Here is a 72,089-nt window from a genome sequence, read left to right on the forward strand (position 1 = left end):
TCAGTGTGGCTTCAAGTTGCATGTCATGCATTTTTTCTCCCATGACATGAAATGCACAGTAAGATCGCGCAGCACGTTTGCACACACTCCCTCGCTACACAAACACACCAACAAATTAAAATTCCTGCAACCTCCAAAGGCAGTTTTTGAAATTTGTAATTTAAAATCCGGGACAGACAGCACATTCCTTTTAAACAGATACATAATGATCCGATACTGATAGCAACCATTTTGGAGAGACAGAGAATGACCTCGGACAGACAGGACATCACCTTAAAAGCGATACAGAAACACAGTGAACAAAAACAAAGAATTCTGTAAAACTCAGCTGGGCGTGAACATTCTGTGGATGAAGAACCCGGGCTCACGTTCAGTCAGATGATCATTCCGATATTTTAAGAAAAATGTAAAGTTTACAGATTTCTTCCACGAAAATAGCGCCTGGAAAAAAATAGGCAGCGAGGAAGGACAAAAGGGAATGTCTGTGATACAGTGGAGCGTAGGAGTGATTGAATAATAAATGGCACAATGCGAAAAGGCAAAGTGGGTGGTAAGCGGGCAATAAAATAACAAAGGATGGACTAGAGCAGGTGTTAGTGGGAACAGCAGAAACATTAGCAGACAATGAGCGCAGCTTATGATCCGAGACGTTGAATCGAATGTTGAGGCCAGAACACAATAACATGCCTGGAATGTAGGGTCTGAACGCCTTTTAATCAGACCAGGCAGCTTGCCCACCCCGGATTGATTTCCTGTACGGTTTAAATTCGGCAGCCAAGGGACTAAATCCAAAGCCAGCTTCTCCCATCTTTTCAGCGCTGGAGAAACAGGACGCACTCATATTAAGGGCAGAGTCTGTTTCACGTTGAAGTTGAGATTGACGCTGAATGTATCCATATCCCAATGGAGGTGAGCTCATGCGTGCAGAACGGAAGATGGACTGATCAAGAATTGGCCAGAATCAAACACGGGTTTAGGTTGTCCAATGAGACACTGAGCCGAGCACATCTGAGATGCATGAACTTTACTCAGTTCGGTGAGTTTCACTTTGCTCCTGGGAATCTCCAGGATGTTTGGACGCTGTGTGAACAACGGCGCGCAATCAAACGTTTTAATTTGAAACATGTCGACCGGCTGAGAAGTGTTTTTTTGACTAAAAGTTGTCAGGGCTCGTCCGGGATTTGAACCCGGGACCTCTCGCATTTCAATTATTAAAACCCCTAAGCGAGAATCATACCCCTAGACCAACGAGCCGCCGACAGTAAGGGATCTAGCTCTCAGATTCTGACCTTCGTTTGCTATTCGGCCCATCGTCCCCCTCTCCATAGTCCTGCTCATGTTTTCCCTTTGATGAATAGATTATTCTTTGAGACATTACTTCACCAACGAGCTGCATTCTTGTCAGTAAAAGGTGAATTTGGCAATGTGGTTAAATGTGATTACGGAAAAAAACCGAGTGGAAACGGTTTAACACAATAACGACGAAGTTGAGGGCAGACTGGATCAGCAGTCCATTGCCTGAACTTCTCAGTCACCTTATCTCCTATTTACTGCAACGTCAGACATCCATCCCCTACTTTTTCCATTCAAACAGAAATAATGTGCACGAAAGTCTACTTCACCGCTTGTTTTGCCCGTGCAACCAGATCGACAGTGATGAAAATGTGCCATGAGCTTTTTAAAGCAAACAGCCTTCCTTTACTTTCGGTGAGTGACTGCACGAGATGGTTGGTTTTGAGGCAGAATCAAAATAAAGAATGTAAAATTTCACGCGGCAAGTTAGCTGACCGCGGCAGGACTCGAACCTGCAATCTTTTGATAACATCACAGTTACAATCGAAGTCAGACGACTTATCCATTAGGCCACGCGGCTGCTGCTGCTGGCATGAAATTTGTTGTTTTTTTTATACTGAGAGCAAATTTGGGACAAGGGATCTTTCAAGGAGTGGATTTATGAAAATATGGGCATATTTTGAGTAATGAACCGTTACGCTGCGATATGGATGTGCACGGACACAGGCAACGTCAATGTAGCTTGATACACAACAGTTTAACAATCGGTTATCGCAACTGAAATCACACTCCTTTTAAAATATACAGGATGATCGCGATTATGAGAAAATACGTCTTAAAGGGGCAGTTGATGAACCGGAACTGACAACCATCCCGTTTGAACAGACACCGAATGATCCAGGACAGGAAGCACATCCATCTTACACAGCTGTAGAATGGGCCTTCACGGACAGCACTTCCCTTTCAAAAGATTAAAGTCGGATTTCTATCATTCCTGAAGGCAATTGTGCTGTGCGTGAGTGAGCGCGGATCTCAGGACCACGAGTGGCTGGGACGGTTTTTGAAGCCACAGGTGCTTGACAGGCAGGAAGGACGGAGGGAAGTAAAATCAACCCAGACAAAAAGACAATTTAAAACATATATATATTTATCACAATAAGAAAATCAATAAATTTACAGTTTTATTGCAAAAAATTGAATTTAGTTTGATTTCAATAAAGAAATAATTATTTCTTAATCTATATGTTTTTGATTGAACGAAGGCTGTGCGACTGCTTGAAATCCACTGGAAATCAGGGCGTGCAGTCAGTAAATACACAAACAAGAAAGCCCATGGTGTAAGACAAGCCACGAGCGAAGATGTGGGGAACAAAGGCGATCTTTTAAAGTCGCGAGTGCCTTTCTGCTGGATCTGACAGCAGCTGCGTGTGCTGTGAAAGAGCTCAAATGCAATAGAGCCCAGTGCCGGTAGAACAGAAAAGGCACATTTATTTTGAAAGTTAAAAAGTATGGAATGTATGTTAATATACGCATATATAAATATTAATACATATATTTTATAAACACAGTCAGTCAGTCATGTCTTGTCTTGTCTTGATTTGATTTGTATTTGAAAATAAGGAGGAAAGAGCTCATCATGTCACAAAGCCCATCCGCAAGCTCTCGCTCAAATCGCTATGTTTCTAACTTATATAATTTGCCTTCTTTCAGATGTGGAACAGCAAAATCCCACAGCAGATTCTTCTCCTGTCAGGCAGTCCTCGAATGTGTGTTCAATCAAATCAGTGTGGCTTCAAGTTGCATGTAATGCATTTTTTCTCCCATGACATGAAATGCACAGTAAGATCGCGCAGCACGTTTGCACACACTCCCTCGCTACAGAAACACACCAACAAACTAAAATTCCTGCAACCTCCAAAGGCAGTTTTTGAAATTTGTAATTTAAAATCCGGGACAGACAGCACATTCCTTTTAAACAGATACATAATGATCCGATACTGATAGCAACCATTTTGGAGAGACAGAGAATGACCTCGGACAGACAGGACATCACCTTAAAAGCGATACAGAAACACAGTGAACAAAAACAAAGAATTCTGTAAAACTCAGCTGGGCGTGAACATTCTGTGGATGAAGAACCCGGGCTCACGTTCAGTCAGATGATCATTCCGATATTTTAAGAAAAATGTAAAGTTTACAGATTTCTTCCACGAAAATAGCGCCTGGAAAAAAATAGGCAGCGAGGAAGGACAAAAGGGAATGTCTGTGATACAGTGGAGCGTAGGAGTGATTGAATAATAAATGGCACAATGCGAAAAGGCAAAGTGGGTGGTAAGCGGGCAATAAAATAACAAAGGATGGACTAGAGCAGGTGTTAGTGGGAACAGCAGAAACATTAGCAGACAATGAGCGCAGCTTATGATCCGAGACGTTGAATCGAATGTTGAGGCCAGAACACAATAACATGCCTGGAATGTAGGGTCTGAACGCCTTTTAATCAGACCAGGCAGCTTGCCCACCCCGGATTGATTTCCTGTACGGTTTAAATTCGGCAGCCAAGGGACTAAATCCAAAGCCAGCTTCTCCCATCTTTTCAGCGCTGGAGAAACAGGACGCACTCATATTAAGGGCAGAGTCTGTTTCACGTTGAAGTTGAGATTGACGCTGAATGTATCCATATCCCAATGGAGGTGAGCTCATGCGTGCAGAACGGAAGATGGACTGATCAAGAATTGGCCAGAATCAAACACGGGTTTAGGTTGTCCAATGAGACACTGAGCCGAGCACATCTGAGATGCATGAACTTTACTCAGTTCGGTGAGTTTCACTTTGCTCCTGGGAATCTCCAGGATGTTTGGACGCTGTGTGAACAACGGCGCGCAATCAAACGTTTTAATTTGAAACATGTCGACCGGCTGAGAAGTGTTTTTTTGACTAAAAGTTGTCAGGGCTCGTCCGGGATTTGAACCCGGGACCTCTCGCATTTCAATTATTAAAACCCCTAAGCGAGAATCATACCCCTAGACCAACGAGCCGCCGACAGTAAGGGATCTAGCTCTCAGATTCTGACCTTCGTTTGCTATTCGGCCCATCGTCCCCCTCTCCATAGTCCTGCTCATGTTTTCCCTTTGATGAATAGATTATTCTTTGAGACATTACTTCACCAACGAGCTGCATTCTTGTCAGTAAAAGGTGAATTTGGCAATGTGGTTAAATGTGATTACGGAAAAAAACCGAGTGGAAACGGTTTAACACAATAACGACGAAGGTGAGGGCAGACTGGATCAGCAGTCCATTGCCTGAACTTCTCAGTCACCTTATCTCCTTTTTACTGCAACGTCAGACATCCATCCCCTACTTTTTCCATTCAAACAGAAATAATGTGCACGAAAGTCTACTTCACCGCTTGTTTTGCCCGTGCAACCAGATCGACAGTGATGAAAATGTGCCATGAGCTTTTTAAAGCAAACAGCCTTCATTTACTTTCGGTGAGTGACTGCACGAGATGGTTGGTTTTGAGGCAGAATCAAAATAAAGAATGTAAAATTTCACGCGGCAAGTTAGCTGACCGCGGCAGGACTCGAACCTGCAATCTTTTGATAACATCACAGTTACAATCGAAGTCAGACGACTTATCCATTAGGCCACGCGGCTGCTGCTGCTGGCATGAAATTTGTTGTTTTTTTTATACTGAGAGCAAATTTGGGACAAGGGATCTTTCAAGGAGTGGATTTATGAAAATATGGGCATATTTTGAGTAATGAACCGTTACGCTGCGATATGGATGTGCACGGACACAGGCAACGTCAATGTAGCTTGATACACAACAGTTTAACAATCGGTTATCGCAACTGAAATCACACTCCTTTTAAAATATACAGGATGATCGCGATTATGAGAAAATACGTCTTAAAGGGGCAGTTGATGAACCGGAACTGACAACCATCCCGTTTGAACAGACACCGAATGATCCAGGACAGGAAGCACATCCATCTTACACAGCTGTAGAATGGGCCTTCACGGACAGCACTTCCCTTTCAAAAGATTAAAGTCGGATTTCTATCATTCCTGAAGGCAATTGTGCTGTGCGTGAGTGAGCGCGGATCTCAGGACCACGAGTGGCTGGGACGGTTTTTGAAGCCACAGGTGATTGACAGGCAGGAAGGACGGAGGGAAGTAAAATCAACCCAGACAAAAAGACAATTTAAAACATATATATATTTATCACAATAAGAAAATCAATAAATTTACAGTTTTATTGCAAAAAATTGAATTTAGTTTGATTTCAATAAAGAAATAATTATTTCTTAATCTATATGTTTTTGATTGAACGAAGGCTGTGCGACTGCTTGAAATCCACTGGAAATCAGGGCGTGCAGTCAGTAAATACTCAAACAAGTAAACCCATGGTGTAAGACAAGCCACGAGCGAAGATGTGGGGAACAAAGGCGATCTTTTAAAGTCGCGAGTGCCTTTCTGCTGGATCTGACAGCAGCTGCGTGTGCTGTGAAAGAGCTCAAATGCAATAGAGCCCAGTGCCGGTAGAACAGAAAAGGCACATTTATTTTCAAAGTTAAAAAGTATGGAATGTATGTTAATATACGCATATATAAATATTAATACATATATTTATATAAACAAAGTCAGTCAGTCAGTCATGTCTTGTCTTGTCTTGATTTGATTTGTATTTGAAAATAAGGAGGAAAGAGCTCATCATGTCACAAAGCCCATCCGCAAGCTCTCGCTCAAATCGCTATGTTTCTAACTTATATAATTTGCCTTCTTTCAGATGCGGAACAGCAAAATACCACAGCAGATTCTTCTCCTGTCAGGCAGTCCTCGAATGTGTGTTCAATCAAATCAGTGTGGCTTCAAGTTGCATGTAATGCATTTTTTCTCCCATGACATGAAATGCACAGTAAGATCGCGCAGCACGTTTGCACACACTCCCTCGCTACAGAAACACACCAACAAACTAAAATTCCTGCAACCTCCAAAGGCAGTTTTTGAAATTTGTAATTTAAAATCCGGGACAGACAGCACATTCCTTTTAAACAGATACATAATGATCCGATACTGATAGCAACCATTTTGGAGAGACAGAGAATGACCTCGGACAGACAGGACATCACCTTAAAAGCGATATAGAAACACAATGAACAAAAACAAAGAATTCTGTAAAACTCAGCTGGTCGTGAACATTCTGTGGATGAAGAACCCGGGCTCACGTTCAGTCAGATGATCATTCCGATATTTTAAGAATAATGTAAAGTTTACAGATTTCTTCCACGAAAATAGCGCCTGGAAAAAAATAGGCAGCGAGGAAGGACAAAAGGGAATGTCTGTGATACAGTGGAGCGTAGGAGTGATTGAATAATAAATGGCACAATGCGAAAAGGCAAAGTGGGTGGTAAGCGGGCAATAAAATAACAAAGGATGGACTAGAGCAGGTGTTAGTGGGAACAGCAGAACCATTAGCAGACAATGAGCGCGGCTTATGATCCGAGACGTTGAATCGAATGTTGAGGCCAGAACACAATAACATGCCTGGAATGTAGGGTCTGAAAGCCTTTTAATCAGACCAGGCAGCTTGCCCACCCCGGATTGATTTCCTGTACGGTTTAAATTCGGCAGCCAAGGGACTAAATCCAAAGCCAGCTTCTCCCATCTTTTCAGCGCTGGAGAAACAGGACGCACTCATATTAAGGGCAGAGTCTGTTTCACGTTGAAGTTGAGATTGACGCTGAATGTATCCATATCCCAATGGAGGTGAGCTCATGCGTGCAGAACGGAAGATGGACTGATCAAGAATTGGCCAGAATCAAACACGGGTTTAGGTTGTCCAATGAGACACTGAGCCGAGCACATCTGAGATGCATGAACTTTACTCAGTTCGGTGAGTTTCACTTTGCTCCTGGGAATCTCCAGGATGTTTGGACGCTGTGTGAACAACGGCGCGCAATCAAACGTTTTAATTTGAAACATGTCGACCGGCTGAGAAGTGTTTTTTTGACTAAAAGTTGTCAGGGCTCGTCCGGGATTTGAACCCGGGACCTCTCGCATTTCAATTATTAAAACCCCTAAGCGAGAATCATACCCCTAGACCAACGAGCCGCCGACAGTAAGGGATCTAGCTCTCAGATTCTGACCTTCGTTTGCTATTCGGCCCATCGTCCCCCTCTCCATAGTCCTGCTCATGTTTTCCCTTTGATGAATAGATTATTCTTTGAGACATTACTTCACCAACGAGCTGCATTCTTGTCAGTAAAAGGTGAATTTGGCAATGTGGTTAAATGTGATTACGGAAAAAAACCGAGTGGAAACGGTTTAACACAATAACGACGAAGTTGAGGGCAGACTGGATCAGCAGTCCATTGCCTGAACTTCTCAGTCACCTTATCTCCTTTTTACTGCAACGTCAGACATCCATCCCCTACTTTTTCCATTCAAACAGAAATAATGTGCACGAAAGTCTACTTCACCGCTTGTTTTGCCCGTGCAACCAGATCGACAGTGATGAAAATGTGCCATGAGCTTTTTAAAGCAAACAGCCTTCATTTACTTTCGGTGAGTGACTGCACGAGATGGTTGGTTTTGAGGCAGAATCAAAATAAAGAATGTAAAATTTCACGCGGCAAGTTAGCTGACCGCGGCAGGACTCGAACCTGCAATCTTTTGATAACATCACAGTTACAATCGAAGTCAGACGACTTATCCATTAGGCCACGCGGCTGCTGCTGCTGGCATGAAATTTGTTGTTTTTTTTATACTGAGAGCAAATTTGGGACAAGGGATCTTTCAAGGAGTGGATTTATGAAAATATGGGCATATTTTGAGTAATGAACCGTTACGCTGCGATATGGATGTGCACGGACACAGGCAACGTCAATGTAGCTTGATACACAACAGTTTAACAATCGGTTATCGCAACTGAAATCACACTCCTTTTAAAATATACAGGATGATCGCGATTATGAGAAAATACGTCTTAAAGGGGCAGTTGATGAACCGGAACTGACAACCATCCCGTTTGAACAGACACCGAATGATCCAGGACAGGAAGCACATCCATCTTACACAGCTGTAGAATGGGCCTTCACGGACAGCACTTCCCTTTCAAAAGATTAAAGTCGGATTTCTATCATTCCTGAAGGCAATTGTGCTGTGCGTGAGTGAGCGCGGATCTCAGGACCACGAGTGGCTGGGACGGTTTTTGAAGCCACAGGTGATTGACAGGCAGGAAGGACGGAGGGAAGTAAAATCAACCCAGACAAAAAGACAATTTAAAACATATATATATTTATCACAATAAGAAAATCAATAAATTTACAGTTTTATTGCAAAAAATTGAATTTAGTTTGATTTCAATAAAGAAATAATTATTTCTTAATCTATATGTTTTTGATTGAACGAAGGCTGTGCGACTGCTTGAAATCCACTGGAAATCAGGGCGTGCAGTCAGTAAATACTCAAACAAGTAAACCCATGGTGTAAGACAAGCCACGAGCGAAGATGTGGGGAACAAAGGCGATCTTTTAAAGTCGCGAGTGCCTTTCTGCTGGATCTGACAGCAGCTGCGTGTGCTGTGAAAGAGCTCAAATGCAATAGAGCCCAGTGCCGGTAGAACAGAAAAGGCACATTTATTTTCAAAGTTAAAAAGTATGGAATGTATGTTAATATACGCATATATAAATATTAATACATATATTTATATAAACAAAGTCAGTCAGTCAGTCATGTCTTGTCTTGTCTTGATTTGATTTGTATTTGAAAATAAGGAGGAAAGAGCTCATCATGTCACAAAGCCCATCCGCAAGCTCTCGCTCAAATCGCTATGTTTCTAACTTATATAATTTGCCTTCTTTCAGATGCGGAACAGCAAAATACCACAGCAGATTCTTCTCCTGTCAGGCAGTCCTCGAATGTGTGTTCAATCAAATCAGTGTGGCTTCAAGTTGCATGTAATGCATTTTTTCTCCCATGACATGAAATGCACAGTAAGATCGCGCAGCACGTTTGCACACACTCCCTCGCTACAGAAACACACCAACAAACTAAAATTCCTGCAACCTCCAAAGGCAGTTTTTGAAATTTGTAATTTAAAATCCGGGACAGACAGCACATTCCTTTTAAACAGATACATAATGATCCGATACTGATAGCAACCATTTTGGAGAGACAGAGAATGACCTCGGACAGACAGGACATCACCTTAAAAGCGATATAGAAACACAATGAACAAAAACAAAGAATTCTGTAAAACTCAGCTGGTCGTGAACATTCTGTGGATGAAGAACCCGGGCTCACGTTCAGTCAGATGATCATTCCGATATTTTAAGAATAATGTAAAGTTTACAGATTTCTTCCACGAAAATAGCGCCTGGAAAAAAATAGGCAGCGAGGAAGGACAAAAGGGAATGTCTGTGATACAGTGGAGCGTAGGAGTGATTGAATAATAAATGGCACAATGCGAAAAGGCAAAGTGGGTGGTAAGCGGGCAATAAAATAACAAAGGATGGACTAGAGCAGGTGTTAGTGGGAACAGCAGAACCATTAGCAGACAATGAGCGCGGCTTATGATCCGAGACGTTGAATCGAATGTTGAGGCCAGAACACAATAACATGCCTGGAATGTAGGGTCTGAAAGCCTTTTAATCAGACCAGGCAGCTTGCCCACCCCGGATTGATTTCCTGTACGGTTTAAATTCGGCAGCCAAGGGACTAAATCCAAAGCCAGCTTCTCCCATCTTTTCAGCGCTGGAGAAACAGGACGCACTCATATTAAGGGCAGAGTCTGTTTCACGTTGAAGTTGAGATTGACGCTGAATGTATCCATATCCCAATGGAGGTGAGCTCATGCGTGCAGAACGGAAGATGGACTGATCAAGAATTGGCCAGAATCAAACACGGGTTTAGGTTGTCCAATGAGACACTGAGCCGAGCACATCTGAGATGCATGAACTTTACTCAGTTCGGTGAGTTTCACTTTGCTCCTGGGAATCTCCAGGATTTTTGGACGCTGTGTGAACAACGGCGCGCAATCAAACGTTTTAATTTGAAACATGTCGACCGGCTGAGAAGTGTTTTTTTGACTAAAAGTTGTCAGGGCTCGTCCGGGATTTGAACCCGGGACCTCTCGCATTTCAATTATTAAAACCCCTAAGCGAGAATCATACCCCTAGACCTACGAGCCGCCGACAGTAAGGGATCTAGCTCTCAGATTCTGACCTTCGTTTGCTATTCGGCCCATCGTCCCCCTCTCCATAGTCCTGCTCATGTTTTCCCTTTGATGAATAGATTATTCTTTGAGACATTACTTCACCAACGAGCTGCATTCTTGTCAGTAAAAGGTGAATTTGGCAATGTGGTTAAATGTGATTACGGAAAAAAACCGAGTGGAAACGGTTTAACACAATAACGACGAAGTTGAGGGCAGACTGGATCAGCAGTCCATTGCCTGAACTTCTCAGTCACCTTATCTCCTATTTACTGCAACGTCAGACATCCATCCCCTACTTTTTCCATTCAAACAGAAATAATGTGCACGAAAGTCTACTTCACCGCTTGTTTTGCCCGTGCAACCAGATCGACAGTGATGAAAATGTGCCATGAGCTTTTTAAAGCATACAGCCTTCCTTTACTTTCGGTGAGTGACTGCACGAGATGGTTGGTTTTGAGGCAGAATCAAAATAAAGAATGTAAAATTTCACGCGGCAAGTTAGCTGACCGCGGCAGGACTCGAACCTGCAATCTTTTGATAACATCACAGTTACAATCGAAGTCAGACGACGTATCCATTAGGCCACGCGGCTGCTGCTGCTGGCATGAAATTTGTTGTTTTTTTTATACTGAGAGCAAATTTGGGACAAGGGATCTTTCAAGGAGTGGATTTATGAAAATATGGGCATATTTTGAGTAATGAACCGTTACGCTGCGATATGGATGTGCACGGACACAGGCAACGTCAATGTAGCTTGATACACAACAGTTTAACAATCGGTTATCGCAACTGAAATCACACTCCTTTTAAAATATACAGGATGATCGCGATTATGAGAAAATACGTCTTAAAGGGGCAGTTGATGAACCGGAACTGACAACCATCCCGTTTGAACAGACACCGAATGATCCAGGACAGGAAGCACATCCATCTTACACAGCTGTAGAATGGGCCTTCACGGACAGCACTTCCCTTTCAAAAGATTAAAGTCGGATTTCTATCATTCCTGACGGCAATTGTGCTGTGCGTGAGTGAGCGCGGATCTCAGGACCACGAGTGGCTGGGACGGTTTTTGAAGCCACAGGTGATTGACAGGCAGGAAGGACGGAGGGAAGTAAAATCAACCCAGACAAAAAGACAATTTAAAACATATATATATTTATCACAATAAAAAAAATCAATAAATTTACAGTTTTATTGCAAAAAATTGAATTTAGTTTGATTTCAATAAAGAAATAATTATTTCTTAATCTATATGTTTTTGATTGAACGAAGGCTGTGCGACTGCTTGAAATCCACTGGAAATCAGGGCGTGCAGTCAGTAAATACACAAACAAGTAAGCCCATGGTGTAAGACAAGCCACGAGCGAAGATGTGGGGAACAAAGGCGATCTTTTAAAGTCGCGAGTGCCTTTCTGCTGGATCTGACAGCAGCTGCGTGTGCTGTGAAAGAGCTCAAATGCAATAGAGCCCAGTGCCGGTAGAACAGAAAAGGCACATTTATTTTGAAAGTTAAAAAGTATGGAATGTATGTTAATATACGCATATATAAATATTAATACATATATTTATATAAACAACGTCAGTCAGTCAGTCATGTCTTGTCTTGTCTTGATTTGATTTGTATTTGAAAATAAGGATGAAAGAGCTCATCATGTCACAAAGCCCATCCGCAAGCTCTCGCTCAAATCGCTATGTTTCTAACTTATATAATTTGCCTTCTTTCAGATGTGGAACAGCAAAATCCCACAGCAGATTCTTCTCCTGTCAGGCAGTCCTCGAATGTGTGTTCAATCAAATCAGTGTGGCTTCAAGTTGCATGTAATGCATTTTTTCTCCCATGACATGAAATGCACAGTAAGATCGCGCAGCACGTTTGCACACACTCCCTCGCTACAGAAACACACCAACAAACTAAAATTCCTGCAACCTCCAAAGGCAGTTTTTGAAATTTGTAATTTAAAATCCGGGACAGACAGCACATTCCTTTTAAACAGATACATAATGATCCGATACTGATAGCAACCATTTTGGAGAGACAGAGAATGACCTCGGACAGACAGGACATCACCTTAAAAGCGATACAGAAACACAGTGAACAAAAACAAAGAATTCTATAAAACTCAGCTGGGCGTGAACATTCTGTGGATGAAGAACCCGGGCTCACGTTCAGTCAGATTATCATTCCGATATTTTAAGAAAAATGTAAAGTTTACAGATTTCTTCCACGAAAATAGCGCCTGGAAAAAAATAGGCAGCGAGGAAGGACAAAAGGGAATGTCTGTGATACAGTGGAGCGTAGGAGTGATTGAATAATAAATGGCACAATGCGAAAAGGCAAAGTGGGTGGTAAGCGGGCAATAAAATAACAAAGGATGGACTAGAGCAGGTGTTAGTGGGAACAGCAGAAACATTAGCAGACAATGAGCGCAGCTTATGATCCGAGACGTTGAATCGAATGTTGAGGCCAGAACACAATAACATGCCTGGAATGTAGGGTCTGAACGCCTTTTAATCAGACCAGGCAGCTTGCCCACCCCGGATTGATTTCCTGTACGGTTTAAATTCGGCAGCCAAGGGACTAAATCCAAAGCCAGCTTCTCCCATCTTTTCAGCGCTGGAGAAACAGGACGCACTCATATTAAGGGCAGAGTCTGTTTCACGTTGAAGTTGAGATTGACGCTGAATGTATCCATATCCCAATGGAGGTGAGCTCATGCGTGCAGAACGGAAGATGGACTGATCAAGAATTGGCCAGAATCAAACACGGGTTTAGGTTGTCCAATGAGACACTGAGCCGAGCACATCTGAGATGCATGAACTTTACTCAGTTCGGTGAGTTTCACTTTGCTCCTGGGAATCTCCAGGATGTTTGGACGCTGTGTGAACAACGGCGCGCAATCAAACGTTTTAATTTGAAACATGTCGACCGGCTGAGAAGTGTTTTTTTGACTAAAAGTTGTCAGGGCTCGTCCGGGATTTGAACCCGGGACCTCTCGCATTTCAATTATTAAAACCCCTAAGCTAGAATCATACCCCTAGACCAACGAGCCGCCGACAGTAAGGGATCTAGCTCTCAGATTCTGACCTTCGTTTGCTATTCGGCCCATCGTCCCCCTCTCCATAGTCCTGCTCATGTTTTCCCTTTGATGAATAGATTATTCTTTGAGACATTACTTCACCAACGAGCTGCATTCTTGTCAGTAAAAGGTGAATTTGGCAATGTGGTTAAATGTGATTACGGAAAAAAACCGAGTGGAAACGGTTTAACACAATAACGACGAAGTTGAGGGCAGACTTGATCAGCAGTCCATTGCCTGAACTTCTCAGTCACCTTATCTCCTATTTACTGCAACGTCAGACATCCATCCCCTACTTTTTCCATTCAAACAGAAATAATGTGCACGAAAGTCTACTTCACCGCTTGTTTTGCCCGTGCAACCAGATCGACAGTGATGAAAATGTGCCATGAGCTTTTTAAAGCAAACAGCCTTCCTTTACTTTCGGTGAGTGACTGCACGAGATGGTTGGTTTTGAGGCAGAATCAAAATAAAGAATGTAAAATTTCACGCGGCAAGTTAGCTGACCGCGGCAGGACTCGAACCTGCAATCTTTTGATAACATCACAGTTACAATCGAAGTCAGACGACTTATCCATTAGGCCACGCGGCTGCTGCTGCTGGCATGAAATTTGTTGTTTTTTTTATACTGAGAGCAAATTTGGGACAAGGGATCTTTCAAGGAGTGGATTTATGAAAATATGGGCATATTTTGAGTAATGAACCGTTACGCTGCGATATGGATGTGCACGGACACAGGCAACGTCAATGTAGCTTGATACACAACAGTTTAACAATCGGTTATCGCAACTGAAATCACACTCCTTTTAAAATATACAGGATGATCGCGATTATGAGAAAATACGTCTTAAAGGGGCAGTTGATGAACCGGAACTGACAACCATCCCGTTTGAACAGACACCGAATGATCCAGGACAGGAAGCACATCCATCTTACACAGCTGTAGAATGGGCCTTCACGGACAGCACTTCCCTTTCAAAAGATTAAAGTCGGATTTCTATCATTCCTGAAGGCAATTGTGCTGTGCGTGAGTGAGCGCGGATCTCAGGACCACGAGTGGCTGGGACGGTTTTTGAAGCCACAGGTGATTGACAGGCAGGAAGGACGGAGGGAAGTAAAATCAACCCAGACAAAAAGACAATTTAAAACATATATATATTTATCACAATAAGAAAATAAATAAATTTACAGTTTTATTGCAAAAAATTGAATTTGGTTTGATTTAAATAAATAAATAATTATTTCTTAATCTATATATTTTTGATTGAACGAAGGCTGTGCGACTGCATGAAATCCACTGGAAATCAGAGCGTGCAGTCAGTAAATACCCAAACACAGTAAGACCATGGTGTAAGACAAGCCACGAGGGAAGATATGGGGAACAAAGGCGATCTTTTAAAGTCGCGAGTGCCTTTCTGCTGGATCTGACAGCAGCTGCGTGTGCTATGAAAGAGCTCAAATGTAATAGAGCCCAGTGCTGGCAGAACAGAAAAGGCACATTTATTGTGAAAGTTAAAAAGTACGGATTGTTTGTAAATATACGTATAAATTAATATTTATATATATATCTGTATAAACAAAGTCAGTCAGTCAGTCATGTCTTGTCTTGTCTTGATTTGATTTGTGTTTGAAAATAAGGGGGTAGGAGCTCATCATTTCACACAGCCCAACCGCAAGCTCTCGCTAAAATCGCTATGTTTCTAACTTATATAATTTGCCTTCTTTCAGATGTGGAACAGCAAAATCCCACAGCAGATTCTTCTCCTGTCAGGCAGTCCTCGAATGTGTGTTCAATCAAATCAGTGTGGCTTCAAGTTGCATGTAATGCATTTTTTCTCCCATGACATGAAATGCACAGTAAGATCGCGCAGCACGTTTGCACACACTCCCTCGCTACAGAAACACACCAACAAACTAAAATTCCTGCAACCTCCAAAGGCAGTTTTTGAAATTTGTAATTTAAAATCCGGGACAGACAGCACATTCCTTTTAAACAGATACATAATGATCCGATACTGATAGCAACCATTTTGGAGAGACAGAGAATGACCTCGGACAGACAGGACATCACCTTAAAAGCGATACAGAAACACAGTGAACAAAAACAAAGAATTCTGTAAAACTCAGCTGGGCGTGAACATTCTGTGGATGAAGAACCCGGGCTCACGTTCAGTCAGATGATCATTCCGATATTTTAAGAAAAATGTAAAGTTTACAGATTTCTTCCACGAAAATAGCGCCTGGAAAAAAATAGGCAGCGAGGAAGGACAAAAGGGAATGTCTGTGATACAGTGGAGCGTAGGAGTGATTGAATAATAAATGGCACAATGCGAAAAGGCAAAGTGGGTGGTAAGCGGGCAATAAAATAACAAAGGATGGACTAGAGCAGGTGTTAGTGGGAACAGCAGAAACATTAGCAGACAATGAGCGCAGCTTATGATCCGAGACGTTGAATCGAATGTTGAGGCCAGAACACAATAACATGCCTGGAATGTAGGGTCTGAACGCCTTTTAATCAGACCAGGCAGCTTGCCCACCCCGGATTGATTTCCTGTACGGTTTAAATTCGGCAGCCAAGGGACTAAATCCAAAGCCAGCTTCTCCCATCTTTTCAGCGCTGGAGAAACAGGACGCACTCATATTAAGGGCAGAGTCTGTTTCACGTTGAAGTTGAGATTGACGCTGAATGTATCCATATCCCAATGGAGGTGAGCTCATGCGTGCAGAACGGAAGATGGACTGATCAAGAATTGGCCAGAATCAAACACGGGTTTAGGTTGTCCAATGAGACACTGAGCCGAGCACATCTGAGATGCATGAACTTTACTCAGTTCGGTGAGTTTCACTTTGCTCCTGGGAATCTCCAGGATGTTTGGACGCTGTGTGAACAACGGCGCGCAATCAAACGTTTTAATTTGAAACATGTCGACCGGCTGAGAAGTGTTTTTTTGACTAAAAGTTGTCAGGGCTCGTCCGGGATTTGAACCCGGGACCTCTCGCATTTCAATTATTAAAACCCCTAAGCGAGAATCATACCCCTAGACCAACGAGCCGCCGACAGTAAGGGATCTAGCTCTCAGATTCTGACCTTCGTTTGCTATTCGGCCCATCGTCCCCCTCTCCATAGTCCTGCTCATGTTTTCCCTTTGATGAATAGATTATTCTTTGAGACATTACTTCACCAACGAGCTGCATTCTTGTCAGTAAAAGGTGAATTTGGCAATGTGGTTAAATGTGATTACGGAAAAAAACCGAGTGGAAACGGTTTAACACAATAACGACGAAGGTGAGGGCAGACTGGATCAGCAGTCCATTGCCTGAACTTCTCAGTCACCTTATCTCCTTTTTACTGCAACGTCAGACATCCATCCCCTACTTTTTCCATTCAAACAGAAATAATGTGCACGAAAGTCTACTTCACCGCTTGTTTTGCCCGTGCAACCAGATCGACAGTGATGAAAATGTGCCATGAGCTTTTTAAAGCAAACAGCCTTCATTTACTTTCGGTGAGTGACTGCACGAGATGGTTGGTTTTGAGGCAGAATCAAAATAAAGAATGTAAAATTTCACGCGGCAAGTTAGCTGACCGCGGCAGGACTCGAACCTGCAATCTTTTGATAACATCACAGTTACAATCGAAGTCAGACGACTTATCCATTAGGCCACGCGGCTGCTGCTGCTGGCATGAAATTTGTTGTTTTTTTTATACTGAGAGCAAATTTGGGACAAGGGATCTTTCAAGGAGTGGATTTATGAAAATATGGGCATATTTTGAGTAATGAACCGTTACGCTGCGATATGGATGTGCACGGACACAGGCAACGTCAATGTAGCTTGATACACAACAGTTTAACAATCGGTTATCGCAACTGAAATCACACTCCTTTTAAAATATACAGGATGATCGCGATTATGAGAAAATACGTCTTAAAGGGGCAGTTGATGAACCGGAACTGACAACCATCCCGTTTGAACAGACACCGAATGATCCAGGACAGGAAGCACATCCATCTTACACAGCTGTAGAATGGGCCTTCACGGACAGCACTTCCCTTTCAAAAGATTAAAGTCGGATTTCTATCATTCCTGAAGGCAATTGTGCTGTGCGTGAGTGAGCGCGGATCTCAGGACCACGAGTGGCTGGGACGGTTTTTGAAGCCACAGGTGATTGACAGGCAGGAAGGACGGAGGGAAGTAAAATCAACCCAGACAAAAAGACAATTTAAAACATATATATATTTATCACAATAAGAAAATCAATAAATTTACAGTTTTATTGCAAAAAATTGAATTTAGTTTGATTTCAATAAAGAAATAATTATTTCTTAATCTATATGTTTTTGATTGAACGAAGGCTGTGCGACTGCTTGAAATCCACTGGAAATCAGGGCGTGCAGTCAGTAAATACTCAAACAAGTAAACCCATGGTGTAAGACAAGCCACGAGCGAAGATGTGGGGAACAAAGGCGATCTTTTAAAGTCGCGAGTGCCTTTCTGCTGGATCTGACAGCAGCTGCGTGTGCTGTGAAAGAGCTCAAATGCAATAGAGCCCAGTGCCGGTAGAACAGAAAAGGCACATTTATTTTCAAAGTTAAAAAGTATGGAATGTATGTTAATATACGCATATATAAATATTAATACATATATTTATATAAACAAAGTCAGTCAGTCAGTCATGTCTTGTCTTGTCTTGATTTGATTTGTATTTGAAAATAAGGAGGAAAGAGCTCATCATGTCACAAAGCCCATCCGCAAGCTCTCGCTCAAATCGCTATGTTTCTAACTTATATAATTTGCCTTCTTTCAGATGCGGAACAGCAAAATACCACAGCAGATTCTTCTCCTGTCAGGCAGTCCTCGAATGTGTGTTCAATCAAATCAGTGTGGCTTCAAGTTGCATGTAATGCATTTTTTCTCCCATGACATGAAATGCACAGTAAGATCGCGCAGCACGTTTGCACACACTCCCTCGCTACAGAAACACACCAACAAACTAAAATTCCTGCAACCTCCAAAGGCAGTTTTTGAAATTTGTAATTTAAAATCCGGGACAGACAGCACATTCCTTTTAAACAGATACATAATGATCCGATACTGATAGCAACCATTTTGGAGAGACAGAGAATGACCTCGGACAGACAGGACATCACCTTAAAAGCGATATAGAAACACAATGAACAAAAACAAAGAATTCTGTAAAACTCAGCTGGTCGTGAACATTCTGTGGATGAAGAACCCGGGCTCACGTTCAGTCAGATGATCATTCCGATATTTTAAGAATAATGTAAAGTTTACAGATTTCTTCCACGAAAATAGCGCCTGGAAAAAAATAGGCAGCGAGGAAGGACAAAAGGGAATGTCTGTGATACAGTGGAGCGTAGGAGTGATTGAATAATAAATGGCACAATGCGAAAAGGCAAAGTGGGTGGTAAGCGGGCAATAAAATAACAAAGGATGGACTAGAGCAGGTGTTAGTGGGAACAGCAGAACCATTAGCAGACAATGAGCGCGGCTTATGATCCGAGACGTTGAATCGAATGTTGAGGCCAGAACACAATAACATGCCTGGAATGTAGGGTCTGAAAGCCTTTTAATCAGACCAGGCAGCTTGCCCACCCCGGATTGATTTCCTGTACGGTTTAAATTCGGCAGCCAAGGGACTAAATCCAAAGCCAGCTTCTCCCATCTTTTCAGCGCTGGAGAAACAGGACGCACTCATATTAAGGGCAGAGTCTGTTTCACGTTGAAGTTGAGATTGACGCTGAATGTATCCATATCCCAATGGAGGTGAGCTCATGCGTGCAGAACGGAAGATGGACTGATCAAGAATTGGCCAGAATCAAACACGGGTTTAGGTTGTCCAATGAGACACTGAGCCGAGCACATCTGAGATGCATGAACTTTACTCAGTTCGGTGAGTTTCACTTTGCTCCTGGGAATCTCCAGGATGTTTGGACGCTGTGTGAACAACGGCGCGCAATCAAACGTTTTAATTTGAAACATGTCGACCGGCTGAGAAGTGTTTTTTTGACTAAAAGTTGTCAGGGCTCGTCCGGGATTTGAACCCGGGACCTCTCGCATTTCAATTATTAAAACCCCTAAGCGAGAATCATACCCCTAGACCAACGAGCCGCCGACAGTAAGGGATCTAGCTCTCAGATTCTGACCTTCGTTTGCTATTCGGCCCATCGTCCCCCTCTCCATAGTCCTGCTCATGTTTTCCCTTTGATGAATAGATTATTCTTTGAGACATTACTTCACCAACGAGCTGCATTCTTGTCAGTAAAAGGTGAATTTGGCAATGTGGTTAAATGTGATTACGGAAAAAAACCGAGTGGAAACGGTTTAACACAATAACGACGAAGTTGAGGGCAGACTGGATCAGCAGTCCATTGCCTGAACTTCTCAGTCACCTTATCTCCTTTTTACTGCAACGTCAGACATCCATCCCCTACTTTTTCCATTCAAACAGAAATAATGTGCACGAAAGTCTACTTCACCGCTTGTTTTGCCCGTGCAACCAGATCGACAGTGATGAAAATGTGCCATGAGCTTTTTAAAGCAAACAGCCTTCATTTACTTTCGGTGAGTGACTGCACGAGATGGTTGGTTTTGAGGCAGAATCAAAATAAAGAATGTAAAATTTCACGCGGCAAGTTAGCTGACCGCGGCAGGACTCGAACCTGCAATCTTTTGATAACATCACAGTTACAATCGAAGTCAGACGACTTATCCATTAGGCCACGCGGCTGCTGCTGCTGGCATGAAATTTGTTGTTTTTTTTATACTGAGAGCAAATTTGGGACAAGGGATCTTTCAAGGAGTGGATTTATGAAAATATGGGCATATTTTGAGTAATGAACCGTTACGCTGCGATATGGATGTGCACGGACACAGGCAACGTCAATGTAGCTTGATACACAACAGTTTAACAATCGGTTATCGCAACTGAAATCACACTCCTTTTAAAATATACAGGATGATCGCGATTATGAGAAAATACGTCTTAAAGGGGCAGTTGATGAACCGGAACTGACAACCATCCCGTTTGAACAGACACCGAATGATCCAGGACAGGAAGCACATCCATCTTACACAGCTGTAGAATGGGCCTTCACGGACAGCACTTCCCTTTCAAAAGATTAAAGTCGGATTTCTATCATTCCTGAAGGCAATTGTGCTGTGCGTGAGTGAGCGCGGATCTCAGGACCACGAGTGGCTGGGACGGTTTTTGAAGCCACAGGTGATTGACAGGCAGGAAGGACGGAGGGAAGTAAAATCAACCCAGACAAAAAGACAATTTAAAACATATATATATTTATCACAATAAGAAAATCAATAAATTTACAGTTTTATTGCAAAAAATTGAATTTAGTTTGATTTCAATAAAGAAATAATTATTTCTTAATCTATATGTTTTTGATTGAACGAAGGCTGTGCGACTGCTTGAAATCCACTGGAAATCAGGGCGTGCAGTCAGTAAATACTCAAACAAGTAAACCCATGGTGTAAGACAAGCCACGAGCGAAGATGTGGGGAACAAAGGCGATCTTTTAAAGTCGCGAGTGCCTTTCTGCTGGATCTGACAGCAGCTGCGTGTGCTGTGAAAGAGCTCAAATGCAATAGAGCCCAGTGCCGGTAGAACAGAAAAGGCACATTTATTTTCAAAGTTAAAAAGTATGGAATGTATGTTAATATACGCATATATAAATATTAATACATATATTTATATAAACAAAGTCAGTCAGTCAGTCATGTCTTGTCTTGTCTTGATTTGATTTGTATTTGAAAATAAGGAGGAAAGAGCTCATCATGTCACAAAGCCCATCCGCAAGCTCTCGCTCAAATCGCTATGTTTCTAACTTATATAATTTGCCTTCTTTCAGATGCGGAACAGCAAAATACCACAGCAGATTCTTCTCCTGTCAGGCAGTCCTCGAATGTGTGTTCAATCAAATCAGTGTGGCTTCAAGTTGCATGTAATGCATTTTTTCTCCCATGACATGAAATGCACAGTAAGATCGCGCAGCACGTTTGCACACACTCCCTCGCTACAGAAACACACCAACAAACTAAAATTCCTGCAACCTCCAAAGGCAGTTTTTGAAATTTGTAATTTAAAATCCGGGACAGACAGCACATTCCTTTTAAACAGATACATAATGATCCGATACTGATAGCAACCATTTTGGAGAGACAGAGAATGACCTCGGACAGACAGGACATCACCTTAAAAGCGATATAGAAACACAATGAACAAAAACAAAGAATTCTGTAAAACTCAGCTGGTCGTGAACATTCTGTGGATGAAGAACCCGGGCTCACGTTCAGTCAGATGATCATTCCGATATTTTAAGAATAATGTAAAGTTTACAGATTTCTTCCACGAAAATAGCGCCTGGAAAAAAATAGGCAGCGAGGAAGGACAAAAGGGAATGTCTGTGATACAGTGGAGCGTAGGAGTGATTGAATAATAAATGGCACAATGCGAAAAGGCAAAGTGGGTGGTAAGCGGGCAATAAAATAACAAAGGATGGACTAGAGCAGGTGTTAGTGGGAACAGCAGAACCATTAGCAGACAATGAGCGCGGCTTATGATCCGAGACGTTGAATCGAATGTTGAGGCCAGAACACAATAACATGCCTGGAATGTAGGGTCTGAAAGCCTTTTAATCAGACCAGGCAGCTTGCCCACCCCGGATTGATTTCCTGTACGGTTTAAATTCGGCAGCCAAGGGACTAAATCCAAAGCCAGCTTCTCCCATCTTTTCAGCGCTGGAGAAACAGGACGCACTCATATTAAGGGCAGAGTCTGTTTCACGTTGAAGTTGAGATTGACGCTGAATGTATCCATATCCCAATGGAGGTGAGCTCATGCGTGCAGAACGGAAGATGGACTGATCAAGAATTGGCCAGAATCAAACACGGGTTTAGGTTGTCCAATGAGACACTGAGCCGAGCACATCTGAGATGCATGAACTTTACTCAGTTCGGTGAGTTTCACTTTGCTCCTGGGAATCTCCAGGATTTTTGGACGCTGTGTGAACAACGGCGCGCAATCAAACGTTTTAATTTGAAACATGTCGACCGGCTGAGAAGTGTTTTTTTGACTAAAAGTTGTCAGGGCTCGTCCGGGATTTGAACCCGGGACCTCTCGCATTTCAATTATTAAAACCCCTAAGCGAGAATCATACCCCTAGACCTACGAGCCGCCGACAGTAAGGGATCTAGCTCTCAGATTCTGACCTTCGTTTGCTATTCGGCCCATCGTCCCCCTCTCCATAGTCCTGCTCATGTTTTCCCTTTGATGAATAGATTATTCTTTGAGACATTACTTCACCAACGAGCTGCATTCTTGTCAGTAAAAGGTGAATTTGGCAATGTGGTTAAATGTGATTACGGAAAAAAACCGAGTGGAAACGGTTTAACACAATAACGACGAAGTTGAGGGCAGACTGGATCAGCAGTCCATTGCCTGAACTTCTCAGTCACCTTATCTCCTATTTACTGCAACGTCAGACATCCATCCCCTACTTTTTCCATTCAAACAGAAATAATGTGCACGAAAGTCTACTTCACCGCTTGTTTTGCCCGTGCAACCAGATCGACAGTGATGAAAATGTGCCATGAGCTTTTTAAAGCATACAGCCTTCCTTTACTTTCGGTGAGTGACTGCACGAGATGGTTGGTTTTGAGGCAGAATCAAAATAAAGAATGTAAAATTTCACGCGGCAAGTTAGCTGACCGCGGCAGGACTCGAACCTGCAATCTTTTGATAACATCACAGTTACAATCGAAGTCAGACGACGTATCCATTAGGCCACGCGGCTGCTGCTGCTGGCATGAAATTTGTTGTTTTTTTTATACTGAGAGCAAATTTGGGACAAGGGATCTTTCAAGGAGTGGATTTATGAAAATATGGGCATATTTTGAGTAATGAACCGTTACGCTGCGATATGGATGTGCACGGACACAGGCAACGTCAATGTAGCTTGATACACAACAGTTTAACAATCGGTTATCGCAACTGAAATCACACTCCTTTTAAAATATACAGGATGATCGCGATTATGAGAAAATACGTCTTAAAGGGGCAGTTGATGAACCGGAACTGACAACCATCCCGTTTGAACAGACACCGAATGATCCAGGACAGGAAGCACATCCATCTTACACAGCTGTAGAATGGGCCTTCACGGACAGCACTTCCCTTTCAAAAGATTAAAGTCGGATTTCTATCATTCCTGACGGCAATTGTGCTGTGCGTGAGTGAGCGCGGATCTCAGGACCACGAGTGGCTGGGACGGTTTTTGAAGCCACAGGTGATTGACAGGCAGGAAGGACGGAGGGAAGTAAAATCAACCCAGACAAAAAGACAATTTAAAACATATATATATTTATCACAATAAAAAAAATCAATAAATTTACAGTTTTATTGCAAAAAATTGAATTTAGTTTGATTTCAATAAAGAAATAATTATTTCTTAATCTATATGTTTTTGATTGAACGAAGGCTGTGCGACTGCTTGAAATCCACTGGAAATCAGGGCGTGCAGTCAGTAAATACACAAACAAGTAAGCCCATGGTGTAAGACAAGCCACGAGCGAAGATGTGGGGAACAAAGGCGATCTTTTAAAGTCGCGAGTGCCTTTCTGCTGGATCTGACAGCAGCTGCGTGTGCTGTGAAAGAGCTCAAATGCAATAGAGCCCAGTGCCGGTAGAACAGAAAAGGCACATTTATTTTGAAAGTTAAAAAGTATGGAATGTATGTTAATATACGCATATATAAATATTAATACATATATTTATATAAACAACGTCAGTCAGTCAGTCATGTCTTGTCTTGTCTTGATTTGATTTGTATTTGAAAATAAGGATGAAAGAGCTCATCATGTCACAAAGCCCATCCGCAAGCTCTCGCTCAAATCGCTATGTTTCTAACTTATATAATTTGCCTTCTTTCAGATGTGGAACAGCAAAATCCCACAGCAGATTCTTCTCCTGTCAGGCAGTCCTCGAATGTGTGTTCAATCAAATCAGTGTGGCTTCAAGTTGCATGTAATGCATTTTTTCTCCCATGACATGAAATGCACAGTAAGATCGCGCAGCACGTTTGCACACACTCCCTCGCTACAGAAACACACCAACAAACTAAAATTCCTGCAACCTCCAAAGGCAGTTTTTGAAATTTGTAATTTAAAATCCGGGACAGACAGCACATTCCTTTTAAACAGATACATAATGATCCGATACTGATAGCAACCATTTTGGAGAGACAGAGAATGACCTCGGACAGACAGGACATCACCTTAAAAGCGATACAGAAACACAGTGAACAAAAACAAAGAATTCTATAAAACTCAGCTGGGCGTGAACATTCTGTGGATGAAGAACCCGGGCTCACGTTCAGTCAGATTATCATTCCGATATTTTAAGAAAAATGTAAAGTTTACAGATTTCTTCCACGAAAATAGCGCCTGGAAAAAAATAGGCAGCGAGGAAGGACAAAAGGGAATGTCTGTGATACAGTGGAGCGTAGGAGTGATTGAATAATAAATGGCACAATGCGAAAAGGCAAAGTGGGTGGTAAGCGGGCAATAAAATAACAAAGGATGGACTAGAGCAGGTGTTAGTGGGAACAGCAGAAACATTAGCAGACAATGAGCGCAGCTTATGATCCGAGACGTTGAATCGAATGTTGAGGCCAGAACACAATAACATGCCTGGAATGTAGGGTCTGAACGCCTTTTAATCAGACCAGGCAGCTTGCCCACCCCGGATTGATTTCCTGTACGGTTTAAATTCGGCAGCCAAGGGACTAAATCCAAAGCCAGCTTCTCCCATCTTTTCAGCGCTGGAGAAACAGGACGCACTCATATTAAGGGCAGAGTCTGTTTCACGTTGAAGTTGAGATTGACGCTGAATGTATCCATATCCCAATGGAGGTGAGCTCATGCGTGCAGAACGGAAGATGGACTGATCAAGAATTGGCCAGAATCAAACACGGGTTTAGGTTGTCCAATGAGACACTGAGCCGAGCACATCTGAGATGCATGAACTTTACTCAGTTCGGTGAGTTTCACTTTGCTCCTGGGAATCTCCAGGATGTTTGGACGCTGTGTGAACAACGGCGCGCAATCAAACGTTTTAATTTGAAACATGTCGACCGGCTGAGAAGTGTTTTTTTGACTAAAAGTTGTCAGGGCTCGTCCGGGATTTGAACCCGGGACCTCTCGCATTTCAATTATTAAAACCCCTAAGCTAGAATCATACCCCTAGACCAACGAGCCGCCGACAGTAAGGGATCTAGCTCTCAGATTCTGACCTTCGTTTGCTATTCGGCCCATCGTCCCCCTCTCCATAGTCCTGCTCATGTTTTCCCTTTGATGAATAGATTATTCTTTGAGACATTACTTCACCAACGAGCTGCATTCTTGTCAGTAAAAGGTGAATTTGGCAATGTGGTTAAATGTGATTACGGAAAAAAACCGAGTGGAAACGGTTTAACACAATAACGACGAAGTTGAGGGCAGACTTGATCAGCAGTCCATTGCCTGAACTTCTCAGTCACCTTATCTCCTATTTACTGCAACGTCAGACATCCATCCCCTACTTTTTCCATTCAAACAGAAATAATGTGCACGAAAGTCTACTTCACCGCTTGTTTTGCCCGTGCAACCAGATCGACAGTGATGAAAATGTGCCATGAGCTTTTTAAAGCAAACAGCCTTCCTTTACTTTCGGTGAGTGACTGCACGAGATGGTTGGTTTTGAGGCAGAATCAAAATAAAGAATGTAAAATTTCACGCGGCAAGTTAGCTGACCGCGGCAGGACTCGAACCTGCAATCTTTTGATAACATCACAGTTACAATCGAAGTCAGACGACTTATCCATTAGGCCACGCGGCTGCTGCTGCTGGCATGAAATTTGTTGTTTTTTTTATACTGAGAGCAAATTTGGGACAAGGGATCTTTCAAGGAGTGGATTTATGAAAATATGGGCATATTTTGAGTAATGAACCGTTACGCTGCGATATGGATGTGCACGGACACAGGCAACGTCAATGTAGCTTGATACACAACAGTTTAACAATCGGTTATCGCAACTGAAATCACACTCCTTTTAAAATATACAGGATGATCGCGATTATGAGAAAATACGTCTTAAAGGGGCAGTTGATGAACCGGAACTGACAACCATCCCGTTTGAACAGACACCGAATGATCCAGGACAGGAAGCACATCCATCTTACACAGCTGTAGAATGGGCCTTCACGGACAGCACTTCCCTTTCAAAAGATTAAAGTCGGATTTCTATCATTCCTGAAGGCAATTGTGCTGTGCGTGAGTGAGCGCGGATCTCAGGACCACGAGTGGCTGGGACGGTTTTTGAAGCCACAGGTGATTGACAGGCAGGAAGGACGGAGGGAAGTAAAATCAACCCAGACAAAAAGACAATTTAAAACATATATATATTTATCACAATAAGAAAATAAATAAATTTACAGTTTTATTGCAAAAAATTGAATTTGGTTTGATTTAAATAAATAAATAATTATTTCTTAATCTATATATTTTTGATTGAACGAAGGCTGTGCGACTGCATGAAATCCACTGGAAATCAGAGCGTGCAGTCAGTAAATACCCAAACACAGTAAGACCATGGTGTAAGACAAGCCACGAGGGAAGATATGGGGAACAAAGGCGATCTTTTAAAGTCGCGAGTGCCTTTCTGCTGGATCTGACAGCAGCTGCGTGTGCTATGAAAGAGCTCAAATGTAATAGAGCCCAGTGCTGGCAGAACAGAAAAGGCACATTTATTGTGAAAGTTAAAAAGTACGGATTGTTTGTAAATATACGTATAAATTAATATTTATATATATATCTGTATAAACAAAGTCAGTCAGTCAGTCATGTCTTGTCTTGTCTTGATTTGATTTGTGTTTGAAAATAAGGGGGTAGGAGCTCATCATTTCACACAGCCCAACCGCAAGCTCTCGCTAAAATCGCTATGTTTCTAACTTATATAATTTGCCTTCTTTCAGATGTGGAACAGCAAAATCCCACAGCAGATTCTTCTCCTGTCAGGCAGTCCTCGAATGTGTGTTCAATCAAATCAGTGTGGCTTCAAGTTGCATGTCATGCATTTTTTCTCCCATGACATGAAATGCACAGTAAGATCGCGCAGCACGTTTGCACACACTCCCTCGCTACACAAACACACCAACAAATTAAAATTCCTGCAACCTCCAAAGGCAGTTTTTGAAATTTGTAATTTAAAATCCGGGACAGACAGCACATTCCTTTTAAACAGATACATAATGATCCGATACTGATAGCAACCATTTTGGAGAGACAGAGAATGACCTCGGACAGACAGGACATCACCTTAAAAGCGATATAGAAACACAGTGAACAAAAACAAAGAATTCTGTAAAACTCAGCTGGTCGTGAACATTCTGTGGATGAAGAACCCGGGCTCACGTTCAGTCGGATGATCATTCCGATATTTTAAGAAAAATGTAAAGTTTACAGATTTCTTCCACGAAAATAGCGCCTGGAAAAAAATAGGCAGCGAGGAAGGACAAAAGGGAATGTCTGTGATACAGTGGAGCGTAGGAGTGATTGAATAATAAATGGCACAATGCGAAATGGCAAAGTGGGTGGTAAGCGGGCAATAAAATAACAAAGGATGGACCAGAGCAGGTGTTAGTGGGAACAGCAGAACCATTAGCAGACAATGAGCGCGGCTTATGATCCGAGACGTTGAATCGAATGTTGAGGCCAGAACACAATAACATGCCTGGAATGTAGGGTCTGAACGCCTTTTAATCAGACCAGGCAGCTTGCCCACCCCGGATTGATTTTCTGTACGGTTTAAATTCGGCAGCCAAGGGACTAAATCCAAAGCCAGCTTCTCCCATCTTTTCAGCGCTGGAGAAACAGGACGCACTCATATTAAGGGCAGAGTCTGTTTCACGTTGAAGTTGAGATTGACGCTGAATGTATCCATATCCCAATGGAGGTGAGCTCATGAGTGCAGAACGGAAGATGGACTGATCAAGAATTGGCCAGAATCAAACACGGGTTTAGGTTGTCCAATGAGACACTGAGCCGAGCACATCTGAGATGCATGAACTTTACTCAGTTCGGTGAGTTTCACTTTGCTCCTGGGAATCTCCAGGATTTTTGGACGCTGTGTGAACAACGGCGCGCAATCAAACGTTTTAATTTGAAACATGTCGACCGGCTGAGAAGTGTTTTTTTGACTAAAAGTTGTCAGGGCTCGTCCGGGATTTGAACCCGGGACCTCTCGCATTTCAATTATTAAAACCCCTAAGCGAGAATCATACCCCTAGACCAACGAGCCGCCGACAGTAAGGGATCTAGCTCTCAGATTCTGACCTTCGTTTGCTATTCGGCCCATCGTCCCCCTCTCCATCGTCCTGCTCATGTTTTCCCTTTGATGAATAGATTATTCTTTGAGACATTACTTCACCAACGAGCTGCATTCTTGTCAGTAAAAGGTGAATTTGGCAATGAGGTTAAATGTGATTACGGAAAAAAACCGAGTGGAAACGGTTTAACACAATAACGACGAAGTTGAGGGCAGACTGGATCAGCAGTCCATTGCCTGAACTTCTCAGTCACCTTATCTCCTATTTACTGCAACGTCAGACATCCATCCCCTACTTTTTCCATTCAAACAGAAATAATGTGCACGAAAGTCTACTTCACCGCTTGTTTTGCCCGTGCAACCAGATCGACAGTGATGAAAATGTGCCATGAGCTTTTTAAAGCAAACAGCCTTCCTTTACTTTCGGTGAGTGACTGCACGAGATGGTTGGTTTTGAGGCAGAATCAAAATAAAGAATGTAAAATTTCACGCGGCAAGTTAGCTGACCGCGGCAGGACTCGAACCTGCAATCTTTTGATAACATCACAGTTACAATCGAAGTCAGACGACTTATCCATTAGGCCACGCGGCTGCTGCTGCTGGCATGAAATTTGTTGTTTTTTTTATACTGAGAGCAAATTTGGGACAAGGGATCTTTCAAGGAGTGGATTTATGAAAATATGGGCATATTTTGAGTAATGAACCGTTACGCTGCGATATGGATGTGCACGGACACAGGCAACGTCAATGTAGCTTGATACACAACAGTTTAACAATCGGTTATCGCAACTGAAATCACACTCCTTTTAAAATATACAGGATGATCGCGATTATGAGAAAATACGTCTTAAAGGGGCAGTTGATGAACCGGAACTGACAACCATCCCGTTTGAACAGACACCGAATGATCCAGGACAGGAAGCACATCCATCTTACACAGCTGTAGAATGGGCCTTCACGGACAGCACTTCCCTTTCAAAAGATTAAAGTCGGATTTCTATCATTCCTGAAGGCAATTGTGCTGTGCGTGAGTGAGCGCGGATCTCAGGACCACGAGTGGCTGGGACGGTTTTTGAAGCCACAGGTGATTGACAGGCAGGAAGGACGGAGGGAAGTAAAATCAACCCAGACAAAAAGACAATTTAAAACATATATATATTTATCACAATAAGAAAATAAATAAATTTACAGTTTTATTGCAAAAAATTGAATTTGGTTTGATTTAAATAAATAAATAATTATTTCTTAATCTATATATTTTTGATTGAACGAAGGCTGTGCGACTGCATGAAATCCACTGGAAATCAGAGCGTGCAGTCAGTAAATACCCAAACACAGTAAGACCATGGTGTAAGACAAGCCACGAGGGAAGATATGGGGAACAAAGGCGATCTTTTAAAGTCGCGAGTGCCTTTCTGCTGGATCTGACAGCAGCTGCGTGTGCTATGAAAGAGCTCAAATGTAATAGAGCCCAGTGCTGGCAGAACAGAAAAGGCACATTTATTGTGAAAGTTAAAAAGTACGGATTGTTTGTAAATATACGTATAAATTAATATTTATATATATATCTGTATAAACAAAGTCAGTCAGTCAGTCATGTCTTGTCTTGTCTTGATTTGATTTGTGTTTGAAAATAAGGGGGTAGGAGCTCATCATTTCACACAGCCCAACCGCAAGCTCTCGCTAAAATCGCTATGTTTCTAACTTATATAATTTGCCTTCTTTCAGATGTGGAACAGCAAAATCCCACAGCAGATTCTTCTCCTGTCAGGCAGTCCTCGAATGTGTGTTCAATCAAATCAGTGTGGCTTCAAGTTGCATGTCATGCATTTTTTCTCCCATGACATGAAATGCACAGTAAGATCGCGCAGCACGTTTGCACACACTCCCTCGCTACACAAACACACCAACAAATTAAAATTCCTGCAACCTCCAAAGGCAGTTTTTGAAATTTGTAATTTAAAATCCGGGACAGACAGCACATTCCTTTTAAACAGATACATAATGATCCGATACTGATAGCAACCATTTTGGAGAGACAGAGAATGACCTCGGACAGACAGGACATCACCTTAAAAGCGATATAGAAACACAGTGAACAAAAACAAAGAATTCTGTAAAACTCAGCTGGTCGTGAACATTCTGTGGATGAAGAACCCGGGCTCACGTTCAGTCAGATGATCATTCCGATATTTTAAGAAAAATGTAAAGTTTACAGATTTCTTCCACGAAAATAGCGCCTGGAAAAAAATAGGCAGCGAGGAAGGACAAAAGGGAATGTCTGTGATACAGTGGAGCGTAGGAGTGATTGAATAATAAATGGCACAATGCGAAAAGGCAAAGTGGGTGGTAAGCGGGCAATAAAATAACAAAGGATGGACCAGAGCAGGTGTTAGTGGGAACAGCAGAACCATTAGCAGACAATGAGCGCGGCTTATGATCCGAGACGTTGAATCGAATGTTGAGGCCAGAACACAATAACATGCCTGGAATGTAGGGTCTGAACGCCTTTTAATCAGACCAGGCAGCTTGCCCACCCCGGATTGATTTTCTGTACGGTTTAAATTCGGCAGCCAAGGGACTAAATCCAAAGCCAGCTTCTCCCATCTTTTCAGCGCTGGAGAAACAGGACGCACTCATATTAAGGGCAGAGTCTGTTTCACGTTGAAGTTGAGATTGACGCTGAATGTATCCATATCCCAATGGAGGTGAGCTCATGAGTGCAGAACGGAAGATGGACTGATCAAGTATTGGCCAGAATCAAACACGGGTTTAGGTTGTCCAATGAGACACTGAGCCGAGCACATCTGAGATGCATGAACTTTACTCAGTTCGGTGAGTTTCACTTTGCTCCTGGGAATCTCCAGGATTTTTGGACGCTGTGTGAACAACGGCGCGCAATTAAACGTTTTAATTTGAAACATGTCGACCGGCTGAGAAGTGTTTTTTTGACTAAAAGTTGTCAGGGCTCGTCCGGGATTTGAACCCGGGACCTCTCGCATTTCAATTATTAAAACCCCTAAGCGAGAATCATACCCCTAGACCAACGAGCCGCCGACAGTAAGGGATCTAGCTCTCAGATTCTGACCTTCGTTTGCTATTCGGCCCATCGTCCCCCTCTCCATCGTCCTGCTCATGTTTTCCCTTTGATGAATAGATTATTCTTTGAGACATTACTTCACCAACGAGCTGCATTCTTGTCAGTAAAAGGTGAATTTGGCAATGAGGTTAAATGTGATTACGGAAAAAAACCGAGTGGAAACGGTTTAACACAATAACGACGAAGTTGAGGGCAGACTGGATCAGCAGTCCATTGCCTGAACTTCTCAGTCACCTTATCTCCTATTTACTGCAACGTCAGACATCCATCCCCTACTTTTTCCATTCAAACAGAAATAATGTGCACGAAAGTCTACTTCACCGCTTGTTTTGCCCGTGCAACCAGATCGACAGTGATGAAAATGTGCCATGAGCTTTTTAAAGCAAACAGCCTTCCTTTACTTTCGGTGAGTGACTGCACGAGATGGTTGGTTTTGAGGCAGAATCAAAATAAAGAATGTAAAATTTCACGCGGCAAGTTAGCTGACCGCGGCAGGACTCGAACCTGCAATCTTTTGATAACATCACAGTTACAATCGAAGTCAGACGACTTATCCATTAGGCCACGCGGCTGCTGCTGCTGGCATGAAATTTGTTGTTTTTTTTATACTGAGAGCAAATTTGGGACAAGGGATCTTTCAAGGAGTGGATTTATGAAAATATGGGCATATTTTGAGTAATGAACCGTTACGCTGCGATATGGATGTGCACGGACACAGGCAACGTCAATGTAGCTTGATACACAACAGTTTAACAATCGGTTATCGCAACTGAAATCACACTCCTTTTAAAATATACAGGATGATCGCGATTATGAGAAAATACGTCTTAAAGGGGCAGTTGATGAACCGGAACTGACAACCATCCCGTTTGAACAGACACCGAATGATCCAGGACAGGAAGCACATCCATCTTACACAGCTGTAGAATGGGCCTTCACGGACAGCACTTCCCTTTCAAAAGATTAAAGTCGGATTTCTATCATTCCTGAAGGCAATTGTGCTGTGCGTGAGTGAGCGCGCATCTCAGGACCACGAGTGGCTGGGACGGTTTTTGAAGCCACAGGTGATTGACAGGCAGGAAGGACGGAGGGAAGTAAAATCAACCCAGACAAAAAGACAATTTAAAACATATATATATTTATCACAATAAGAAAATAAATAAATTTACAGTTTTATTGCAAAAAATTGAATTTGGTTTGATTTAAATAAATAAATAATTATTTCTTAATCTATATATTTTTGATTGAACGAAGGCTGTGCGACTGCATGAAATCCACTGGAAATCAGAGCGTGCAGTCAGTAAATACCCAAACACAGTAAGACCATGGTGTAAGACAAGCCACGAGGGAAGATATGGGGAACAAAGGCGATCTTTTAAAGTCGCGAGTGCCTTTCTGCTGGATCTGACAGCAGCTGCGTGTGCTATGAAAGAGCTCAAATGTAATAGAGCCCAGTGCTGGCAGAACAGAAAAGGCACATTTATTGTGAAAGTTAAAAAGTACGGATTGTTTGTAAATATACGTATAAATTAATATTTATATATATATCTGTATAAACAAAGTCAGTCAGTCAGTCATGTCTTGTCTTGTCTTGATTTGATTTGTGTTTGAAAATAAGGGGGTAGGAGCTCATCATTTCACACAGCCCAACCGCAAGCTCTCGCTAAAATCGCTATGTTTCTAACTTATATAATTTGCCTTCTTTCAGATGTGGAACAGCAAAATCCCACAGCAGATTCTTCTCCTGTCAGGCAGTCCTCGAATGTGTGTTCAATCAAATCAGTGTGGCTTCAAGTTGCATGTCATGCATTTTTTCTCCCATGACATGAAATGCACAGTAAGATCGCGCAGCACGTTTGCACACACTCCCTCGCTACACAAACACACCAACAAATTAAAATTCCTGCAACCTCCAAAGGCAGTTTTTGAAATTTGTAATTTAAAATCCGGGACAGACAGCACATTCCTTTTAAACAGATACATAATGATCCGATACTGATAGCAACCATTTTGGAGAGACAGAGAATGACCTCGGACAGACAGGACATCACCTTAAAAGCGATATAGAAACACAGTGAACAAAAACAAAGAATTCTGTAAAACTCAGCTGGTCGTGAACATTCTGTGGATGAAGAACCCGGGCTCACGTTCAGTCAGATGATCATTCCGATATTTTAAGAAAAATGTAAAGTTTACAGATTTCTTCCACGAAAATAGCGCCTGGAAAAAAATAGGCAGCGAGGAAGGACAAAAGGGAATGTCTGTGATACAGTGGAGCGTAGGAGTGATTGAATAATAAATGGCACAATGCGAAAAGGCAAAGTGGGTGGTAAGCGGGCAATAAAATAACAAAGGATGGACCAGAGCAGGTGTTAGTGGGAACAGCAGAACCATTAGCAGACAATGAGCGCGGCTTATGATCCGAGACGTTGAATCGAATGTTGAGGCCAGAACACAATAACATGCCTGGAATGTAGGGTCTGAACGCCTTTTAATCAGACCAGGCAGCTTGCCCACCCCGGATTGATTTTCTGTACGGTTTAAATTCGGCAGCCAAGGGACTAAATCCAAAGCCAGCTTCTCCCATCTTTTCAGCGCTGGAGAAACAGGACGCACTCATATTAAGGGCAGAGTCTGTTTCACGTTGAAGTTGAGATTGACGCTGAATGTATCCATATCCCAATGGAGGTGAGCTCATGAGTGCAGAACGGAAGATGGACTGATCAAGAATTGGCCAGAATCAAACACGGGTTTAGGTTGTCCAATGAGACACTGAGCCGAGCACATCTGAGATGCATGAACTTTACTCAGTTCGGTGAGTTTCACTTTGCTCCTGGGAATCTCCAGGATTTTTGGACGCTGTGTGAACAACGGCGCGCAATTAAACGTTTTAATTTGAAACATGTCGACCGGCTGAGAAGTGTTTTTTTGACTAAAAGTTGTCAGGGCTCGTCCGGGATTTGAACCCGGGACCTCTCGCATTTCAATTATTAAAACCCCTAAGCGAGAATCATACCCCTAGACCAACGAGCCGCCGACAGTAAGGGATCTAGCTCTCAGATTCTGACCTTCGTTTGCTATTCGGCCCATCGTCCCCCTCTCCATCGTCCTGCTCATGTTTTCCCTTTGATGAATAGATTATTCTTTGAGACATTACTTCACCAACGAGCTGCATTCTTGTCAGTAAAAGGTGAATTTGGCAATGAGGTTAAATGTGATTACGGAAAAAAACCGAGTGGAAACGGTTTAACACAATAACGACGAAGTTGAGGGCAGACTGGATCAGCAGTCCATTGCCTGAACTTCTCAGTCACCTTATCTCCTATTTACTGCAACGTCAGACATCCATCCCCTACTTTTTCCATTCAAACAGAAATAATGTGCACGAAAGTCTACTTCACCGCTTGTTTTGCCCGTGCAACCAGATCGACAGTGATGAAAATGTGCCATGAGCTTTTTAAAGCAAACAGCCTTCCTTTACTTTCGGTGAGTGACTGCACGAGATGGTTGGTTTTGAGGCAGAATCAAAATAAAGAATGTAAAATTTCACGCGGCAAGTTAGCTGACCGCGGCAGGACTCGAACCTGCAATCTTTTGATAACATCACAGTTACAATCGAAGTCAGACGACTTATCCATTAGGCCACGCGGCTGCTGCTGCTGGCATGAAATTTGTTGTTTTTTTTATACTGAGAGCAAATTTGGGACAAGGGATCTTTCAAGGAGTGGATTTATGAAAATATGGGCATATTTTGAGTAATGAACCGTTACGCTGCGATATGGATGTGCACGGACACAGGCAACGTCAATGTAGCTTGATACACAACAGTTTAACAATCGGTTATCGCAACTGAAATCACACTCCTTTTAAAATATACAGGATGATCGCGATTATGAGAAAATACGTCTTAAAGGGGCAGTTGATGAACCGGAACTGACAACCATCCCGTTTGAACAGACACCGAATGATCCAGGACAGGAAGCACATCCATCTTACACAGCTGTAGAATGGGCCTTCACGGACAGCACTTCCCTTTCAAAAGATTAAAGTCGGATTTCTATCATTCCTGAAGGCAATTGTGCTGTGCGTGAGTGAGCGCGCATCTCAGGACCACGAGTGGCTGGGACGGTTTTTGAAGCCACAGGTGATTGACAGGCAGGAAGGACGGAGGGAAGTAAAATCAACCCAGACAAAAAGACAATTTAAAACATATATATATTTATCACAATAAGAAAATAAATAAATTTACAGTTCTATTGCAAAAAATTGAATTTGGTTTGATTTAAATAAATAAATAATTATTTCTTAATCTATATATTTTTGATTGAACGAAGGCTGTGCGACTGCATGAAATCCACTGGAAATCAGAGCGTGCAGTCAGTAAATACCCAAACACAGTAAGACCATGGTGTAAGACAAGCCACGAGGGAAGATATGGGGAACAAAGGCGATCTTTTAAAGTCGCGAGTGCCTTTCTGCTGGATCTGACAGCAGCTGCGTGTGCTATGAAAGAGCTCAAATGTAATAGAGCCCAGTGCTGGCAGAACAGAAAAGGCACATTTATTGTGAAAGTTAAAAAGTACGGATTGTTTGTAAATATACGTATAAATTAATATTTATATATATATCTGTATAAACAAAGTCAGTCAGTCAGTCATGTCTTGTCTTGTCTTGATTTGATTTGTGTTTGAAAATAAGGGGGTAGGAGCTCATCATTTCACACAGCCCAACCGCAAGCTCTCGCTAAAATCGCTATGTTTCTAACTTATATAATTTGCCTTCTTTCAGATGTGGAACAGCAAAATCCCACAGCAGATTCTTCTCCTGTCAGGCAGTCCTCGAATGTGTGTTCAATCAAATCAGTGTGGCTTCAAGTTGCATGTCATGCATTTTTTCTCCCATGACATGAAATGCACAGTAAGATCGCGCAGCACGTTTGCACACACTCCCTCGCTACACAAACACACCAACAAATTAAAATTCCTGCAACCTCCAAAGGCAGTTTTTGAAATTTGTAATTTAAAATCCGGGACAGACAGCACATTCCTTTTAAACAGATACATAATGATCCGATACTGATAGCAACCATTTTGGAGAGACAGAGAATGACCTCGGACAGACAGGACATCACCTTAAAAGCGATATAGAAACACAGTGAACAAAAACAAAGAATTCTGTAAAACTCAGCTGGTCGTGAACATTCTGTGGATGAAGAACCCGGGCTCACGTTCAGTCAGATGATCATTCCGATATTTTAAGAAAAATGTAAAGTTTACAGATTTCTTCCACGAAAATAGCGCCTGGAAAAAAATAGGCAGCGAGGAAGAACAAAAGGGAATGTCTGTGATACAGTGGAGCGTAGGAGTGATTGAATAATAAATGGCACAATGCGAAAAGGCAAAGTGGGTGGTAAGCGGGCAATAAAATAACAAAGGATGGACTAGAGCAGGTGTTAGTGGGAACAGCAGAACCATTAGCAGACAATGAGCGCGGCTTATGATCCGAGACGTTGAATCGAATGTTGAGGCCAGAACACAATAACATGCCTGGAATGTAGGGTCTGAAAGCCTTTTAATCAGACCAGGCAGCTTGCCCACCCCGGATTGATTTCCTGTACGGTTTAAATTCGGCAGCCAAGGGACTAAATCCAAAGCCAGCTTCTCCCATCTTTTCAGCGCTGGAGAAACAGGACGCACTCATATTAAGGGCAGAGTCTGTTTCACGTTGAAGTTGAGATTGACGCTGAATGTATCCATATCCCAATGGAGGTGAGCTCATGCGTGCAGAACGGAAGATGGACTGATCAAGAATTGGCCAGAATCAAACACGGGTTTAGGTTGTCCAATGAGACACTGAGCCGAGCACATCTGAGATGCATGAACTTTACTCAGTTCGGTGAGTTTCACTTTGCTCCTGGGAATCTCCAGGATTTTTGGACGCTGTGTGAACAACGGCGCGCAATCAAACGTTTTAATTTGAAACATGTCGACCGGCTGAGAAGTGTTTTTTTGACTAAAAGTTGTCAGGGCTCGTCCGGGATTTGAACGCGGGACCTCTCGCATTTCAATTATTAAAACCCCTAAGCGAGAATCATACCCCTAGACCAACGAGCCGCCGACAGTAAGGGATCTAGCTCTCAGATTCTGACCTTCGTTTGCTATTCGGCCCATCGTCCCCCTCTCCATCGTCCTGCTCATGTTTTCCCTTTGATGAATAGATTATTCTTTGAGACATTACTTCACCAACGAGCTGCATTCTTGTCAGTAAAAGGTGAATTTGGCAATGAGGTTAAATGTGATTACGGAAAAAAACCGAGTGGAAACGGTTTAACACAATAACGACGAAGTTGAGGGCAGACTGGATCAGCAGTCCATTGCCTGAACTTCTCAGTCACCTTATCTCCTATTTACTGCAACGTCAGACATCCATCCCCTACTTTTTCCATTCAAACAGAAATAATGTGCACGAAAGTCTACTTCACCGCTTGTTTTGCCCGTGCAACCAGATCGACAGTGATGAAAATGTGCCATGAGCTTTTTAAAGCAAACAGCCTTCCTTTACTTTCGGTGAGTGACTGCACGAGATGGTTGGTTTTGAGGCAGAATCAAAATAAAGAATGTAAAATTTCACGCGGCAAGTTAGCTGACCGCGGCAGGACTCGAACCTGCAATCTTTTGATAACATCACAGTTACAATCGAAGTCAGACGACTTATCCATTAGGCCACGCGGCTGCTGCTGCTGGCATGAAATTTGTTGTTTTTTTTATACTGAGAGCAAATTTGGGACAAGGGATCTTTCAAGGAGTGGATTTATGAAAATATGGGCATATTTTGAGTAATGAACCGTTACGCTGCGATATGGATGTGCACGGACACAGGCAACGTCAATGTAGCTTGATTCACAACAGTTTAACAATCGGTTATCGCAACTGAAATCACACTCCTTTTAAAATATACAGGATGATCGCGATTATGAGAAAATACGTCTTAAAGGGGCAGTTGATGAACCGGAACTGACAACCATCCCGTTTGAACAGACACCGAATGATCCAGGACAGGAAGCACATCCATCTTACACAGCTGTAGAATGGGCCTTCACGGACAGCACTTCCCTTTCAAAAGATTAAAGTCGGATTTCTATCATTCCTGAAGGCAATTGTGCTGTGCGTGAGTGAGCGCGGATCTCAGGGCCACGAGTGGCTGGGACGGTTTTTGAAGCCACAGGTGATTGACAGGCAGGAAGGACGGAGGGAAGTAAAATCAACCCAGACAAAAAGACAATTTAAAACATATATATATTTATCACAATAAGAAAATAAATAAATTTACAGTTTTATTGCAAAAAATTGAATTTGGTTTGATTTAAATAAATAAATAATTATTTCTTAATCTATATATTTTTGATTGAACGAAGGCTGTGCGACTGCATGAAATCCACTGGAAATCAGAGCGTGCAGTCAGTAAATACCCAAACACAGTAAGACCATGGTGTAAGACAAGCCACGAGGGAAGATATGGGGAACAAAGGCGATCTTTTAAAGTCGCGAGTGCCTTTCTGCTGGATCTGACAGCAGCTGCGTGTGCTATGAAAGAGCTCAAATGTAATAGAGCCCAGTGCTGGCAGAACAGAAAAGGCACATTTATTGTGAAAGTTAAAAAGTACGGATTGTTTGTAAATATACGTATAAATTAATATTTATATATATATCTGTATAAACAAAGTCAGTCAGTCAGTCATGTCTTGTCTTGTCTTGATTTGATTTGTGTTTGAAAATAAGGGGGTAGGAGCTCATCATTTCACACAGCCCAACCGCAAGCTCTCGCTAAAATCGCTATGTTTCTAACTTATATAATTTGCCTTCTTTCAGATGTGGAACAGCAAAATCCCACAGCAGATTCTTCTCCTGTCAGGCAGTCCTCGAATGTGTGTTCAATCAAATCAGTGTGGCTTCAAGTTGCATGTCATGCATTTTTTCTCCCATGACATGAAATGCACAGTAAGATCGCGCAGCACGTTTGCACACACTCCCTCGCTACACAAACACACCAACAAATTAAAATTCCTGCAACCTCCAAAGGCAGTTTTTGAAATTTGTAATTTAAAATCCGGGACAGACAGCACATTCCTTTTAAACAGATACATAATGATCCGATACTGATAGCAACCATTTTGGAGAGACAGAGAATGACCTCGGACAGACAGGACATCACCTTAAAAGCGATACAGAAACACAGTGAACAAAAACAAAGAATTCTGTAAAACTCAGCTGGGCGTGAACATTCTGTGGATGAAGAACCCGGGCTCACGTTCAGTCAGATGATCATTCCGATATTTTAAGAAAAATGTAAAGTTTACAGATTTCTTCCACGAAAATAGCGCCTGGAAAAAAATAGGCAGCGAGGAAGGACAAAAGGGAATGTCTGTGATACAGTGGAGCGTAGGAGTGATTGAATAATAAATGGCACAATGCGAAAAGGCAAAGTGGGTGGTAAGCGGGCAATAAAATAACAAAGGATGGACTAGAGCAGGTGTTAGTGGGAACAGCAGAACCATTAGCAGACAATGAGCGCGGCTTATGATCCGAGACGTTGAATCGAATGTTGAGGCCAGAACACAATAACATGCCTGGAATGTAGGGTCTGAAAGCCTTTTAATCAGACCAGGCAGCTTGCCCACCCCGGATTGATTTCCTGTACGGTTTAAATTCGGCAGCCAAGGGACTAAATCCAAAGCCAGCTTCTCCCATCTTTTCAGCGCTGGAGAAACAGGACGCACTCATATTAAGGGCAGAGTCTGTTTCACGTTGAAGTTGAGATTGACGCTGAATGTATCCATATCCCAATGGAGGTGAGCTCATGCGTGCAGAACGGAAGATGGACTGATCAAGAATTGGCCAGAATCAAACACGGGTTTAGGTTGTCCAATGAGACACTGAGCCGAGCACATCTGAGATGCATGAACTTTACTCAGTTCGGTGAGTTTCACTTTGCTCCTGGGAATCTCCAGGATTTTTGGACGCTGTGTGAACAACGGCGCGCAATCAAACGTTTTAATTTGAAACATGTCGACCGGCTGAGAAGTGTTTTTTTGACTAAAAGTTGTCAGGGCTCGTCCGGGATTTGAACGCGGGACCTCTCGCATTTCAATTATTAAAACCCCTAAGCGAGAATCATACCCCTAGACCAACGAGCCGCCGACAGTAAGGGATCTAGCTCTCAGATTCTGACCTTCGTTTGCTATTCGGCCCATCGTCCCCCTCTCCATCGTCCTGCTCATGTTTTCCCTTTGATGAATAGATTATTCTTTGAGACATTACTTCACCAACGAGCTGCATTCTTGTCAGTAAAAGGTGAATTTGGCAATGAGGTTAAATGTGATTACGGAAAAAAACCGAGTGGAAACGGTTTAACACAATAACGACGAAGTTGAGGGCAGACTGGATCAGCAGTCCATTGCCTGAACTTCTCAGTCACCTTATCTCCTATTTACTGCAACGTCAGACATCCATCCCCTACTTTTTCCATTCAAACAGAAATAATGTGCACGAAAGTCTACTTCACCGCTTGTTTTGCCCGTGCAACCAGATCGACAGTGATGAAAATGTGCCATGAGCTTTTTAAAGCAAACAGCCTTCCTTTACTTTCGGTGAGTGACTGCACGAGATGGTTGGTTTTGAGGCAGAATCAAAATAAAGAATGTAAAATTTCACGCGGCAAGTTAGCTGACCGCGGCAGGACTCGAACCTGCAATCTTTTGATAACATCACAGTTACAATCGAAGTCAGACGACTTATCCATTAGGCCACGCGGCTGCTGCTGCTGGCATGAAATTTGTTGTTTTTTTTATACTGAGAGCAAATTTGGGACAAGGGATCTTTCAAGGAGTGGATTTATGAAAATATGGGCATATTTTGAGTAATGAACCGTTACGCTGCGATATGGATGTGCACGGACACAGGCAACGTCAATGTAGCTTGATTCACAACAGTTTAACAATCGGTTATCGCAACTGAAATCACACTCCTTTTAAAATATAAAGGATGATCGCGATTATGAGAAAATACGTCTTAAAGGGGCAGTTGATGAACCGGAACTGACAACCATCCCGTTTGAACAGACACCGAATGATCCAGGACAGGAAGCACATCCATCTTACACAGCTGTAGAATGGGCCTTCACGGACAGCACTTCCCTTTCAAAAGATTAAAGTCGGATTTCTATCATTCCTGAAGGCAATTGTGCTGTGCGTGAGTGAGCGCGGATCTCAGGGCCACGAGTGGCTGGGACGGTTTTTGAAGCCACAGGTGATTGACAGGCAGGAAGGACGGAGGGAAGTAAAATCAACCCAGACAAAAAGACAATTTAAAACATATATATATTTATCACAATAAGAAAATAAATAAATTTACAGTTTTATTGCAAAAAATTGAATTTGGTTTGATTTAAATAAATAAATAATTATTTCTTAATCTATATATTTTTGATTGAACGAAGGCTGTGCGACTGCATGAAATCCACTGGAAATCAGAGCGTGCAGTCAGTAAATACCCAAACACAGTAAGACCATGGTGTAAGACAAGCCACGAGGGAAGATATGGGGAACAAAGGCGATCTTTTAAAGTCGCGAGTGCCTTTCTGCTGGATCTGACAGCAGCTGCGTGTGCTATGAAAGAGCTCAAATGTAATAGAGCCCAGTGCTGGCAGAACAGAAAAGGCACATTTATTGTGAAAGTTAAAAAGTACGGATTGTTTGTAAATATACGTATAAATTAATATTTATATATATATCTGTATAAACAAAGTCAGTCAGTCAGTCATGTCTTGTCTTGTCTTGATTTGATTTGTGTTTGAAAATAAGGGGGTAGGAGCTCATCATTTCACACAGCCCAACCGCAAGCTCTCGCTAAAATCGCTATGTTTCTAACTTATATAATTTGCCTTCTTTCAGATGTGGAACAGCAAAATCCCACAGCAGATTCTTCTCCTGTCAGGCAGTCCTCGAATGTGTGTTCAATCAAATCAGTGTGGCTTCAAGTTGCATGTCATGCATTTTTTCTCCCATGACATGAAATGCACAGTAAGATCGCGCAGCACGTTTGCACACACTCCCTCGCTACACAAACACACCAACAAATTAAAATTCCTGCAACCTCCAAAGGCAGTTTTTGAAATTTGTAATTTAAAATCCGGGACAGACAGCACATTCCTTTTAAACAGATACATAATGATCCGATACTGATAGCAACCATTTTGGAGAGACAGAGAATGACCTCGGACAGACAGGACATCACCTTAAAAGCGATACAGAAACACAGTGAACAAAAACAAAGAATTCTGTAAAACTCAGCTGGGCGTGAACATTCTGTGGATGAAGAACCCGGGCTCACGTTCAGTCAGATGATCATTCCGATATTTTAAGAAAAATGTAAAGTTTACAGATTTCTTCCACGAAAATAGCGCCTGGAAAAAAATAGGCAGCGAGGAAGGACAAAAGGGAATGTCTGTGATACAGTGGAGCGTAGGAGTGATTGAATAATAAATGGCACAATGCGAAAAGGCAAAGTGGGTGGTAAGCGGGCAATAAAATAACAAAGGATGGACTAGAGCAGGTGTTAGTGGGAACAGCAGAAACATTAGCAGACAATGAGCGCAGCTTATGATCCGAGACGTTGAATCGAATGTTGAGGCCAGAACACAATAACATGCCTGGAATGTAGGGTCTGAACGCCTTTTAATCAGACCAGGCAGCTTGCCCACCCCGGATTGATTTCCTGTACGGTTTAAATTCGGCAGCCAAGGGACTAAATCCAAAGCCAGCTTCTCCCATCTTTTCAGCGCTGGAGAAACAGGACGCACTCATATTAAGGGCAGAGTCTGTTTCACGTTGAAGTTGAGATTGACGCTGAATGTATCCATATCCCAATGGAGGTGAGCTCATGCGTGCAGAACGGAAGATGGACTGATCAAGAATTGGCCAGAATCAAACACGGGTTTAGGTTGTCCAATGAGACACTGAGCCGAGCACATCTGAGATGCATGAACTTTACTCAGTTCGGTGAGTTTCACTTTGCTCCTGGGAATCTCCAGGATGTTTGGACGCTGTGTGAACAACGGCGCGCAATCAAACGTTTTAATTTGAAACATGTCGACCGGCTGAGAAGTGTTTTTTTGACTAAAAGTTGTCAGGGCTCGTCCGGGATTTGAACCCGGGACCTCTCGCATTTCAATTATTAAAACCCCTAAGCGAGAATCATACCCCTAGACCAACGAGCCGCCGACAGTAAGGGATCTAGCTCTCAGATTCTGACCTTCGTTTGCTATTCGGCCCATCGTCCCCCTCTCCATAGTCCTGCTCATGTTTTCCCTTTGATGAATAGATTATTCTTTGAGACATTACTTCACCAACGAGCTGCATTCTTGTCAGTAAAAGGTGAATTTGGCAATGTGGTTAAATGTGATTACGGAAAAAAACCGAGTGGAAACGGTTTAACACAATAACGACGAAGTTGAGGGCAGACTGGATCAGCAGTCCATTGCCTGAACTTCTCAGTCACCTTATCTCCTATTTACTGCAACGTCAGACATCCATCCCCTACTTTTTCCATTCAAACAGAAATAATGTGCACGAAAGTCTACTTCACCGCTTGTTTTGCCCGTGCAACCAGATCGACAGTGATGAAAATGTGCCATGAGCTTTTTAAAGCAAACAGCCTTCCTTTACTTTCGGTGAGTGACTGCACGAGATGGTTGGTTTTGAGGCAGAATCAAAATAAAGAATGTAAAATTTCACGCGGCAAGTTAGCTGACCGCGGCAGGACTCGAACCTGCAATCTTTTGATAACATCACAGTTACAATCGAAGTCAGACGACTTATCCATTAGGCCACGCGGCTGCTGCTGCTGGCATGAAATTTGTTGTTTTTTTTATACTGAGAGCAAATTTGGGACAAGGGATCTTTCAAGGAGTGGATTTATGAAAATATGGGCATATTTTGAGTAATGAACCGTTACGCTGCGATATGGATGTGCACGGACACAGGCAACGTCAATGTAGCTTGATACACAACAGTTTAACAATCGGTTATCGCAACTGAAATCACACTCCTTTTAAAATATACAGGATGATCGCGATTATGAGAAAATACGTCTTAAAGGGGCAGTTGATGAACCGGAACTGACAACCATCCCGTTTGAACAGACACCGAATGATCCAGGACAGGAAGCACATCCATCTTACACAGCTGTAGAATGGGCCTTCACGGACAGCACTTCCCTTTCAAAAGATTAAAGTCGGATTTCTATCATTCCTGAAGGCAATTGTGCTGTGCGTGAGTGAGCGCGGATCTCAGGACCACGAGTGGCTGGGACGGTTTTTGAAGCCACAGGTGCTTGACAGGCAGGAAGGACGGAGGGAAGTAAAATCAACCCAGACAAAAAGACAATTTAAAACATATATATATTTATCACAATAAGAAAATCAATAAATTTACAGTTTTATTGCAAAAAATTGAATTTAGTTTGATTTCAATAAAGAAATAATTATTTCTTAATCTATATGTTTTTGATTGAACGAAGGCTGTGCGACTGCTTGAAATCCACTGGAAATCAGGGCGTGCAGTCAGTAAATACACAAACAAGAAAGCCCATGGTGTAAGACAAGCCACGAGCGAAGATGTGGGGAACAAAGGCGATCTTTTAAAGTCGCGAGTGCCTTTCTGCTGGATCTGACAGCAGCTGCGTGTGCTGTGAAAGAGCTCAAATGCAATAGAGCCCAGTGCCGGTAGAACAGAAAAGGCACATTTATTTTGAAAGTTAAAAAGTATGGAATGTATGTTAATATACGCATATATAAATATTAATACATATATTTTATAAACAAAGTCAGTCAGTCAGTCATGTCTTGTCTTGTCTTGATTTGATTTGTATTTGAAAATAAGGAGGAAAGAGCTCATCATGTCACAAAGCCCATCCGCAAGCTCTCGCTCAAATCGCTATGTTTCTAACTTATATAATTTGCCTTCTTTCAGATGTGGAACAGCAAAATCCCACAGCAGATTCTTCTCCTGTCAGGCAGTCCTCGAATGTGTGTTCAATCAAATCAGTGTGGCTTCAAGTTGCATGTAATGCATTTTTTCTCCCATGACATGAAATGCACAGTAAGATCGCGCAGCACGTTTGCACACACTCCCTCGCTACAGAAACACACCAACAAACTAAAATTCCTGCAACCTCCAAAGGCAGTTTTTGAAATTTGTAATTTAAAATCCGGGACAGACAGCACATTCCTTTTAAACAGATACATAATGATCCGATACTGATAGCAACCATTTTGGAGAGACAGAGAATGACCTCGGACAGACAGGACATCACCTTAAAAGCGATACAGAAACACAGTGAACAAAAACAAAGAATTCTGTAAAACTCAGCTGGGCGTGAACATTCTGTGGATGAAGAACCCGGGCTCACGTTCAGTCAGATGATCATTCCGATATTTTAAGAAAAATGTAAAGTTTACAGATTTCTTCCACGAAAATAGCGCCTGGAAAAAAATAGGCAGCGAGGAAGGACAAAAGGGAATGTCTGTGATACAGTGGAGCGTAGGAGTGATTGAATAATAAATGGCACAATGCGAAAAGGCAAAGTGGGTGGTAAGCGGGCAATAAAATAACAAAGGATGGACTAGAGCAGGTGTTAGTGGGAACAGCAGAACCATTAGCAGACAATGAGCGCGGCTTATGATCCGAGACGTTGAATCGAATGTTGAGGCCAGAACACAATAACATGCCTGGAATGTAGGGTCTGAAAGCCTTTTAATCAGACCAGGCAGCTTGCCCACCCCGGATTGATTTCCTGTACGGTTTAAATTCGGCAGCCAAGGGACTAAATCCAAAGCCAGCTTCTCCCATCTTTTCAGCGCTGGAGAAACAGGACGCACTCATATTAAGGGCAGAGTCTGTTTCACGTTGAAGTTGAGATTGACGCTGAATGTATCCATATCCCAATGGAGGTGAGCTCATGCGTGCAGAACGGAAGATGGACTGATCAAGAATTGGCCAGAATCAAACACGGGTTTAGGTTGTCCAATGAGACACTGAGCCGAGCACATCTGAGATGCATGAACTTTACTCAGTTCGGTGAGTTTCACTTTGCTCCTGGGAATCTCCAGGATTTTTGGACGCTGTGTGAACAACGGCGCGCAATCAAACGTTTTAATTTGAAACATGTCGACCGGCTGAGAAGTGTTTTTTTGACTAAAAGTTGTCAGGGCTCGTCCGGGATTTGAACGCGGGACCTCTCGCATTTCAATTATTAAAACCCCTAAGCGAGAATCATACCCCTAGACCAACGAGCCGCCGACAGTAAGGGATCTAGCTCTCAGATTCTGACCTTCGTTTGCTATTCGGCCCATCGTCCCCCTCTCCATCGTCCTGCTCATGTTTTCCCTTTGATGAATAGATTATTCTTTGAGACATTACTTCACCAACGAGCTGCATTCTTGTCAGTAAAAGGTGAATTTGGCAATGAGGTTAAATGTGATTACGGAAAAAAACCGAGTGGAAACGGTTTAACACAATAACGACGAAGTTGAGGGCAGACTGGATCAGCAGTCCATTGCCTGAACTTCTCAGTCACCTTATCTCCTATTTACTGCAACGTCAGACATCCATCCCCTACTTTTTCCATTCAAACAGAAATAATGTGCACGAAAGTCTACTTCACCGCTTGTTTTGCCCGTGCAACCAGATCGACAGTGATGAAAATGTGCCATGAGCTTTTTAAAGCAAACAGCCTTCCTTTACTTTCGGTGAGTGACTGCACGAGATGGTTGGTTTTGAGGCAGAATCAAAATAATGAATGTAAAATTTCACGCGGCAAGTTAGCTGACCGCGGCAGGACTCGAACCTGCAATCTTTTGATAACATCACAGTTACAATCGAAGTCAGACGACTTATCCATTAGGCCACGCGGCTGCTGCTGCTGGCATGAAATTTGTTGTTTTTTTTATACTGAGAGCAAATTTGGGACAAGGGATCTTTCAAGGAGTGGATTTATGAAAATATGGGCATATTTTGAGTAATGAACCGTTACGCTGCGATATGGATGTGCACGGACACAGGCAACGTCAATGTAGCTTGATTCACAACAGTTTAACAATCGGTTATCGCAACTGAAATCACACTCCTTTTAAAATATACAGGATGATCGCGATTATGAGAAAATACGTCTTAAAGGGGCAGTTGATGAACCGGAACTGACAACCATCCCGTTTGAACAGACACCGAATGATCCAGGACAGGAAGCACATCCATCTTACACAGCTGTAGAATGGGCCTTCACGGACAGCACTTCCCTTTCAAAAGATTAAAGTCGGATTTCTATCATTCCTGAAGGCAATTGTGCTGTGCGTGAGTGAGCGCGGATCTCAGGGCCACGAGTGGCTGGGACGGTTTTTGAAGCCACAGGTGATTGACAGGCAGGAAGGACGGAGGGAAGTAAAATCAACCCAGACAAAAAGACAATTTAAAACATATATATATTTATCACAATAAGAAAATAAATAAATTTACAGTTTTATTGCAAAAAATTGAATTTGGTTTGATTTAAATAAATAAATAATTATTTCTTAATCTATATATTTTTGATTGAACGAAGGCTGTGCGACTGCATGAAATCCACTGGAAATCAGAGCGTGCAGTCAGTAAATACCCAAACACAGTAAGACCATGGTGTAAGACAAGCCACGAGGGAAGATATGGGGAACAAAGGCGATCTTTTAAAGTCGCGAGTGCCTTTCTGCTGGATCTGACAGCAGCTGCGTGTGCTATGAAAGAGCTCAAATGTAATAGAGCCCAGTGCTGGCAGAACAGAAAAGGCACATTTATTGTGAAAGTTAAAAAGTACGGATTGTTTGTAAATATACGTATAAATTAATATTTATATATATATCTGTATAAACAAAGTCAGTCAGTCAGTCATGTCTTGTCTTGTCTTGATTTGATTTGTGTTTGAAAATAAGGGGGTAGGAGCTCATCATTTCACACAGCCCAACCGCAAGCTCTCGCTAAAATCGCTATGTTTCTAACTTATATAATTTGCCTTCTTTCAGATGTGGAACAGCAAAATCCCACAGCAGATTCTTCTCCTGTCAGGCAGTCCTCGAATGTGTGTTCAATCAAATCAGTGTGGCTTCAAGTTGCATGTCATGCATTTTTTCTCCCATGACATGAAATGCACAGTAAGATCGCGCAGCACGTTTGCACACACTCCCTCGCTACACAAACACACCAACAAATTAAAATTCCTGCAACCTCCAAAGGCAGTTTTTGAAATTTGTAATTTAAAATCCGGGACAGACAGCACATTCCTTTTAAACAGATACATAATGATCCGATACTGATAGCAACCATTTTGGAGAGACAGAGAATGACCTCGGACAGACAGGACATCACCTTAAAAGCGATACAGAAACACAGTGAACAAAAACAAAGAATTCTGTAAAACTCAGCTGGGCGTGAACATTCTGTGGATGAAGAACCCGGGCTCACGTTCAGTCAGATGATCATTCCGATATTTTAAGAAAAATGTAAAGTTTACAGATTTCTTCCACGAAAATAGCGCCTGGAAAAAAATAGGCAGCGAGGAAGGACAAAAGGGAATGTCTGTGATACAGTGGAGCGTAGGAGTGATTGAATAATAAATGGCACAATGCGAAAAGGCAAAGTGGGTGGTAAGCGGGCAATAAAATAACAAAGGATGGACTAGAGCAGGTGTTAGTGGGAACAGCAGAAACATTAGCAGACAATGAGCGCAGCTTATGATCCGAGACGTTGAATCGAATGTTGAGGCCAGAACACAATAACATGCCTGGAATGTAGGGTCTGAACGCCTTTTAATCAGACCAGGCAGCTTGCCCACCCCGGATTGATTTCCTGTACGGTTTAAATTCGGCAGCCAAGGGACTAAATCCAAAGCCAGCTTCTCCCATCTTTTCAGCGCTGGAGAAACAGGACGCACTCATATTAAGGGCAGAGTCTGTTTCACGTTGAAGTTGAGATTGACGCTGAATGTATCCATATCCCAATGGAGGTGAGCTCATGCGTGCAGAACGGAAGATGGACTGATCAAGAATTGGCCAGAATCAAACACGGGTTTAGGTTGTCCAATGAGACACTGAGCCGAGCACATCTGAGATGCATGAACTTTACTCAGTTCGGTGAGTTTCACTTTGCTCCTGGGAATCTCCAGGATGTTTGGACGCTGTGTGAACAACGGCGCGCAATCAAACGTTTTAATTTGAAACATGTCGACCGGCTGAGAAGTGTTTTTTTGACTAAAAGTTGTCAGGGCTCGTCCGGGATTTGAACCCGGGACCTCTCGCATTTCAATTATTAAAACCCCTAAGCGAGAATCATACCCCTAGACCAACGAGCCGCCGACAGTAAGGGATCTAGCTCTCAGATTCTGACCTTCGTTTGCTATTCGGCCCATCGTCCCCCTCTCCATAGTCCTGCTCATGTTTTCCCTTTGATGAATAGATTATTCTTTGAGACATTACTTCACCAACGAGCTGCATTCTTGTCAGTAAAAGGTGAATTTGGCAATGTGGTTAAATGTGATTACGGAAAAAAACCGAGTGGAAACGGTTTAACACAATAACGACGAAGTTGAGGGCAGACTGGATCAGCAGTCCATTGCCTGAACTTCTCAGTCACCTTATCTCCTATTTACTGCAACGTCAGACATCCATCCCCTACTTTTTCCATTCAAACAGAAATAATGTGCACGAAAGTCTACTTCACCGCTTGTTTTGCCCGTGCAACCAGATCGACAGTGATGAAAATGTGCCATGAGCTTTTTAAAGCAAACAGCCTTCCTTTACTTTCGGTGAGTGACTGCACGAGATGGTTGGTTTTGAGGCAGAATCAAAATAAAGAATGTAAAATTTCACGCGGCAAGTTAGCTGACCGCGGCAGGACTCGAACCTGCAATCTTTTGATAACATCACAGTTACAATCGAAGTCAGACGACTTATCCATTAGGCCACGCGGCTGCTGCTGCTGGCATGAAATTTGTTGTTTTTTTTATACTGAGAGCAAATTTGGGACAAGGGATCTTTCAAGGAGTGGATTTATGAAAATATGGGCATATTTTGAGTAATGAACCGTTACGCTGCGATATGGATGTGCACGGACACAGGCAACGTCAATGTAGCTTGATACACAACAGTTTAACAATCGGTTATCGCAACTGAAATCACACTCCTTTTAAAATATACAGGATGATCGCGATTATGAGAAAATACGTCTTAAAGGGGCAGTTGATGAACCGGAACTGACAACCATCCCGTTTGAACAGACACCGAATGATCCAGGACAGGAAGCACATCCATCTTACACAGCTGTAGAATGGGCCTTCACGGACAGCACTTCCCTTTCAAAAGATTAAAGTCGGATTTCTATCATTCCTGAAGGCAATTGTGCTGTGCGTGAGTGAGCGCGGATCTCAGGACCACGAGTGGCTGGGACGGTTTTTGAAGCCACAGGTGCTTGACAGGCAGGAAGGACGGAGGGAAGTAAAATCAACCCAGACAAAAAGACAATTTAAAACATATATATATTTATCACAATAAGAAAATCAATAAATTTACAGTTTTATTGCAAAAAATTGAATTTAGTTTGATTTCAATAAAGAAATAATTATTTCTTAATCTATATGTTTTTGATTGAACGAAGGCTGTGCGACTGCTTGAAATCCACTGGAAATCAGGGCGTGCAGTCAGTAAATACACAAACAAGAAAGCCCATGGTGTAAGACAAGCCACGAGCGAAGATGTGGGGAACAAAGGCGATCTTTTAAAGTCGCGAGTGCCTTTCTGCTGGATCTGACAGCAGCTGCGTGTGCTGTGAAAGAGCTCAAATGCAATAGAGCCCAGTGCCGGTAGAACAGAAAAGGCACATTTATTTTGAAAGTTAAAAAGTATGGAATGTATGTTAATATACGCATATATAAATATTAATACATATATTTTATAAACAAAGTCAGTCAGTCAGTCATGTCTTGTCTTGTCTTGATTTGATTTGTATTTGAAAATAAGGAGGAAAGAGCTCATCATGTCACAAAGCCCATCCGCAAGCTCTCGCTCAAATCGCTATGTTTCTAACTTATATAATTTGCCTTCTTTCAGATGTGGAACAGCAAAATCCCACAGCAGATTCTTCTCCTGTCAGGCAGTCCTCGAATGTGTGTTCAATCAAATCAGTGTGGCTTCAAGTTGCATGTAATGCATTTTTTCTCCCATGACATGAAATGCACAGTAAGATCGCGCAGCACGTTTGCACACACTCCCTCGCTACAGAAACACACCAACAAACTAAAATTCCTGCAACCTCCAAAGGCAGTTTTTGAAATTTGTAATTTAAAATCCGGGACAGACAGCACATTCCTTTTAAACAGATACATAATGATCCGATACTGATAGCAACCATTTTGGAGAGACAGAGAATGACCTCGGACAGACAGGACATCACCTTAAAAGCGATACAGAAACACAGTGAACAAAAACAAAGAATTCTGTAAAACTCAGCTGGGCGTGAACATTCTGTGGATGAAGAACCCGGGCTCACGTTCAGTCAGATGATCATTCCGATATTTTAAGAAAAATGTAAAGTTTACAGATTTCTTCCACGAAAATAGCGCCTGGAAAAAAATAGGCAGCGAGGAAGGACAAAAGGGAATGTCTGTGATACAGTGGAGCGTAGGAGTGATTGAATAATAAATGGCACAATGCGAAAAGGCAAAGTGGGTGGTAAGCGGGCAATAAAATAACAAAGGATGGACTAGAGCAGGTGTTAGTGGGAACAGCAGAAACATTAGCAGACAATGAGCGCAGCTTATGATCCGAGACGTTGAATCGAATGTTGAGGCCAGAACACAATAACATGCCTGGAATGTAGGGTCTGAACGCCTTTTAATCAGACCAGGCAGCTTGCCCACCCCGGATTGATTTCCTGTACGGTTTAAATTCGGCAGCCAAGGGACTAAATCCAAAGCCAGCTTCTCCCATCTTTTCAGCGCTGGAGAAACAGGACGCACTCATATTAAGGGCAGAGTCTGTTTCACGTTGAAGTTGAGATTGACGCTGAATGTATCCATATCCCAATGGAGGTGAGCTCATGCGTGCAGAACGGAAGATGGACTGATCAAGAATTGGCCAGAATCAAACACGGGTTTAGGTTGTCCAATGAGACACTGAGCCGAGCACATCTGAGATGCATGAACTTTACTCAGTTCGGTGAGTTTCACTTTGCTCCTGGGAATCTCCAGGATGTTTGGACGCTGTGTGAACAACGGCGCGCAATCAAACGTTTTAATTTGAAACATGTCGACCGGCTGAGAAGTGTTTTTTTGACTAAAAGTTGTCAGGGCTCGTCCGGGATTTGAACCCGGGACCTCTCGCATTTCAATTATTAAAACCCCTAAGCGAGAATCATACCCCTAGACCAACGAGCCGCCGACAGTAAGGGATCTAGCTCTCAGATTCTGACCTTCGTTTGCTATTCGGCCCATCGTCCCCCTCTCCATAGTCCTGCTCATGTTTTCCCTTTGATGAATAGATTATTCTTTGAGACATTACTTCACCAACGAGCTGCATTCTTGTCAGTAAAAGGTGAATTTGGCAATGTGGTTAAATGTGATTACGGAAAAAAACCGAGTGGAAACGGTTTAACACAATAACGACGAAGTTGAGGGCAGACTGGATCAGCAGTCCATTGCCTGAACTTCTCAGTCACCTTATCTCCTTTTTACTGCAACGTCAGACATCCATCCCCTACTTTTTCCATTCAAACAGAAATAATGTGCACGAAAGTCTACTTCACCGCTTGTTTTGCCCGTGCAACCAGATCGACAGTGATGAAAATGTGCCATGAGCTTTTTAAAGCAAACAGCCTTCATTTACTTTCGGTGAGTGACTGCACGAGATGGTTGGTTTTGAGGCAGAATCAAAATAAAGAATGTAAAATTTCACGCGGCAAGTTAGCTGACCGCGGCAGGACTCGAACCTGCAATCTTTTGATAACATCACAGTTACAATCGAAGTCAGACGACTTATCCATTAGGCCACGCGGCTGCTGCTGCTGGCATGAAATTTGTTGTTTTTTTTATACTGAGAGCAAATTTGGGACAAGGGATCTTTCAAGGAGTGGATTTATGAAAATATGGGCATATTTTGAGTAATGAACCGTTACGCTGCGATATGGATGTGCACGGACACAGGCAACGTCAATGTAGCTTGATACACAACAGTTTAACAATCGGTTATCGCAACTGAAATCACACTCCTTTTAAAATATACAGGATGATCGCGATTATGAGAAAATACGTCTTAAAGGGGCAGTTGATGAACCGGAACTGACAACCATCCCGTTTGAACAGACACCGAATGATCCAGGACAGGAAGCACATCCATCTTACACAGCTGTAGAATGGGCCTTCACGGACAGCACTTCCCTTTCAAAAGATTAAAGTCGGATTTCTATCATTCCTGAAGGCAATTGTGCTGTGCGTGAGTGAGCGCGGATCTCAGGACCACGAGTGGCTGGGACGGTTTTTGAAGCCACAGGTGATTGACAGGCAGGAAGGACGGAGGGAAGTAAAATCAACCCAGACAAAAAGACAATTTAAAACATATATATATTTATCACAATAAGAAAATCAATAAATTTACAGTTTTATTGCAAAAAATTGAATTTAGTTTGATTTCAATAAAGAAATAATTATTTCTTAATCTATATGTTTTTGATTGAACGAAGGCTGTGCGACTGCTTGAAATCCACTGGAAATCAGGGCGTGCAGTCAGTAAATACTCAAACAAGTAAACCCATGGTGTAAGACAAGCCACGAGCGAAGATGTGGGGAACAAAGGCGATCTTTTAAAGTCGCGAGTGCCTTTCTGCTGGATCTGACAGCAGCTGCGTGTGCTGTGAAAGAGCTCAAATGCAATAGAGCCCAGTGCCGGTAGAACAGAAAAGGCACATTTATTTTCAAAGTTAAAAAGTATGGAATGTATGTTAATATACGCATATATAAATATTAATACATATATTTATATAAACAAAGTCAGTCAGTCAGTCATGTCTTGTCTTGTCTTGATTTGATTTGTATTTGAAAATAAGGAGGAAAGAGCTCATCATGTCACAAAGCCCATCCGCAAGCTCTCGCTCAAATCGCTATGTTTCTAACTTATATAATTTGCCTTCTTTCAGATGCGGAACAGCAAAATACCACAGCAGATTCTTCTCCTGTCAGGCAGTCCTCGAATGTGTGTTCAATCAAATCAGTGTGGCTTCAAGTTGCATGTAATGCATTTTTTCTCCCATGACATGAAATGCACAGTAAGATCGCGCAGCACGTTTGCACACACTCCCTCGCTACAGAAACACACCAACAAACTAAAATTCCTGCAACCTCCAAAGGCAGTTTTTGAAATTTGTAATTTAAAATCCGGGACAGACAGCACATTCCTTTTAAACAGATACATAATGATCCGATACTGATAGCAACCATTTTGGAGAGACAGAGAATGACCTCGGACAGACAGGACATCACCTTAAAAGCGATATAGAAACACAATGAACAAAAACAAAGAATTCTGTAAAACTCAGCTGGTCGTGAACATTCTGTGGATGAAGAACCCGGGCTCACGTTCAGTCAGATGATCATTCCGATATTTTAAGAATAATGTAAAGTTTACAGATTTCTTCCACGAAAATAGCGCCTGGAAAAAAATAGGCAGCGAGGAAGGACAAAAGGGAATGTCTGTGATACAGTGGAGCGTAGGAGTGATTGAATAATAAATGGCACAATGCGAAAAGGCAAAGTGGGTGGTAAGCGGGCAATAAAATAACAAAGGATGGACTAGAGCAGGTGTTAGTGGGAACAGCAGAACCATTAGCAGACAATGAGCGCGGCTTATGATCCGAGACGTTGAATCGAATGTTGAGGCCAGAACACAATAACATGCCTGGAATGTAGGGTCTGAAAGCCTTTTAATCAGACCAGGCAGCTTGCCCACCCCGGATTGATTTCCTGTACGGTTTAAATTCGGCAGCCAAGGGACTAAATCCAAAGCCAGCTTCTCCCATCTTTTCAGCGCTGGAGAAACAGGACGCACTCATATTAAGGGCAGAGTCTGTTTCACGTTGAAGTTGAGATTGACGCTGAATGTATCCATATCCCAATGGAGGTGAGCTCATGCGTGCAGAACGGAAGATGGACTGATCAAGAATTGGCCAGAATCAAACACGGGTTTAGGTTGTCCAATGAGACACTGAGCCGAGCACATCTGAGATGCATGAACTTTACTCAGTTCGGTGAGTTTCACTTTGCTCCTGGGAATCTCCAGGATTTTTGGACGCTGTGTGAACAACGGCGCGCAATCAAACGTTTTAATTTGAAACATGTCGACCGGCTGAGAAGTGTTTTTTTGACTAAAAGTTGTCAGGGCTCGTCCGGGATTTGAACCCGGGACCTCTCGCATTTCAATTATTAAAACCCCTAAGCGAGAATCATACCCCTAGACCTACGAGCCGCCGACAGTAAGGGATCTAGCTCTCAGATTCTGACCTTCGTTTGCTATTCGGCCCATCGTCCCCCTCTCCATAGTCCTGCTCATGTTTTCCCTTTGATGAATAGATTATTCTTTGAGACATTACTTCACCAACGAGCTGCATTCTTGTCAGTAAAAGGTGAATTTGGCAATGTGGTTAAATGTGATTACGGAAAAAAACCGAGTGGAAACGGTTTAACACAATAACGACGAAGTTGAGGGCAGACTGGATCAGCAGTCCATTGCCTGAACTTCTCAGTCACCTTATCTCCTATTTACTGCAACGTCAGACATCCATCCCCTACTTTTTCCATTCAAACAGAAATAATGTGCACGAAAGTCTACTTCACCGCTTGTTTTGCCCGTGCAACCAGATCGACAGTGATGAAAATGTGCCATGAGCTTTTTAAAGCATACAGCCTTCCTTTACTTTCGGTGAGTGACTGCACGAGATGGTTGGTTTTGAGGCAGAATCAAAATAAAGAATGTAAAATTTCACGCGGCAAGTTAGCTGACCGCGGCAGGACTCGAACCTGCAATCTTTTGATAACATCACAGTTACAATCGAAGTCAGACGACGTATCCATTAGGCCACGCGGCTGCTGCTGCTGGCATGAAATTTGTTGTTTTTTTTATACTGAGAGCAAATTTGGGACAAGGGATCTTTCAAGGAGTGGATTTATGAAAATATGGGCATATTTTGAGTAATGAACCGTTACGCTGCGATATGGATGTGCACGGACACAGGCAACGTCAATGTAGCTTGATACACAACAGTTTAACAATCGGTTATCGCAACTGAAATCACACTCCTTTTAAAATATACAGGATGATCGCGATTATGAGAAAATACGTCTTAAAGGGGCAGTTGATGAACCGGAACTGACAACCATCCCGTTTGAACAGACACCGAATGATCCAGGACAGGAAGCACATCCATCTTACACAGCTGTAGAATGGGCCTTCACGGACAGCACTTCCCTTTCAAAAGATTAAAGTCGGATTTCTATCATTCCTGAAGGCAATTGTGCTGTGCGTGAGTGAGCGCGGATCTCAGGACCACGAGTGGCTGGGACGGTTTTTGAAGCCACAGGTGATTGACAGGCAGGAAGGACGGAGGGAAGTAAAATCAACCCAGACAAAAAGACAATTTAAAACATATATATATTTATCACAATAAGAAAATCAATAAATTTACAGTTTTATTGCAAAAAATTGAATTTAGTTTGATTTCAATAAAGAAATAATTATTTCTTAATCTATATGTTTTTGATTGAACGAAGGCTGTGCGACTGCTTGAAATCCACTGGAAATCAGGGCGTGCAGTCAGTAAATACTCAAACAAGTAAACCCATGGTGTAAGACAAGCCACGAGCGAAGATGTGGGGAACAAAGGCGATCTTTTAAAGTCGCGAGTGCCTTTCTGCTGGATCTGACAGCAGCTGCGTGTGCTGTGAAAGAGCTCAAATGCAATAGAGCCCAGTGCCGGTAGAACAGAAAAGGCACATTTATTTTGAAAGTTAAAAAGTATGGAATGTATGTTAATATACGCATATATAAATATTAATACATATATTTATATAAACAAAGTCAGTCAGTCAGTCATGTCTTGTCTTGTCTTGATTTGATTTGTATTTGAAAATAAGGAGGAAAGAGCTCATCATGTCACAAAGCCCATCCGCAAGCTCTCGCTCAAATCGCTATGTTTCTAACTTATATAATTTGCCTTCTTTCAGATGCGGAACAGCAAAATACCACAGCAGATTCTTCTCCTGTCAGGCAGTCCTCGAATGTGTGTTCAATCAAATCAGTGTGGCTTCAAGTTGCATGTAATGCATTTTTTCTCCCATGACATGAAATGCACAGTAAGATCGCGCAGCACGTTTGCACACACTCCCTCGCTACAGAAACACACCAACAAACTAAAATTTCTGCAATTTCCAAAGGCAGTTTTTGAAATTTGTAATTTAAAATCCGGGACAGACAGCACATTCCTTTTAAACAGATACATAATGATCCGATACTGATAGCAACCATTTTGGAGAGACAGAGAATGACCTCGGACAGACAGGACATCACCTTAAAAGCGATATAGAAACACAATGAACAAAAACAAAGAATTCTGTAAAACTCAGCTGGTCGTGAACATTCTGTGGATGAAGAACCCGGGCTCACGTTCAGTCAGATGATCATTCCGATATTTTAAGAATAATGTAAAGTTTACAGATTTCTTCCACGAAAATAGCGCCTGGAAAAAAATAGGCAGCGAGGAAGGACAAAAGGGAATGTCTGTGATACAGTGGAGCGTAGGAGTGATTGAATAATAAATGGCACAATGCGAAAAGGCAAAGTGGGTGGTAAGCGGGCAATAAAATAACAAAGGATGGACTAGAGCAGGTGTTAGTGGGAACAGCAGAACCATTAGCAGACAATGAGCGCGGCTTATGATCCGAGACGTTGAATCGAATGTTGAGGCCAGAACACAATAACATGCCTGGAATGTAGGGTCTGAAAGCCTTTTAATCAGACCAGGCAGCTTGCCCACCCCGGATTGATTTCCTGTACGGTTTAAATTCGGCAGCCAAGGGACTAAATCCAAAGCCAGCTTCTCCCATCTTTTCAGCGCTGGAGAAACAGGACGCACTCATATTAAGGGCAGAGTCTGTTTCACGTTGAAGTTGAGATTGACGCTGAATGTATCCATATCCCAATGGAGGTGAGCTCATGCGTGCAGAACGGAAGATGGACTGATCAAGAATTGGCCAGAATCAAACACGGGTTTAGGTTGTCCAATGAGACACTGAGCCGAGCACATCTGAGATGCATGAACTTTACTCAGTTCGGTGAGTTTCACTTTGCTCCTGGGAATCTCCAGGATTTTTGGACGCTGTGTGAACAACGGCGCGCAATCAAACGTTTTAATTTGAAACATGTCGACCGGCTGAGAAGTGTTTTTTTGACTAAAAGTTGTCAGGGCTCGTCCGGGATTTGAACCCGGGACCTCTCACATTTCAATTATTAAAACCCCTAAGCGAGAATCATGCCCCTAGACCAACGAGCCGCCGACAGTAAGGGATCTAGCTCTCAGATTCTGACCTTCGTTTGCTATTCGGCCCATCGTCCCCCTCTCCATAGTCCTGCTCATGTTTTCCCTTTGATGAATAGATTATTCTTTGAGACATTACTTCACCAACGAGCTGCATTCTTGTCAGTAAAAGGTGAATTTGGCAATGAGGTTAAATGTGATTGCAGAAAAAAAACGAGTGGAAACGGTTTAACACAATAACGACGAAGTTGAGGGCATACTGGATCAGCTGTCCTTTGCCTGAACTTCTCAGTCACCTTATCTCCTATTTACTGCAACGTCAGACATCCATCCCTTACTTTTTGCATTTAAACAGAAATAATGTGCACGAAAGTCTACTTCACCGCTTGTTTTGCCCTTCAACCAGATCGACAGTGATGAAAATGTGCCATGAGCTTTTTAAAGCAAACAGCCTTCCTTTACTTTCGGTGAGTGACTGCACGAGATGGTTGGTTTTGAGGCAGAATCAAAATAAAGAATATAAAATTTCACGCGGCAATTTAGCTGACCGCGGCAGGACTCGAACCTGCAATCTTTTCATAACATCACAGTTGCAATCGAAGTCAGATGACTTATCCATTAGGCCATGCGGCCGCTGCTGCTGGCATGAAATTTCTTATTTTTTTATACTGAGAGCAAATTTGGGACATGGGATCTTTCAAGGAGTGGATTTATGAAAATATGGGAATATTTTGAGTAATAAATCGATGCGCTGCGATATGGATGTGCACGGACACAGGCAACGTCAATGTAGCTTGATACACATCAGTTTAACAATCGGTTATCGCAACTGAATTCACACTCCTTTTAAAATATACAGGATGATCCCGATTATGAGAAAATACGTCTTAAAGGGGCAGTTGATGAACCGGAACTGACAACCATCCCGTTTGAACAGACACCGAATGATCCAGGACAGGAAGCACATCCCTCTTACACAGCTGTAGAATGGGCCTTCACGGACAGCACTTCCCTTTCAAAAGATTAAAGTGGGATTTCTATCATTCCTGAAGGCAATTGTGCTGTGCGTGAGTGAGCGCGGGTCTCAGGACCACGCGAGGCTGGGACGGATGTTGAAGCCACAGGTGATTGACAGGCAGGAAGGAGGGAGGGAAGTCAAACCAACCCAGACAAAAAGACAATTTAAAACAAATATATATTTATCACAATAAGAAAATAAATAAATTTACAGTTTTATTGCAAAAAATTGAATTTGGTTTGATTTAAATAAATAAATAATTATTTCTTAATCTATATATTTTTGATTGAACGAAGGCTGTGCGACTGCATGAAATCCACTGGAAATCAGAGCGTGCAGTCAGTAAATACCCAAACACAGTAAGCCCATGGTGTAAGACAAGCCACGAGGGAAGATATGGGGAACAAAGGCGATCTTTTAAAGTCGCGAGTGCCTTTCTGCTGGATCTGACAGCAGCTGCGTGTGCTGTGAAAGAGCTCAAATGTAATAGAGCCCAGTGCTGGCAGAACAGAAAAGGCACATTTATTGTGAAAGTTAAAAAGTACGGATTGTTTGTAAATATACGTATAAATTAATATTTATATATATATCAGTATAAACAAAGTCAGTCAGTCAGTCATGTCTTGTCTTGTCTTGATTTGATTTGTGTTTGAAAATAAGGGGGTAGGAGCTCATCATTTCACACAGCCCAACCGCAAGCTCTCGCTAAAATCGCTATGTTTCTAACTTATATAATTTGCCTTCTTTCAGATGTGGAACAGCAAAATCCCACAGCAGATTCTTCTCCTGTCAGGCAGTCCTCGAATGTGTGTTCAATCAAATCAGTGTGGCTTCAAGTTGCATGTCATGCATTTTTTCTCCCATGACTTGAAATGCACAGTAAGATCGCGCAGCACGTTTGCACACACTCCCTCGCTACACAAACACACCAACAAACTAAAATTCCTGCAACCTCCAAAAGCAGTTTTTGAAATTTGTAATTTAAAATCCGGGACAGACAGCACATTCCTTTTAAACAGATACATAATGATCCGATACTGATAGCAACCATTTTGGAGAGACAGAGAATCACCTCGGACAGACAGGACATCACCTTAAAAGCGATACAGAAACACAGTGAACAAAAACAAAGAATTCTGTAAAACTCAGCTGGTCGTGAACATTCTGTGGATGAAGAACCCGGGCTCACGTTCAGTCAGATGATCATTCCGATACTTTAAGAAAAATGTAAAGTTTACAGATTTCTTCCACGAAAATAGCGCCTGGAAAAAAATAGGCAGCGAGGAAGGAAAAAAGGGAATGTCTGTGATACAGTGGAGCGTAGGAGTGATTGAATAATAAATGGCCCAATGCGAAAAGGCAAAGTGGGTGGTAAGCGGGCAATAAAATAACAAAGGATGGACCAGAGCAGGTGTTAGAGGGAACAGCAGAACCATTAGCAGACAATGAGCGCGGCTTATGATCCGAGACGTTGAATCGAATGTTGAGGCCAGAACACAATAACATGCCTGGAATGTAGGGTCTGAACGCCTTTTAATCAGACCAGGCAGCTTGCCCACCCCGGATTGATTTCCTGTACGGTTTAAATTCGGCAGCCAAGGGACTAAATCCAAAGCCAGCTTCTCCCATCTTTTCAGCGCTGGAGAAACAGGACGCACACATATTAAGGGCAGAGTCTGTTTCACGTTGAAGTTGAGATTGACGCTGAATGTATCCATATCCCAATGGAGGTGAGCTCATGCGTGCAGAACGGAAGATGGACTGATCAAGAATTGGCCAGAATCAAACACGGGTTTAGGTTGTCCAATGAGACACTGAGCCGAGCACATCTGAGATGCATGAACTTTACTCAGTTCGGTGAGTTTCACTTTGCTCCTGGGAATCTCCAGGATTTTTGGACGCTGTGTGAACAACGGCGCGCAATCAAACGTTTTAATTTGAAACATGTCGACCGGCTGAGAAGTGTTTTTTTGACTAAAAGTTGTCAGGGCTCGTCCGGGATTTGAACCCGGGACCTCTCGCATTTCAATTATTAAAACCCCTAAGAGAGAATCATACCCCTAGACCAACGAGCCGCCGAGAGTAAGGGATCTAGCTCTCAGATTCTGACCTTCGTTTGCTATTCGGCCCATCGTCCCCCTCTCCATAGTCCTGCTCATGTTTTCCCTTTGATGAATAGATTATTCTTTGAGACATTACTTCACCAACGAGCTGCATTCTTGTCAGTAAAAGGTGAATTTGTCAATGAGGTTAAATGTGATTACGGAAAAAAACCGAGTGGAAACGGTTTAACACAATAACGACGAAGTTGAGGGCAGACTGGATCAGCAGTCCATTGCCTGAACTTCTCAGTCACCTTATCTCCTATTTCCTGCAACGTCAGACATCCATCCCCTACTTTTTCCATTCAAACAGAAATAATGTGCACGAAAGTCTACTTCACCGCTTGTTTTCCCCGTGCAACCAGATCGACAGTGATGAAAATGTGCCATGAGCTTTTTAAAGCAAACAGCCTTCCTTTACTTTCGGTGAGTGACTGCACGAGATGGTTGGTTTTGAGGCAGAATCAAAATAAAGAATGTAAAATTTCACGCGGCAAGTTAGCTGACCGCGGCAGGACTCGAACCTGCAATCTTTTGATAACATCACAGTTACAATCGAAGTCAGACGACTTATCCATTAGGCCACGCGGCTGCTGCTGCTGGCGTGAAATTTGTTGTTTTTTTTATACTGAGAGCAAATTTGGGACAAGGGATCTTTCAAGGAGTGGATTTATGAAAATATGGGCATATTTTGAGTAATGAACCGTTACGCTGCGATATGGATGTGCACGGACACAGGCAACGTCAATGTAGCTTGATACACAACGGTTTAACAATCGGTTATCGCAACTGAAATCACACTCCTTTTAAAATATACAGGATGATCGCGATTATGAGAAAATACGTCTTAAAGGGGCAGTTGATGAACCTGAACTGACAACCATCCCGTTTGAACAGACACCGAATGATCCAGGACAGGAAGCACATCCATCTTACACAGCTGTAGAATGGGCCTTCACGGACAGCACTTCCCTTTCAAAAGATTAAAGTCGGATTTCTATCATTCCTGAAGGCAATTGTGCTGTGCGTGAGTGAGCGCGGATCTCAGGACCACGAGTGGCTGGGACGGTTTTTGAAGCCACAGGTGATTGACAGGCAGGAAGGACGGAGGGAAGTAAAATCAACCCAGACAAAAAGACAATTTAAAACATATATATATTTATCACAATAAGAAAATAAATAAATTTACAGTTTTATTGCAAAAAATTGAATTTGGTTTGATTTAAATAAATAAATAATTATTTCTTAATCTATATATTTTTGATTGAACGAAGGCTGTGCGACTGCATGAAATCCACTGGAAATCAGAGCGTGCAGTCAGTAAATACCCAAACACAGTAAGACCATGGTGTAAGACAAGCCACGAGGGAAGATATGGGGAACAAAGGCGATCTTTTAAAGTCGCGAGTGCCTTTCTGCTGGATCTGACAGCAGCTGCGTGTGCTATGAAAGAGCTCAAATGTAATAGAGCCCAGTGCTGGCAGAACAGAAAAGGCACATTTATTGTGAAAGTTAAAAAGTACGGATTGTTTGTAAATATACGTATAAATTAATATTTATATATATATCTGTATAAACAAAGTCAGTCAGTCAGTCATGTCTTGTCTTGTCTTGATTTGATTTGTGTTTGAAAATAAGGGGGTAGGAGCTCATCATTTCACACAGCCCAACCGCAAGCTCTCGCTAAAATCACTATGTTTCTAACTTATATAATTTGCCTTCTTTCAGATGTGGAACAGCAAAATCCCACAGCAGATTCTTCTCCTGTCAGGCAGTCCTCGAATGTGTGTTCAATCAAATCAGTGTGGCTTCAAGTTGCATGTCATGCATTTTTTCTCCCATGACATGAAATGCACAGTAAGATCGCGCAGCACGTTTGCACACACTCCCTCGCTACACAAACACACCAACAAATTAAAATTCCTGCAACCTCCAAAGGCAGTTTTTGAAATTTGTAATTTAAAATCCGGGACAGACAGCACATTCCTTTTAAACAGATACATAATGATCTGATACTGATAGCAACTATTTTGGAGAGACAGAGAATGACCTCGGACAGACAGGACATCACCTTAAAAGCGATATAGAAACACAGTGAACAAAAACAAAGAATTCTGTAAAACTCAGCTGGTCGTGAACATTCTGTGGATGAAGAACCCGGGCTCACGTTCAGTCAGATGATCATTCCGATATTTTAAGAAAAATGTAAAGTTTACAGATTTCTTCCACGAAAATAGCGCCTGGAAAAAAATAGGCAGCGAGGAAGGACAAAAGGGAATGTCTGTGATACAGTGGAGCGTAGGAGTGATTGAATAATAAATGGCACAATGCGAAAAGGCAAAGTGGGTGGTAAGCGGGCAATAAAATAACAAAGGATGGACCAGAGCAGGTGTTAGTGGGAACAGCAGAACCATTAGCAGACAATGAGCGCGGCTTATGATCCGAGACGTTGAATCGAATGTTGAGGCCAGAACACAATAACATGCCTGGAATGTAGGGTCTGAACGCCTTTTAATCAGACCAGGCAGCTTGCCCACCCCGGATTGATTTTCTGTACGGTTTAAATTCGGCAGCCAAGGGACTAAATCCAAAGCCAGCTTCTCCCATCTTTTCAGCGCTGGAGAAACAGGACGCACTCATATTAAGGGCAGAGTCTGTTTCACGTTGAAGTTGAGATTGACGCTGAATGTATCCATATCCCAATGGAGGTGAGCTCATGAGTGCAGAACGGAAGATGGACTGATCAAGAATTGGCCAGAATCAAACACGGGTTTAGGTTGTCCAATGAGACACTGAGCCGAGCACATCTGAGATGCATGAACTTTACTCAGTTCGGTGAGTTTCACTTTGCTCCTGGGAATCTCCAGGATTTTTGGACGCTGTGTGAACAACGGCGCGCAATCAAACGTTTTAATTTGAAACATGTCGACCGGCTGAGAAGTGTTTTTTTGACTAAAAGTTGTCAGGGCTCGTCCGGGATTTGAACCCGGGACCTCTCGCATTTCAATTATTAAAACCCCTAAGCGAGAATCATACCCCTAGACCAACGAGCCGCCGACAGTAAGGGATCTAGCTCTCAGATTCTGACCTTCGTTTGCTATTCGGCCCATCGTCCCCCTCTCCATCGTCCTGCTCATGTTTTCCCTTTGATGAATAGATTATTCTTTGAGACATTACTTCACCAACGAGCTGCATTCTTGTCAGTAAAAGGTGAATTTGGCAATGAGGTTAAATGTGATTACGGAAAAAAACCGAGTGGAAACGGTTTAACACAATAACGACGAAGTTGAGGGCAGACTGGATCAGCAGTCCATTGCCTGAACTTCTCAGTCACCTTATCTCCTATTTACTGCAACGTCAGACATCCATCCCCTACTTTTTCCATTCAAACAGAAATAATGTGCACGAAAGTCTACTTCACCGCTTGTTTTGCCCGTGCAACCAGATCGACAGTGATGAAAATGTGCCATGAGCTTTTTAAAGCAAACAGCCTTCCTTTACTTTCGGTGAGTGACTGCACGAGGTGGTTGGTTTTGAGGCAGAATCAAAATAAAGAATGTAAAATTTCACGCGGCAAGTTAGCTGACCGCGGCAGGACTCGAACCTGCAATCTTTTGATAACATCACAGTTACAATCGAAGTCAGACGACTTATCCATTAGGCCACGCGGCTGCTGCTGCTGGCATGAAATTTGTTGTTTTTTTTATACTGAGAGCAAATTTGGGACAAGGGATCTTTCAAGGAGTGGATTTATGAAAATATGGGCATATTTTGAGTAATGAACCGTTACGCTGCGATATGGATGTGCACGGACACAGGCAACGTCAATGTAGCTTGATACACAACAGTTTAACAATCGGTTATCGCAACTGAAATCACACTCCTTTTAAAATATACAGGATGATCGCGATTATGAGAAAATACGTCTTAAAGGGGCAGTTGATGAACCGGAACTGACAACCATCCCGTTTGAACAGACACCGAATGATCCAGGACAGGAAGCACATCCATCTTACACAGCTGTAGAATGGGCCTTCACGGACAGCACTTCCCTTTCAAAAGATTAAAGTCGGATTTCTATCATTCCTGAAGGCAATTGTGCTGTGCGTGAGTGAGCGCGGATCTCAGGACCACGAGTGGCTGGGACGGTTTTTGAAGCCACAGGTGATTGACAGGCAGGAAGGACGGAGGGAAGTAAAATCAACCCAGACAAAAAGACAATTTAAAACATATATATATTTATCACAATAAGAAAATAAATAAATTTACAGTTTTATTGCAAAAAATTGAATTTGGTTTGATTTAAATAAATAAATAATTATTTCTTAATCTATATATTTTTGATTGAACGAAGGCTGTGCGACTGCATGAAATCCACTGGAAATCAGAGCGTGCAGTCAGTAAATACCCAAACACAGTAAGACCATGGTGTAAGACAAGCCACGAGGGAAGATATGGGGAACAAAGGCGATCTTTTAAAGTCGCGAGTGCCTTTCTGCTGGATCTGACAGCAGCTGCGTGTGCTATGAAAGAGCTCAAATGTAATAGAGCCCAGTGCTGGCAGAACAGAAAAGGCACATTTATTGTGAAAGTTAAAAAGTACGGATTGTTTGTAAATATACGTATAAATTAATATTTATATATATATCTGTATAAACAAAGTCAGTCAGTCAGTCATGTCTTGTCTTGTCTTGATTTGATTTGTGTTTGAAAATAAGGGGGTAGGAGCTCATCATTTCACACAGCCCAACCGCAAGCTCTCGCTAAAATCGCTATGTTTCTAACTTATATAATTTGCCTTCTTTCAGATGTGGAACAGCAAAATCCCACAGCAGATTCTTCTCCTGTCAGGCAGTCCTCGAATGTGTGTTCAATCAAATCAGTGTGGCTTCAAGTTGCATGTCATGCATTTTTTCTCCCATGACATGAAATGCACAGTAAGATCGCGCAGCACGTTTGCACACACTCCCTCGCTACACAAACACACCAACAAATTAAAATTCCTGCAACCTCCAAAGGCAGTTTTTGAAATTTGTAATTTAAAATCCGGGACAGACAGCACATTCCTTTTAAACAGATACATAATGATCCGATACTGATAGCAACCATTTTGGAGAGACAGAGAATGACCTCGGACAGACAGGACATCACCTTAAAAGCGATATAGAAACACAGTGAACAAAAACAAAGAATTCTGTAAAACTCAGCTGGTCGTGAACATTCTGTGGATGAAGAACCCGGGCTCACGTTCAGTCAGATGATCATTCCGATATTTTAAGAAAAATGTAAAGTTTACAGATTTCTTCCACGAAAATAGCGCCTGGAAAAAAATAGGCAGCGAGGAAGGACAAAAGGGAATGTCTGTGATACAGTGGAGCGTAGGAGTGATTGAATAATAAATGGCACAATGCGAAAAGGCAAAGTGGGTGGTAAGCGGGCAATAAAATAACAAAGGATGGACCAGAGCAGGTGTTAGTGGGAACAGCAGAACCATTAGCAGACAATGAGCGCGGCTTATGATCCGAGACGTTGAATCGAATGTTGAGGCCAGAACACAATAACATGCCTGGAATGTAGGGTCTGAACGCCTTTTAATCAGACCAGGCAGCTTGCCCACCCCGGATTGATTTTCTGTACGGTTTAAATTCGGCAGCCAAGGGACTAAATCCAAAGCCAGCTTCTCCCATCTTTTCAGCGCTGGAGAAACAGGACGCACTCATATTAAGGGCAGAGTCTGTTTCACGTTGAAGTTGAGATTGACGCTGAATGTATCCATATCCCAATGGAGGTGAGCTCATGAGTGCAGAACGGAAGATGGACTGATCAAGAATTGGCCAGAATCAAACACGGGTTTAGGTTGTCCAATGAGACACTGAGCCGAGCACATCTGAGATGCATGAACTTTACTCAGTTCGGTGAGTTTCACTTTGCTCCTGGGAATCTCCAGGATTTTTGGACGCTGTGTGAACAACGGCGCGCAATTAAACGTTTTAATTTGAAACATGTCGACCGGCTGAGAAGTGTTTTTTTGACTAAAAGTTGTCAGGGCTCGTCCGGGATTTGAACCCGGGACCTCTCGCATTTCAATTATTAAAACCCCTAAGCGAGAATCATACCCCTAGACCAACGAGCCGCCGACAGTAAGGGATCTAGCTCTCAGATTCTGACCTTCGTTTGCTATTCGGCCCATCGTCCCCCTCTCCATCGTCCTGCTCATGTTTTCCCTTTGATGAATAGATTATTCTTTGAGACATTACTTCACCAACGAGCTGCATTCTTGTCAGTAAAAGGTGAATTTGGCAATGAGGTTAAATGTGATTACGGAAAAAAACCGAGTGGAAACGGTTTAACACAATAACGACGAAGTTGAGGGCAGACTGGATCAGCAGTCCATTGCCTGAACTTCTCAGTCACCTTATCTCCTATTTACTGCAACGTCAGACATCCATCCCCTACTTTTTCCATTCAAACAGAAATAATGTGCACGAAAGTCTACTTCACCGCTTGTTTTGCCCGTGCAACCAGATCGACAGTGATGAAAATGTGCCATGAGCTTTTTAAAGCAAACAGCCTTCCTTTACTTTCGGTGAGTGACTGCACGAGATGGTTGGTTTTGAGGCAGAATCAAAATAAAGAATGTAAAATTTCACGCGGCAAGTTAGCTGACCGCGGCAGGACTCGAACCTGCAATCTTTTGATAACATCACAGTTACAATCGAAGTCAGACGACTTATCCATTAGGCCACGCGGCTGCTGCTGCTGGCATGAAATTTGTTGTTTTTTTTATACTGAGAGCAAATTTGGGACAAGGGATCTTTCAAGGAGTGGATTTATGAAAATATGGGCATATTTTGAGTAATGAACCGTTACGCTGCGATATGGATGTGCACGGACACAGGCAACGTCAATGTAGCTTGATACACAACAGTTTAACAATCGGTTATCGCAACTGAAATCACACTCCTTTTAAAATATACAGGATGATCGCGATTATGAGAAAATACGTCTTAAAGGGGCAGTTGATGAACCGGAACTGACAACCATCCCGTTTGAACAGACACCGAATGATCCAGGACAGGAAGCACATCCATCTTACACAGCTGTAGAATGGGCCTTCACGGACAGCACTTCCCTTTCAAAAGATTAAAGTCGGATTTCTATCATTCCTGAAGGCAATTGTGCTGTGCGTGAGTGAGCGCGCATCTCAGGACCACGAGTGGCTGGGACGGTTTTTGAAGCCACAGGTGATTGACAGGCAGGAAGGACGGAGGGAAGTAAAATCAACCCAGACAAAAAGACAATTTAAAACATATATATATTTATCACAATAAGAAAATAAATAAATTTACAGTTTTATTGCAAAAAATTGAATTTGGTTTGATTTAAATAAATAAATAATTATTTCTTAATCTATATATTTTTGATTGAACGAAGGCTGTGCGACTGCATGAAATCCACTGGAAATCAGAGCGTGCAGTCAGTAAATACCCAAACACAGTAAGACCATGGTGTAAGACAAGCCACGAGGGAAGATATGGGGAACAAAGGCGATCTTTTAAAGTCGCGAGTGCCTTTCTGCTGGATCTGACAGCAGCTGCGTGTGCTATGAAAGAGCTCAAATGTAATAGAGCCCAGTGCTGGCAGAACAGAAAAGGCACATTTATTGTGAAAGTTAAAAAGTACGGATTGTTTGTAAATATACGTATAAATTAATATTTATATATATATCTGTATAAACAAAGTCAGTCAGTCAGTCATGTCTTGTCTTGTCTTGATTTGATTTGTGTTTGAAAATAAGGGGGTAGGAGCTCATCATTTCACACAGCCCAACCGCAAGCTCTCGCTAAAATCGCTATGTTTCTAACTTATATAATTTGCCTTCTTTCAGATGTGGAACAGCAAAATCCCACAGCAGATTCTTCTCCTGTCAGGCAGTCCTCGAATGTGTGTTCAATCAAATCAGTGTGGCTTCAAGTTGCATGTCATGCATTTTTTCTCCCATGACATGAAATGCACAGTAAGATCGCGCAGCACGTTTGCACACACTCCCTCGCTACACAAACACACCAACAAATTAAAATTCCTGCAACCTCCAAAGGCAGTTTTTGAAATTTGTAATTTAAAATCCGGGACAGACAGCACATTCCTTTTAAACAGATACATAATGATCCGATACTGATAGCAACCATTTTGGAGAGACAGAGAATGACCTCGGACAGACAGGACATCACCTTAAAAGCGATATAGAAACACAGTGAACAAAAACAAAGAATTCTGTAAAACTCAGCTGGTCGTGAACATTCTGTGGATGAAGAACCCGGGCTCACGTTCAGTCAGATGATCATTCCGATATTTTAAGAAAAATGTAAAGTTTACAGATTTCTTCCACGAAAATAGCGCCTGGAAAAAAATAGGCAGCGAGGAAGGACAAAAGGGAATGTCTGTGATACAGTGGAGCGTAGGAGTGATTGAATAATAAATGGCACAATGCGAAAAGGCAAAGTGGGTGGTAAGCGGGCAATAAAATAACAAAGGATGGACCAGAGCAGGTGTTAGTGGGAACAGCAGAACCATTAGCAGACAATGAGCGCGGCTTATGATCCGAGACGTTGAATCGAATGTTGAGGCCAGAACACAATAACATGCCTGGAATGTAGGGTCTGAACGCCTTTTAATCAGACCAGGCAGCTTGCCCACCCCGGATTGATTTTCTGTACGGTTTAAATTCGGCAGCCAAGGGACTAAATCCAAAGCCAGCTTCTCCCATCTTTTCAGCGCTGGAGAAACAGGACGCACTCATATTAAGGGCAGAGTCTGTTTCACGTTGAAGTTGAGATTGACGCTGAATGTATCCATATCCCAATGGAGGTGAGCTCATGCGTGCAGAACGGAAGATGGACTGATCAAGAATTGGCCAGAATCAAACACGGGTTTAGGTTGTCCAATGAGACACTGAGCCGAGCACATCTGAGATGCATGAACTTTACTCAGTTCGGTGAGTTTCACTTTGCTCCTGGGAATCTCCAGGATGTTTGGACGCTGTGTGAACAACGGCGCGCAATCAAACGTTTTAATTTGAAACATGTCGACCGGCTGAGAAGTGTTTTTTTGACTAAAAGTTGTCAGGGCTCGTCCGGGATTTGAACCCGGGACCTCTCGCATTTCAATTATTAAAACCCCTAAGCTAGAATCATACCCCTAGACCAACGAGCCGCCGACAGTAAGG

The 72,089-nt window shown here is 42.5% G+C and overlaps 13 non-coding genes across 13 annotated transcripts; all 13 read right to left on the reverse strand.

The window, feature by feature from the left end:
- Positions 1-1,166: 1,166 nt before the first annotated feature.
- trnap-agg (transfer RNA proline (anticodon AGG)) lies at positions 1,167-1,254 on the reverse strand. Its single transcript is given in 2 exon segments — positions 1,167-1,202; positions 1,219-1,254. It is a non-coding gene; the product is annotated as a tRNA-Pro (tRNA).
- Positions 1,255-4,240: 2,986 nt separating this feature from the next.
- On the reverse strand, positions 4,241-4,328 carry trnap-agg (transfer RNA proline (anticodon AGG)). Its single transcript is given in 2 exon segments — positions 4,241-4,276; positions 4,293-4,328. It is a non-coding gene; the product is annotated as a tRNA-Pro (tRNA).
- A 2,991-nt stretch (positions 4,329-7,319) lies between these two features.
- Positions 7,320-7,407, reverse strand: trnap-agg (transfer RNA proline (anticodon AGG)). The gene is given in 2 exon segments: positions 7,320-7,355; positions 7,372-7,407. It is a non-coding gene; the product is annotated as a tRNA-Pro (tRNA).
- A 9,151-nt stretch (positions 7,408-16,558) lies between these two features.
- trnap-agg (transfer RNA proline (anticodon AGG)) lies at positions 16,559-16,646 on the reverse strand. Its single transcript is given in 2 exon segments — positions 16,559-16,594; positions 16,611-16,646. It is a non-coding gene; the product is annotated as a tRNA-Pro (tRNA).
- A 2,991-nt stretch (positions 16,647-19,637) lies between these two features.
- trnap-agg (transfer RNA proline (anticodon AGG)) lies at positions 19,638-19,725 on the reverse strand. The gene is given in 2 exon segments: positions 19,638-19,673; positions 19,690-19,725. It is a non-coding gene; the product is annotated as a tRNA-Pro (tRNA).
- A 9,151-nt stretch (positions 19,726-28,876) lies between these two features.
- On the reverse strand, positions 28,877-28,964 carry trnap-agg (transfer RNA proline (anticodon AGG)). Its single transcript is given in 2 exon segments — positions 28,877-28,912; positions 28,929-28,964. It is a non-coding gene; the product is annotated as a tRNA-Pro (tRNA).
- A 2,992-nt stretch (positions 28,965-31,956) lies between these two features.
- Positions 31,957-32,044, reverse strand: trnap-agg (transfer RNA proline (anticodon AGG)). Its single transcript is given in 2 exon segments — positions 31,957-31,992; positions 32,009-32,044. It is a non-coding gene; the product is annotated as a tRNA-Pro (tRNA).
- Positions 32,045-35,036: 2,992 nt separating this feature from the next.
- On the reverse strand, positions 35,037-35,124 carry trnap-agg (transfer RNA proline (anticodon AGG)). The gene is given in 2 exon segments: positions 35,037-35,072; positions 35,089-35,124. It is a non-coding gene; the product is annotated as a tRNA-Pro (tRNA).
- Positions 35,125-44,276: 9,152 nt separating this feature from the next.
- On the reverse strand, positions 44,277-44,364 carry trnap-agg (transfer RNA proline (anticodon AGG)). The gene is given in 2 exon segments: positions 44,277-44,312; positions 44,329-44,364. It is a non-coding gene; the product is annotated as a tRNA-Pro (tRNA).
- A 6,070-nt stretch (positions 44,365-50,434) lies between these two features.
- Positions 50,435-50,522, reverse strand: trnap-agg (transfer RNA proline (anticodon AGG)). Its single transcript is given in 2 exon segments — positions 50,435-50,470; positions 50,487-50,522. It is a non-coding gene; the product is annotated as a tRNA-Pro (tRNA).
- A 2,990-nt stretch (positions 50,523-53,512) lies between these two features.
- On the reverse strand, positions 53,513-53,600 carry trnap-agg (transfer RNA proline (anticodon AGG)). The gene is given in 2 exon segments: positions 53,513-53,548; positions 53,565-53,600. It is a non-coding gene; the product is annotated as a tRNA-Pro (tRNA).
- Positions 53,601-65,828: 12,228 nt separating this feature from the next.
- On the reverse strand, positions 65,829-65,916 carry trnap-agg (transfer RNA proline (anticodon AGG)). The gene is given in 2 exon segments: positions 65,829-65,864; positions 65,881-65,916. It is a non-coding gene; the product is annotated as a tRNA-Pro (tRNA).
- Positions 65,917-68,908: 2,992 nt separating this feature from the next.
- On the reverse strand, positions 68,909-68,996 carry trnap-agg (transfer RNA proline (anticodon AGG)). The gene is given in 2 exon segments: positions 68,909-68,944; positions 68,961-68,996. It is a non-coding gene; the product is annotated as a tRNA-Pro (tRNA).
- Between the last annotated feature and the right edge of the window lie 3,093 nt (positions 68,997-72,089).

The sequence above is a fragment of the Pristiophorus japonicus genome, unplaced genomic scaffold (assembly GCF_044704955.1).
Source record: "Pristiophorus japonicus isolate sPriJap1 unplaced genomic scaffold, sPriJap1.hap1 HAP1_SCAFFOLD_170, whole genome shotgun sequence".
Lineage (NCBI taxonomy): Eukaryota > Metazoa > Chordata > Chondrichthyes > Pristiophoridae > Pristiophorus > Pristiophorus japonicus.